Consider the following 71,009-nt stretch of genomic DNA (forward strand, 5'->3'; position numbering starts at 1 on the left):
TGAACCTGATGGATATGAATAAAGCTATAGCATACATTCAAATTAAAATCCGGTACAATTTGAAATAGCAGCAATTAAATTACAGTGAAATTACGCTCTCTAGGTCGTTACGGCACACACGGTTGGTAAAGCACAAATGTTTGCGATATACACCATAATCCGACACGGTTCACATAGAGGAAACATGTGCAAGCATGCACACAGTTGCCGTTTGCAAAGCGTGTGCGATGTCAGACAATATCACAAACAGTGCGGGCAAACTAAACGTTTGTGATAGTTGCCTTATCGTACACGATTCGCAACCATGAACTATTTCTGATGTGGTATGCATCGTAAACGTTGCACCACAGAATATCGTGTGCGATAGTTGTCGTGTACGACGATGTTACGACGGTCCGACGTTTCGTAATCCTGTCCGACACTCGTACAACAATTAGCTAATCTTCTTAATTTGTTGTCGCATACGTTTTGGGAAAAGCGAATGTGTGTGATTGTCTGCTTATCATACACGTTCTATAATCGTGAACCGTTTGTGATGGGCCGCGTATCGTAAACGTAGCACCACAGAATACCGACTGTGATGGAAATGTGAGCACAAACGAGTAGCGACTATTGTATATGCATCAAGGCGCCCTATCCCCAACGGTTTCTAGGTCGTGTGGGAAGGACCCCCCTATCGCAGTCACTCACTTGGCGATGGTTCCAAATGCCGCTGCGGAAAGGGGTTAAGAACCGTATGTATAGCACCTCGATGTACCAGTGATATCTGGTGGGAGCACCAACATGTCATGCAATGTGAGACCATTCATCAACCGACAAGAACCTCTCAAGCGATTATGGCCTTGGTCACTAAGGCCATGTTCGATAGTGCTCCACAGCCACGAAATCCCTGACTCCATCACCAGCAGTCAGCTTCTCACCATAAATTCTGGAGCGAGTGAATCTTTTAGTTCAATAGCTTCTGCTCTCAAGCAATCTTATCAGGCTAAAAAAACCATGTACAATTATTTGGCCCATTTTGGCAGGCCTGATTCAATCGTGACTTGGGAGAAGGCATAGTGGGTTGTGCCGTGGGAGAGGAGATAGGGTAGGCCCGGTCTGGGAAAGCACGGGTGTACAACATATTAGCAAAATCGACCCCAAAAAACAAATCAGATTACATTAGGCCCCTGGCTATCTACATCACTCTTCGTCATCATCCTACATCGTTGTTCCATCCTTCCAAATCTTCATGATCAACCCCTCGATCTTCCTCACCGCTTGCTGCAACCATGTGGCCTCGGTGGAGAGCTCCTCCAGGAGATCAACCATGATGCGGCGATGAGCTAAGGGACGCATGTGAAGCACGTCATGCGCTTGGGGGATAGACAATGGTGAGCTCTGTGGAGCAACGAAGGGGCGACGCGAACTATAACAAACCAAGCAATGACCCTCTGCGGAGGAGGTGCCAAGGGAGGAAGTGGAGGGGAGAGGATGGTGAAGATCCTCCCAGTGGTGACTGGGTGGTGGTTGTGAGGCAACAATAGTAAGAAGGCTGCAGAGGCATCGTGTGATGGTCTGGAGGCATAATCGGGATGAGATGTGAGAGTGATGAGAGATGCGAGATGTGGTCAAGAGTTTCTGTTTGCGAATCGGTATGCGGGAAGGAGATCACTTTGCGGTGGTAGTGCAAGGTAATGTCTGACAACTCCACCTCATCTCTTCTCAGGGAGCTGGGTTTCCCCAGCTCCTCAACTCCTCCAAAATTGCACTTGGTGACCATCCAACCTCTCCTTCTCAACTCCATGGAGATAGGATGTTTGGACCAACTCCAATCGCTGAGTTGAAGAAGTTGGCTGCTGGAGCAATATAGAACATACCCTAATTATAGGTGATCAAAGAGAGAAAAAACTCATGTAAAGCTAGATAAGTTTGACAACACCAAATGAAGAATTTTTAAAGTTGAACATTGATGCATGATTTGGTAAGGAAGAAGGTGTAGGTAGCTCTGACATGATCTTACATGATGATTGTGGCCTTTTCTTGGCGACAAGGAGTTGTTTGATCCCGCTATAGTTGAAGCTCAAGCCCTTTGCAATGGTCTTGTTCTTGCATGGGATAGAAAAGGACTTGTGACAAACTCTAACTACATGGAAGTAAGTGGTATCATGGAGGGCGGTGGCAACTCGATAACACATGCAACTGCCATGTCATAAATTTACACTAAGGTTTGTTTCGAGCATTGTCCTAGGGAAACCAATATGGCAACGTATTTATTAGCTAAGCATGCTAAGGCATATTCTGAATACATGGTGTGAGGAACCTCCATATTCCTAGCGCATGCATTAGTGCACCATTTATCTATTTTTACCAAACTAATATAATCTGGCATGTTAACTTTACCTTAGAAATAAGAAATCATTTCCTGCTCCACCTTTCTCATCTCTACATTTTTCTAAATATCCATAAAAAATAGCTAAGCTTACACATTCAACCTATCCCACAAGGTCTTTAATAGACTCATTAATCGTTGATCCAAGAGGTAGAAACTGAAACTGTTGAATGAATAGTGGTAGAGATAAAACCTTGCAAGGCATGATACTAAGTAGCTTCATCATTGTCTAATCACCAAAGAAAAGTACCAAGAGCATGAAGGATTAAAATGGTGAGATGATGGTCAACATAGAACCCCAACACCACCTACGTGTCTTGCCACCATATTCAGGCTGAAGAGCCAAACATAGCGAGTTGGATCGAGAGTTATCAATATGTGGGATTAACCACCACCGACTCCTAGGTGTGTCAATCACGAGTGCCACATTAAGTCCAGGGTGGACCCGAAGGACTATTTACATTATGGCATCACATGTACCATCAAGAAGCCATGCCAAAGACACAAAAAGGGAAAATTCTTCACTCTCTTAGGGACTATGGAAATATCCAGGATGACATTGTTTTTAGCCATGGTCTATGGACCAATGTTTTTTTTACAAAAAAGCAGCTAGTGTTAATTTTTATTTGACATAGAAGTAGTGTACTACACATTGTAAGGTTATAGGTAAAATAAGAAGGAAACCCATGCCACTGGATACCATGGGATATATGCCAGGTGCTACTTAGAGGTCCTGGAAGAATTTCTCCATCGGTCCAAAGCCTGCAAATCTCCAGGACTTTCGCCAATGATTCTGCTCATAACATGTGTTACGGTCGAGCTCTTTTAGTTGGCGATCCTGCATTTTTTGTTTCAGTATCATCCATATGAGTAGTATATTTGTCTCCTTCCATGTCTGTCGCATCAGTTATGGCAGCTCTAGAAGCTGTCCTCTTCTTCTAACCTTCAGGTTACAGTCTGGCATTGACAGTGATACATTCAGTGATGCTCGAATTGCATTGTGGATTCTTCCCCATACCCGAGTTGCAAAACTGAACTCATTGAATAGATGTGGTGCCATTTTAGGAGCAATATTTCATAGGGTGCATAGGGGATTCTGTGGAATGTTTCACCTAACAAGGTTATCTGCTATCAGACATCTTCCCTGTATATCAAGCCAGCTGAAATACTTTGCACTGGGGGAGGGGTGTGCTATTGTTGACTAGATTGGCATATTGTCATCGGATCTTATTGTACCTTTGAATTGCATGTGCTACATAGATGTCGTAGAGTACTGCCCTGATGTTGTCCACTTCCAGGTACCAATGTCCCTCGACTGCCCTCTCACAACTCACATAGTTGATGGAGGCTAGCATTAGGGGTGTTAGTATTAGCGTGTCATATCAAGGTATCATCCACGATGGCATCAAAGATAGTGAGCATTCGAACATTGTGATGTTTGAAGTTTTCTCTCCATCTTTTAGCAGGTTGCATGCCCTCGGCCCAGTGTGATCTCTAGAGAGATGTTGTTTTCCATCCTCGATGATCATGGTCGATGAGGTGCAGAACATTGCATCAGACATGTGGTCGGGAGGTAGTACCAGGTTATGCCATGGCTTAATTTTACCAGTCCACAATAGCCAGCTCCACTAGGCTCATAATGCATTGCCCTGGCGCTGCAAGTCCAACATGTCAAGGCTGCCATATGGCCTTGGCTTGCAGATGTCATCCATCTCACCAAGCATTTGCCCACCGTGACTTCCTTGTCCGCTGCCCAAACAAATATCCTCATTAACTTCCCCACTTGCTTGACGAACCATGCTGATGGGACAATGGCATGAGCTAATAAAAAACCATGCAGAGAGGGTAGATTTCACCAATTCTACCCAAAATGGTAAGCTGACTTGCTTAGCTTTCTAGCCCTGGAGTCGCATCACTGACTTGTGAATGATGGATTGGAGCTCGATACGGTGCATGCACGAGTCCAAGAGCGGCATGCCAAGGTGTGGAATAGGGAAGTTCATTGTGGAGAATGTTATTTCCTGGGTCACCTCCTGAGCATCTTCACTAAGCATCTGATGGGGGTCACGACACATTTGTGCCAGTTCGCCTTCAGACCTGTTGCTACTTCAAATAGCTCAAACAACCTCATGGCAACGTGCATCCTCGTGGCCGAGGGGTCGATGAAGACGACCATATCATCAGTGTAGATGGATGCCTAAAAGGGAACACAGACACATCAAAGAGGGCCCCCGGGAGTCCATAGCAATGATGAAGAGTATTAGCGAGGAGAGGGGGTTTTCCTGCCGCATACCTCTTTGGTGAATTATATATAGCATTAGTCAGCTTACCATTGACGTTGATTCGGGTTGACTGGGTATGGAATAGCCCAATGTTAACATGTGTGTAGAAGAATTCTTGGAAACATAAGGGAATGGCTTTTACTACACACAAGAGTTGCTCGATCAGCAATCCACAAATCTTGCTATATATGATTTCAAGAGGGTTGCTCGAGTAAAATTGGAAAGTATGGTCACGTATCTAGTGAACACCCTCCATGCGTCCTTGAATCGGACTATGGTGATTCAACCGTGATTGTGAATCAAGGGGACAAAACATCATCCTTCGATGCTACATAACTTGTACCCGACTTGAAGTGTCGCATAGACATGTCCTAGGATGGAGATGTGCGGTCATGAATAACTAGTCGGGTGTATCTATCTGATGTGCGAGTCGGGCTCTCATGAACTTGTATCTGATGCTCTCGATGTCAGACTATGTATAGTTCTCGTTAATGCAATGGAACCTGGGTGAGCCTCCACGGTCTTCTAAAAAAGAGACACACAAACTACCATAGACCTATTCTAACTTAAACAAGCATTATTGGTCCCGCCATCTTAGTTTAATTTCTCATTGACCATATTTACATTCCTAGTTATATTTTCGATGCTTCTGTTACAATTTCCTTTAAAAATATTGCTTTCCTTTAATTAAGAAAAAACAATTATCTCCTCCTCGATGTTTAAGTTTTTTTATTTTTGGAGTACCCACGAGTGGCTTTAGCATGTTAAGTTTTGTTCAAGCTACATTTTTTGGAGTATCCAAGAGTGGCTTTAGCATGTTAAGTTTTTTCAAGCTACAATTTCATTGTTGGAGTCTCCCCGGGTGGCTTTAGCATGTTAAGTTTTTTTTTTCAAGCTACATTTCCATCTTTGGAGTATCCACAGGTGGCTTTAGCATGCTGAGTTTTTTTCAAGCTCCATGTTTATTGTTGGGGTATCCACGAGTGGCTTTAGCATTTTATGTTTTTTTCAAGCTACATTTTTATCTTTGGAGTATCCACGGGTGGCTTTAGCATGTTAAGTTTTTTTCAAGCTACAGTTTTATTGTTGGGGTATCCGCAAGTGGCTTTTACATGTTAAGGTTTTTCCAAGCTTGGCCACACTTAAAGAATTCCCAGTCAACTTTTTGGCACCTCTAACTAATATTGATGAAGCTCCTTGGAAGTCATGCCTGCACAAGCCCTTTTTTCGAGCTATGTCAAATCAGGGAGAGCGGCTAAATGGCTCCCAAGCTCAACTACTCCTGCCTATGAACAGTAAAATCGAAAAAAAATACTAGATTAAAAAAAAATTGGCATGGAAGATGTTTTGAGTGTGTTGGATCAGTGACAATTTTCAGCTCGTTTGGACATGTGAGTAGCTCTCAGCAAAAAAAACAAATTTGAGGCATGTGAAAAAGTTCTCTTGTCCATACCAAATGGCTAACATTGCCATGCAAGGCTAGTTTATCTCTTGCTTTAGATCCAAATGCTCCCTTGGCATTTATTCCAACAGATAATTCAAGACATTTGCTCTTTTTTCCTTTTCATGTTTGGTTCATTAGCTAGCATTGTTTAGCCAAAGTAAAGCTTTGTGCTCATTCACATGCAAAGTAGGTCCGTGAACAAGCAAGAGTGGCAGGATTGGCATCAAAAGTTAAAATCCCTGGTCCATACCAAATGGCTAAGGTTACCAAGCAAGGTTAGTTTAACTCTTGCGTTAGATCCAAACGCTCCCTTGGCATTTATTTTGATAGATAATCTGAGACATTTGCTCTTTTTCCTTTTTCACGTTTGCTTCATTAGCTAGCATTGTTAGTTAGGCTCTTTGTTTTTGATATAGCTCGTCACTCATGCTAAATGGTATGGTTAGTTATGTACTTTTGTCCATGTCTCGCAAAAAAGGTTCTCTTGTCCATACCAAATGGCTAAGGTTGCCAAGCAAGGCTTTTGCCTTAGATCCAAACGCTCTCTTGGCATTTATTCCAACAGATAATTCAAAACATTTGCTCTTTTTACCTTTTCACGTTTGGTTCATTAGCTAGCATTGTTAGTTAGTTAGGTTCTGTTGTCCATACTAAATGGCTAACCTTGCCAGGTAAGGCTGGTTCAACCCTTTGCCTTAAATCCAAATGCTCTCTTTGTATTTTCTATGATGCTCAATTAGCCGGTAGGAAAAGTGAGGAAAAAGGGAAGAAAAAAGAGAATAAACAACAAAGAAAAGGAAGTGAGAGATCTAGAGAGAGATGAACATGCTTTTTAGCAGTAGGGTGGTTCATTAGCTAGCATTTCTACTTTGTTAGTTAGGTTTTGTTGTCCATACCAAATGGCTAACCTTGCCAAGGAAGGCTAGTTTAGCTTTTCCCTTAGATCCAAATGCTCCCTTAGCATTTATTTCGGTAGATAATTCAAGACATTTGCTCCTTTTTCCTTTTTCAAGTTTGGTTCATTAGCTAGCATTGTTAGTTAGGTTCTTTGTTTTTTTATATAGCTCATCACTCATGCTGAATGGTATTGTTAGTTAGGTGCTCTTGTTCATGTGTTGCAAAAAGTTCTGTTGTCCCACTACTAGAAAAAGGGCTATAGATGAAATGGCCACTAATGGCGCACCAGACATGTGGTGCGCCACTACTATATAGCAGTGGCGCACCATGTGCTGGTGCACCATTAGTGTGAAAGACACTAATGGCGCACCAGACACACGGTGCGCCACTAGTAACAAAAAAATTTATTTTTATTTTTCCAAACATACTAATGGCGCACCAGGGCACAGTGCGCCATTAGTATTTTTTTGTTGCAAAACTACTAATGGCGCACCAGGGTATAGTGCGTCATTACTAGTTTAAACTAGTAATGGCGCACTGTGCCCTGGTGCGCCATTAGTGTATATATTTTTTATTTTTTTCCAAAACTACTAATGGCGCACCACCAGCAGGTGCGCCATTAGTAACCAGGGTTACTAATGGCACATTTGTAGGTGGCACGCCATTAGTAACCTGGGACCAGCTAGATATTTTGGACAGCCACACCTACCCACTCACTTTCCCCACTTCATTCTCTCCACCTCCTCCTCCAAGCTTGTCTCGGCTGCCTCCTCCTCCTCACCTCATTTGCACCATAGATTCATCCAATTAAGTGGTTAAATTACCTTTTTTTGATAGGTAAGTAAGGGGGAAGCTATCTTTATGTTGTTCTCCCTCCAACAACGTGCACATGCACTTTTTATGGCCTAGCTAGATCTATGTATGTTTGTGGTGTTGCATATATGTTTGTGTTTGCAGGTACCAGTATTTGAAACGCGATAGTTGCCAATATTTTGCCGGAATGTTGATTCATTTCCATTTCGGCGAGAATTTTGGCACTATGCATTCTTTTTGGTCCTATTTTTAGGAAAAGTCATGCCAAATTTTTTCTTGGTTCTAAAATATCGTTTTGCTCTACCCCGCAGGCGACCATGGTCCGCACGATGACCGAAGGCATCATGAATAGGTTTTTGAGCTCCGCGAAGGCCGAGATGCTTCAAAAGAACGAGACAGAGATAAGATGTCCGTGTCGAAGATGCAAGCTGAAGAGCCTAATTGCGGACCCGGATTCCGGGCAGGTGCGGGACCACCTGCTCTTGCGTGGTTTCATGGATGGCTATCGGTGGCAAGGTGATGAAGATGACTATGAAGTCGTCCATGGGGGCCGGGCAAGAAATGAGGAAGGGCAGCAAGACAACCACCGCGGCTCGGGCGGGCGAGAAGACGAAGAATCTCCAGGACATGATCACGACGGTGATGCTGTACAGTCATCATGTAGAAGATGCCGGACATGATGATGAGGAAGATGCCGGAGCAGGCGAAGGGCATGATCATGAAGATGAAGATGCCGGCGGAGCAGACGACGATGGACCATCGATGGGCTGGGTGCAGGACCCTCATATTCAAGAGCTGCTTCTCAAGTAGACGGATAACGCAAGAGCTGCCGCCCGAGAGAAATCCAAGCTGGATCAACTGGAGATAGACGCGGTTACTCCATTGTATGAAGGATGCAGGCCCGAGGATACCCGCCTGAAAGTAACGCTCATGGCTCTGGAGATGAAGGTAAAACACAAAATGACCGACGCATGCTTCGACGAGAACATGTCATTCTGGCACGAACGTCTTCCCAAGGGGAACAAGTGCCCGACAAGTTTCGAGGAGGCGAAGAAAATCGTGTGTCCTCTGGATTTACCGCACGTGAAATACCATGTGTGCATGAAGAATTGCATCATTTATCGGGACGAGCACGCGGAGTCTACCATATGTCCGGTGTGCGGCGTCACTCGATACAAGAAGAGGAAGAAAGCTCCTCGAAAAGTGGTGTGGTACTTTCCGATCACTCCTCGTCTGCAGCGGTATTTCGCTGACCCTAAGGTAGCAAAGCTCCTGCGTTGGCACGCGGATAGGGACGAGAAGAAGCGAGAAGATGACGCAAATGATCCAGAGATAAATAAAAAAGACAAGATGCTGAGTCACCCTAAGGATGGGAGCCAGTGGCAAGCGTTGAACTTCGAACACCCAGAATTTGGGAAGGATCCAAGGAACATCGTGCTGGGCGCGAGCACCGATGGAGTCAATCCGTTTGGCAGCCAGAGAAGCACACATAGCACCTGGCCTGTGTTTGTGTGGATGTACAACCTTCCCCCCTGGTTGTGCATGAAGAGGAAGTACATTCACATGAGTATGCTAATTGAAGGGCCGAAACAACCAGGGAACGACATCAATCTGTATCTGGGGCTGCTGAAAGAGGAGCTAGACACGCTGTGGAAAACGCCAGCCAATACGTGGGACGCCGCAGAGAAAGAATATTTCCCTATGAGAGCCGCACTGCTCATGACGGTGCACGACTATCTCGGTTACAGATATCTCGCGGGGCAGGTGGTCCACGGATTTTCTGGATGCGTCAGGTGCATGGATGACACAACGTATCGCCAGCTAGATAGAGATCCCGGGTCTTCGAAAACCGTGTTCATGGGACATCAAAGGTGGCTTTGCGACGATGACCCGTGGAGGAAACGCAAGGATCTGTTCGATGGTGAAACCGAACCCCGAAGACGCCCGCGTACGAGGAGCGGCGAGGAAATAGACGAGCTGTTGAAAAATTGGAAAGATTGCCCACTGCCGGGAAAGAAGCAAAAGGCGCCAGAGCCGGGAAAGAAGCGAAAGGCGCCAGAGCCGCTGCTGAAGGTATGGAAAACGAGGTCTGTTTTCTGGGACTTGCCGTATTGGAAGATCCACCGTGTGCCTCGCAGCCTTGATGTCATGCATATCATGAAGAACGTGTGCGAGAGTCTGCTTGGTACCCTGCTCAACATGCCAGAGAGGACCAAAGATGGGCCGAAAGCAAGGGCAGACTTGAAATCAATGGGCATCAGGGAGGAGCTTCACGCTAATGATGATGATGATGATGAGGCGAAGCAGGACATGGAAAGTCGTCGCAAAGGCAAAAAGGCCAAGAAGACCGGAAATGACTACCCTCCCGCGTGCTTCACTCTAAGTTAGGAGGAGATCGATCAGTTTTTCACCTGCCTCGTAGGAGTAAAACTTCCTTACGGTTACGCGGGGAAGATAAGCAGATACCTAGACCCAGCGAAGCAGAAGTTCAGTAGGATGAATTCTCATGACTATCACGTGCTGATGACGCAGATACTTACAGTTGCAATCCGTGGGATCATGGACGCGCACGTCCGTGAAACGCTATTTGGCCTATGCAACTTTTTCGACGCCATCTCTCGGAAGTCGGTTGGCGTGAGGCAACTCAGAAGGCTACAGGAAGAGATCGTGGTGATACTATGCAAGCTTGAGATGTACTTCCCGCACGCATTCTTCGACGTTATGGTGCATCTGCTGGTCCATATCGTGGAGGATATCATCCAACTCGGGCCAACGTTCCTGCACAGCATGATGTCATTCGAAAGGATGAATGGTGTCATCAAAGGATACGTTCGCAACATGGCACGTCCAGAGGGAAGCATAGCCAGGGGCTTTCTGACCGAAGAGTGTATCTCCTACTGCACGAATTATCTAGGCATCGAGAACCCCGTTGGTCTGCCCGTCAACAGGCACCTTGGCAGGCTCGCTGGATGGGGTCACCGTGAGGGTCGCCGTGAAATGCATGTCGACTTCGAGGGTCGACTCGCCGACTTTGAAAGAGCAAACCTAGTCGCGCTACAACACATAGACGTGGTCGATCCTTGGGTGGTAGAGCACAAAACCTTTATTGAGAAGTCGTACAATGACCGAGGCCAACAAAGGACAGACGGAGATATAATCAAAGAGCACAACTCATGTTTCACGCGTTGGTTCAAGCAGAAGCTTCTGTCGTACCCTTTACATGAGGATTCTTCCGTGGAAGAACAACTCATATTCGCCTTGTCATAGGGCGCCGAGCACAACCTATGACATATGAGGCGTACGATATCAACGGCTACACATTCTACACCGAGGACAAGGACATGAAGAGTGATGGTTATCAGAACTCCGGGGTAACGATGGAATCCTACACCGGTAACAACAAGGACAGATACTACGAAAGGATCGAGGAGATCTGGGAGCTGAGCTACGCTGGAGAGAAGGTACCGATGTTCCGTGTCAGATGGGCCAAGAGCGTCATAAAAGAAGACCGGTATTTCACCACCATGGTTATACCCGAAGCCAAATCCAAGACCGCAAGCGCGAACGTCACCGCGAAAAATGAGCCATGGGTACTGGCTTCCCAAGTGGACCAATGCTTCTTCATTACCGACCCGTCAAAGCCCAGTCGTGTTGTCGTGAGGAGAGGCAAAAGGAAGATCATCAGAATGGATGGAGTCGCCAATGAGCAAGACTTCGACAAGTACGGCGACCCGAAGATGGAACATGACGACGACGATGAAGTATCAGCATACACCACAAGAAGAAGCAGGACCACCCTACCTAAAGGACGTCCGTTCAAGAGAAGAACTCCATTTACGAAAAATAAGGGCAAGAAGATTGTGAACAGATAGCTAGCTAAGATCGATTGTATTTAAATTGTAGCCTTCATTTCTCGATTGTATTTCATGGGCACTTTTTGAACTCATGAATATTTTTAAATTTCATGGACACTCGATCTCGATCCCCCTCCATCTCGATCGCTATCCCACCTCGCCAGATCCGGTCCCCCTCGCCGCCGAGCACCCCCGCACCCTCTCCCCCGCTCCACCGGCCGCCGCCGCCGACCCCCCGCACCCTCCCCCGCTCCACCGCCGCCGCCGACCCACCGCACCCTCCCCCGCTCCACCGCCGCCGACGACCCACCGCACCCTCCCCGGCCTGCTCCACCATCACAAATGAATGCAACTAAAATTAAAAAAAAACAAATTTGATTATATTTTCAAATAACAAATTTGATGATATTTTCAAATAATAAATTTGATGATATTTTTTCATATTCATAAATATTTTCAAATAACAAATTTGATGATATTTTTTAAAAAATTATTACTATTTTTATAAAAATTATTACTGTTTCATATTCATATTCATTTTCTAAAAAATTATTAGATGCAACAAAAAATAAAAAAAAATTACTTATGGCGCACCTCTGGCTGATGCGCCATTGCTATATAAAAAAAAAGATTACTAATGGCGCACCTCTGGCTGGTGCGCCATTGCTATATAAAAAAAGATTAATAATGGCACACCGATCGTGGGTGCGCCATTGCTATCTAAAAAACATACTAATGGCGCACCGCTGCGGGATGCGCCATTAGTAAGCTTCCCCCCTAGCTAATTCCTCCCTCTCCCTCGCCAGATCCCCTTCGTCCCTCTCCCTCGCCAGATCCACCCGCGCGCTGCCCCGACCCACGACGCCGCTGCCCCGACCCCCGCCGGACTCCACCCCCGCCGCCCCCGCGCCCCCCACCACTACAGCTCCCCCGCGCCGCCGCCCCCACGCCCCCCACCACTGCAGCTCCCCCGCGCCCCGAGCCGAAGGAGGAGGACCAGGAGGAGGACGAGGAGGAGGAGGAGACGACGACTGCCTCTACCTCAGCTCAGCCAGGCCACGCGACGCTGAGCTAGGCGCCTCTGCTTCGACTGTTGGAGTTAGGCGCCTCTGCTTCAACCGGATCGGGATCGTCTTCAACCTTCGGTCGCTGGCGATCTTCCTCAATTTGGGCATCCCCTGCTGCTCCTAGTCACTCGCCGGGCCTCCGTGTGCCTCTGCGGTGAGCCCCTCTGCCGATTCCCCGCCTTTCCCCTTCGAATCCCTCGGCGTAGAAGTCCCACGGGCTAGGCCGTCGCGGCGGAGCTTCGCTCTCCACTTTCCTAGCTGCGCTCCCACGGGCCCTGGCCGCATCCGTTCGCGCCCCTGCGGCACCCCCCCCCCCCCCGCGCACGCGTGCCCGCGCCTGCCTGGGCCACGCCCTGCCTCGCCCTGGAACATGCTCTCCGTGCCCGCATCCGCCCGGCCGCCCGTGCGTGTCCGCGTCCCACTGTTGGTCCTGCCGCGTGCGCCCCTGCTGTGCACCATAGCCTCATCCCGCTGTTGTTGCTGCACTGCTGCCACTGCAACTCTGCTGCTGTTGCCCTCAAACCAGCATCATAGACCAGTTGCCACCGTGCCTGTATGATAGCTGCATCGACTTCATCCAGTATGTAGAATGGTGATTGCGTGAAATTGTGAATGGCAAACAGCAATGCCAGTGCAGCAACAGTCTTCCCACCAGATAACTGTTTCATATCCCTAAAGCACTGATTTTTTGTGTGTGGGTGATATCCCTAGTATGTGGCATAGCTCTGTACTTGATTGATTCCATGTAGAAATGGATCATCTTCATTTTCTAGATTTAAATACGATGTTCCTCTGAGTGGGTGCGTGTGACCTTTTTGTTGACTGCTTGTAGATTTTGTCTATGCCTTTAGATATTATGATCAAAGGCTTCCATGAACAGCTCATACCTTCTTGGCTTGACAGAGTTATACTTGATAGATGAAGTATGTGTGTATTCAGATGCTTTGTGTAATGGTACCTGTTATATCTGACCACTGTTACAGTGTTCTCAAGTATAACAACATAGTGGGATCATTTGTCAACATAGTGGGATCATTTTGCAGATTCCAGCAAACAACATAGTGGGATCATTTGTCAAGGCCAGCATCAGAGTGCTAATTTACAGGTATAAATAGATAAAAGATTCAGAGAGTAGCTCTTTTCTTACCAGCATCATGAAGGTTGGGAATATCTTTGTAGAAAACTAAAAGATTAGGAAACTGAATCTAAGGACCAGGGCTAAACCTTTGTACTTTACTGTCTTTAACATGGAATAAAATACCTGAACTGAATTTGTGGGGCCTCTAAAATTCTGGAAAAAATTAAACTCAAGATTCTGGTGTTTAACCTTGTTGTGTTGCTTCTAGAAATAATATAAAAGCTGTGAAAAAGAAATCTGTGGAGTTGGCACTTTACATAAGGTCGTAGATCATTTTACATTGCTGGCTTTAACATGATACCAATTGGCACCTGAACCTTTCTTTTGGAGAGTTCTCTGAACTTCAATGAAGCATAAAGTAGAATGCAAAGCTTGTCTTGAGGCTCATCTTTGAGACAGGTTATCTGTGTCGGTTGTCGGAGCCTTGGAGGTTACTGCTGAGAGCTGTCACAGCAGTGCGTGGCGTCAGTGATGGCCAAGCTGCTAGTTCAACTACTGGCCAACTAGTGGCCCTTGTTATCAAAGTAGTCTTGCCACATGTTCATAGTAATCTCCAACCATATTAGCAGTACTGAATAAAACTTGTCTTCTTTTATGGGAATGGTTGATTACCTTGATTATACTTACTGGATGGTTTATTTATAGTTCTTAAAATATGAAAATGAAAATTATTTGTATCCCTCGTTGAAGGTATTTGACTCTATAAATCATACTGATGTTGACTCTATAATCATACTGATACTGATGTTAAAGCTATTTCTAGCAAAACCTGAAATGCTAGATGGATTGATTTTTCTGAGCTGTTTGTGCTCCCTGCATCTTTCAGCTCTCATTTTTAGTGGTGTTGTTGAATTATATGCTCTTATTGGACATGTTTTACGTGTTGAGCCATCAATTGCTAGTTTGCTGGGTTTTGTCTCCGACCATCGTGTCGTGATGATTTTGCAGGTACCCCGAGAGGCCCTTAAGTTTGCCGGAATGTCGATTAACTTCCGTTCCAGCAAATTCGGGTACTCCATATGTCCTATTTTGCAAAGGTCATGCTGAAATTTTCCGTGAATTTTAGCATGACTTTGCTAAAAATAGGACATATGGGGTACTTGCGACTAATGCATGGGTCGGGGTATCTTAGTACTTAATTAAGTAGGATCAACTGCCTCTTGTGTTATACATATAGAAGTGTGATATGTTTACTGTCTCTTGGTGTTTGTCCTTAATTAAGTAGGGTATATTATTAGAAGATACCCATATATATCAGTCAACCTAGGGTGCCTCGGCATCGATAAACCCTAAATGATGAAAACTTAACTTAGCATTTAGGGTGCCTCGGCGTCGACAAACCCTAAATGATAAAACCTTGGCTTTTAGGGTGCCTCGGGGTCGATGAGAACCTAAATGATGTACGCTTAGGCTTTTAGGGTGCCTCGGCGTCGACAAACCCTAAATGATAAAAGCTTGGCTTTTAGGATGCCTCGGTGTCGACAAACCCTAAATGATGAGACCATGATCTTGTTCCTTGACAATAACCAACTTTTTTACCAAACTTTTTTCCTATTTAGAGCGAAACATGGCCCACAACGATGAGGCCGGCGGTTCGGGCGGCAAGCAATTCTGGGAGCTGTCCCAGGAGCTGGAGGAAGAAACTCACCGCTATGAGGACGCCGCGGAAGACACCGATCCTGACTACACAACCCCTAGTGGCGTCGGGGATGACACCACTGATGGTGCCGCCGAGGATGCCACCACTGATGATGGCGGCGCACGCACAGATGGCAGCCAACTGAAGAGGCAACGGAAGGACTGGCGCCCGAGCGTGCTCGGCACCGTCAAGGAGGAATTTACTGAAGTGAACTCCGACGGGCATCCAACGGCGCCCAAAGAATTAGTCAAGGGGTACTCGGTTCAGCTCGGGTGCATTCTCCAGAGCACCGTCCCGATCAACACCGAGAACCTAAGGCATAAGGACCGAGGGAATTTGCGCAGCCTCCTCTTCACGAAGCTGCACGAACGATACAAGTTCCCCGATGACTTTGCAAACACACGCCTCTCAGGGAATAAAGTGAACAGTGCCGCCCTCACGAGGATGAGCACGGCCCTGTCTACTTGGAGAAGCACGGTGAAGGAAATGATTGAAAAAGGTGATAGTTATGAGAAGATCAAGGCGAAATATCCTTTGATCAGCGAAGATGACTACAAGGAGTTCAAGATCAAGTGCGAGAGCAGCGCAACCTCCGAATCAAGTCAGTGGGGGAAAGAAATGCGGCAGTTGAACTTAGGGGTCCACCAACTCGGTCCCGGCGGTTACAGAGTGGCGGAGCCTATATGGGACAAGGAGGACGCGGAGCGTGCCGAGCAAGGCCTACCGCCCCGCTTCGAGAAATAGCGTGACAAGCAGACCAGGAACTTTGTCAGGGCCCGGTACAAGGAGGACCCGGTAACAAAGGAGCTTACCACGGATCCGAAGACCAGGGCGCTTGAGCTTGTTCTGGTAAGGAATACACCCCCGCGTAATTAGCTCCATATGGTTGCATTCTAATTAATGAAGCCAAATTTCTAAATGGTTCACATTCCTTCCGCAGGAGGCTGAAAGCAGTAGCGCGGGGTCGTCTCAGAGCTCCCCTTTCGACACCCCTTTAAATAGGGCGTTGAACGTAATGAAAAACAAGGATAAGCTCAGTAAGCCATCGTCAGCTGGTCGTGTGGCCGGCAAAGGCTTGTCCACAAAATGGTCGTCATACTATACCGCTGGTGGGCGAAAGGAGAAAAAGACCAGCTCGGAAAGCCAGTCGCGCGAGGTTCAAGAACTCAAGGCACAAGTGGCGCGGATTCCGGAGATTGTCCAAGAGCAAGTGCAACAACAACTGGGAGCGACGCTCACCACCATGGTGCCTACCTTGATTCAGGGGCTGACGACGTGGATTGCGGGCGGCCAACAGGGGCCTCCCCCGGTTCCCAGCTTCACGGCCAGCAACTCGCACAACGCGCAGGCGGCGCCATTGGTGTCTCCGGCGGAGGCGGTATTCGTGTCTCCGGCGCCGGCACGGGCATTGGAGCTTAATGCACCCGGGTGTACGCCGGCCGGCACCTCTCCAGCAAGCGGCCCCTCCGTCAGTTGCACGCCCGCCGTTGGCGGTGCCTCGACATTAGCCGAGCTCGACGGCATCACGGTAACTAAGCCTCTCGGCCGTTGACTTCATCTCCTTGCCTTTCACTGGGCATCCCTGACACCCTACATGTTTTCGCAGGGCGCCGCCGACGTTCCTTGCACTCTCCTGCTCTTCGTGGGCGGCGAGTTGGTCGATGTCGCCAAGGGCAGAATCGTTCAACCGGGCAACCGCGTGTTCCACGGTAATCCGATGCCACCCACCTTGTATAGGGTTGAACTAGTTCGGGTGCTGCCAGGCTGCGACGAGTTGTTACCTCCGATTCGACCCGCTGGGGCCAACGAAGATGATGTGATGACCCTCAGCGCCTGCGTAAGCTGGCCCCTGCTTTGGCCGAAGAGCCAGATTCGTTTGGGGGCGGGGGACACCACCCCACAGACAAGATCGCCAGTCGTGCCAGCGCCAAGCCATGGCAAGAACGCCGCAACGCTACCGAACATGCCGGACATCCCTATGGCACAGGATCCGGACATGCATATGGCACAGGATCCGGACGACGACGACAACGACGACGGTACATTTACCAACGTCGATAAGTACTTTGCCGAACATGGGTACGGTGACGAGTTCTGCAGGCCTCCTTCTCAAGAACCCAACCCTGAAAAAGACGACCGCGATCTAGCTGGTACGGCGGAGAAACCCAATTGCAACAGGCATCGTCTGGCGTTCAGTTCTCAGGAGACGCCTCCAGCTGCCGCCTTCACCGAGCCTCAGATAGCTGAGGTGTGAAATATTATCAGCCCCAACACGCTCAAGAAGGCGGTCTGTGAGCAGAACTCGATCCCATTACAGCAGATCAAGAAGAAGGGGCGGAAACGAAAGACTAACAAGGGCGCCGGTGCGAGCCAGCCGGCACCGAGTACGATCCGTGCTCAGGACGGGCCACCTTCACCTAAGGATATCTCGAGGAGGGTGCATGTGGCGGGTAGGGCGATGCTACCGACAAATATGCTCAATGCTGCAACCGGTGCTATGCGGAGTCTGCATGACAGTGTTCTTTCTTTGGAGAAGCGGCGTCTTAGAGAGAATGATGTGGCATACCCGGTTTTCGTGGCCAAGGTGCCAGAGGGCAAGGGCTTTGTGGATAGCGCCGTCGGGGGTACGATCGTCCTGCGGTTTGATGACATCTTTGCTATGTTTAACCTTCATCCGCTGCACTACACCTTCGTTCGGCTGTTTTCGCTGAGTATGGAGATGCGGATCATTAGAGACAAGACCCCGAACATTGTGATAGTCGACCCCTTCTACATGCGTGCCAAGATCTTGGCCAGCGCTGGGGACCGGCAAGTCGCGAGTTCACACCTCGAAGGCGTCATTCTGGCAAACCCAGATAAGGATAACTTCCTCGTGCCTTACTTTCCCGAGTAAGTCATCCCCTAACCACCCCGTAACATATGATTTCTTAGATTTCGATCGTTCTTTTTTTTCTAACATTCCATGTTCTGTGCAGTGACACACATTGCACACTCATCCTCTTAAGCCCGAAATATTCCATGGCCACGTATTTCGACCCGGACCGTGACTCCAAGATAGACTACACAAATATCAAGAAAGTTCTTGATGATGCTCTCCCCGGCTACGCCGCATCTGGAGGCACCTTTAAGAGGCCAGTTCGTAGGTACGGCAGGCACGTGTTCACCCACAATACGACGTTCCCCTACGTCAAGCAGCCGCCTGGCGGTCAGAAGGATGCCTACTACGCCCTCCATCACATGCGGGCGATCGTACAGGACCATAATCACCTTCTGCTACCAAATAATCTCAAAAATTGGGCCGCAAGCTTCGCGGCAATCCAGGACGCGGACATCCGACAATAATTCTTTCGCATCCAGTCCGAGTTTGCAGAAATCATCCATCAAGATGTCCTTCGTACCTCGGGGCAGTTCTACCTCAAATATCAACCGTCCAACAGTGAGATAGACACAACGCTACAAATGCAGGCTGACAACGCCCGCGACTTCATGACCATCACGAAAGACGGCGGCTTCATCCACGCTCCGGTCCCATGAGTCGAGTCGAAAGTAGTGATGCTATGTGTAGTTCTGAAACATCGATTAGCTCATGTTGTAATTAAACTTTAATGAACTTGTATGTCTCTTTGGTTTGGACAGTCATTCAACTTAGATGTAATCGATGCTATTTATTAGTAGGACCATGAATCGTGCTATTAATGTCTTGCTTTTCTCTTCCGATCCTTTTGTTGCATACTTATATATTGCTTATGTATTGTCTGTTGTTTGGCTAGTGCATAGAGATGCCGTCGTATGTTGTGTACAAGGGTAAGGTTCCCGGAGTCAACGACGACTGGGAGGAGTGTCGGAGACAGGTTCACCGTTTCAGCGGTAACAGTTACAAAGGGTACACCACTAGGGCGGAGGCGGAATCTAGATACGCGCGCTATCTAGAGGGAGAGAGGAGGGAGCGTTGGAGGAACCGGATGAAGACCAGTTTCATCGCGATGATGCTCATCGTGATGACCGCAGCTCTCTTCTATGTGATGGTAGTTTAGATGATCGATATCGACTTGTAATGTGAAGACAAACTCGCTACTCGCGGTCTCGAGACTTGTAATGTTCTATCTTTGTTCGGTCTTTTGAATTCGGAGACTAATATGATGAATTGTATTCGGAGACTAATCTTCTATTGTATTCGATGAATCTGCTGTTGCTGTGTGGTGCTGTCTATATTCTGTCCAATAATATATTTTGTAACCTGTGCAAATATCAGAAAAGAAAAAAAATCCTTAATATTCATACTAATGGCGCATCACCCCAATGTGCGCCATTAGTATGCCAAAGGATACTAATGGCGCATCACCCCACAGTGCGCCATTAGTATGGCAAAACACATGTGTAAATATCGCCCCCTGGGAGGCACACTAATGGCGCATGTTGGTCTATACTAATGGCGCAAGGCGTGATGCGCCATTAGTATACCACCAGTGGTGCGCCATTAGTATTTAATACTAGTGGCGCACCAGTAGTGCGCCATTAGTAGGCAAAACTGGTGCGCCACTAGTAGGCCTTTTCCTAGTAGTGTCCATGCCAAATGGCTATCGTTGCCAAGCAAGGCTAGTTTAGCTCTTGCCTTAGATCCAATAGCTCCCTTGGAATTTATTCTGATAGATAACTCAAAACGTTTACTCTTTTTACTTCTTCACGTTTGATTCATTAGCTAGCATTTCTACTTTGTTAGTTAGGTTCCGTTGTCCATACCAAATGGCTAACCTTATCAAGCAAGGCTAGTTTAGCCTTTGCCTTAGATCCAAACGCTCTCTTGGCATATATTCCGATAGATAATTGGAGACATTTGCTCTTTTTGCATTTTACGTTTGGTTCATTAGCTAGCATTGTTAGTTAGTTTTTTTTAATTAGGTTCTATTGTCCATACCAAATGGCTAACCTTGCCAGGTAAGGCTGGTTCAACCCTGTGCCTTAAATCCAAATGCCCTCTTGGTATTTTCGATGAGCCTCAGTTGGCCTCTAGGAAAAGTGAGGGAAAAGGGAAGAAAAAGAGAGAAGAAACAACAAAAGAAAAGGAAGCGAGAGATCTAGAGATGGATGAGCATGCTTTTTAGCAGTAGGGTGGCGATGAGACGGATAGATTCGGGTCACGCGGTACGTAGTACGCATACACCGACCGCTGCACTGCACTGCACCACCACCCGTCGTCGTCGTTCGTTGCCGTCACCCGCGGCCACTTTCATCTTCCCCTTTCCCCTTGTCCTGTTCCGTTGTTGTTTTCCTCCCCGTGTGCGTGCTGTGCGTGCCTTTTCCGTTCGCAAAAGAAAGAGAGAGAAGAAGTGACGATCCAAAGACTGTTAAGAAAAAGCTGGACGATCCAAAGATAGATTGTTAGGGAGGAAGAAAAAGATTGTTAAGAGACGAACACGCAGGCCGCCTCTCGAACCGCAGAGCCGCAACGCCTCTTGTCCGCCCGCCTAACCCACGCGGGCGCGTACGCTGGTGTGCACGGCGGGATCCCGCTTTCTGTTGGGCGTGGATAGATGTTCCGTTCCGGGGCTGGTGCTGGTGCTGCACCGCGTGCGCCCACGGTTTTATTTTCTTTTCTCATGTCGTGGATCGGCACGGCACGCGTCCTCGTCACTGCCGTCGCTCTCGCGGCCACCTCGGCTACTTGTTTTCCCCCTGCTTGCTTCCATCCCTGTCGTTGTTGCTCCAGCTGCTTTCGTGTGTTTTCTTATCAGGGAAAGGAAGCGAATTGTTAAAACATTTGGCGACAGGGAGACCGTGCGCTCCCACGGCACCGCTCCGACGGACGGACGGGCGGCCGGGAGCCAACCCAACCGGCTTTGTCCAGCCGTGCACTGCTTGATGATTAAACTATTTGGGGGAGGCGATTAGGCTTTATTAGTAGTCACTAGTCACCTGGTCACCTGGTACCCCATTTTAATCCCCAGTCCACGTCATAAGCCTCGCCATCTGTAGCTAGCTGACATGAACTACTCCTACTCACTGGGTTTTTTCAATGAGGCCGCCGAGGCCGAGGCCCAAGCAAAGGGCCCATACAAAAACCTCCTGAAATTCAAGTTTATTTCAGACTCATGTAAAAACAAAGCTTCAATTTCTTCGCTCAGATTTGAGAAACCCTTGATAGATGTGCCGTGTCACCATTAATCCTCGACGTTCCTCGCAGAAGAAAAAACGTCTCGAAAGAAAAAAGATGGCGCGGTAAAGTAATGGAGTGTAGGACCTACGGATCCCTGCAGCGGGAAGTAGTAGTAGTACTTAGTCTTGTTATGACACTTAACTATCAGCAGTAACCGGCTAGCAGTACACATAAGAGTGGTGTGTCACTCATTAGGAGCATGTCGAATATGGTGCCGCGACTTGTCACGACCAAGACCAAGGACGACAACAATCTCGCAACATAGCAGGACCCTCCACACAAGGCCCGACTGTGTAACCCCCCTCTTAACTACATGTGTCATCTGTACATGAAACCCCTGCCTAGGTGAGCAACATAGCAGGACTGGCAGAGAGAGAGACTGTTTTTTTTAACCGAAACCCGTAGAACAATCGTTCTACGGTATGAATTAATTAAAATAAAAGTAACAGCTCAAGTCCTTTAACCTCGCGGTAAAATGGACAAAAATAATTCAAAGGCGAAAGTAATTAAAAAATAAACTCTCAGCGAAACTATTCCTCATAAATAACCCTTTCGGGTAGCGCCCGACGCGTAGGCACTATGCTACACAGTGTAGCGCCCATGTCTCAGGCACTAAACCGTGTAGCGCCATTGCCATTAGTGCCGGCGTTACGCCGCCCACCGACTCCCGCCCCGCTGAGCGGATATAAAATCCACGCCGGCCGCCCTTTCCCGACGCGCATCTCTCCCCGTCGCACTCCTCTGCCGCTGCTCTTCTCTTAGGCCACCGTGCTCCTCCGCCGCCCATTCCCCTCTCTCTCCCGTCGGTGGTGACGGCCAACCACGGCGCCGGAAGCAGCCACGGGGGTGGCACCACACCTGTCGGCTCGTGGCCGTCGAGCCTAATAGCTAGCCAGAGACCGTCGTGACTGGTACGACATCATGGTGCCGCCGTCAGCGCGCTTAGCGACGAGGTGGCATGTCACTGCCGACGACTATGCGACGCCGGGCCCCGGAGCCACCCTCGAGCAACAGCGCATGCACCCCGGTGGCCCATGGAACATCCTAGGTCGTCGCCGTTTCTGGGGCAGGGTGTGAGCTCTACGCCGTCCTTCGCGAGTACCGGTGTAGGGCCATCCGCGGCTATGCACCCCTCGCACTCCCCGCACCTCCCGCGTCCCAGCCCGTCCAGGCAGCGCGTGTTATGTCGTGTGTCGGCCGCCGTGCACGTGCACCCCCCCCCCCCATCGCGCCTGCAGCCGCCTCCCCTCAGGCCCAGCTCCCGCCGGAGCTAGGGGCGCTGAAGGAGGCGGGCGAACACGAGGACATGCGGGGTTTATCCGCGACTCGACCACGACGCCGGGCTGGATTCCACAACCAGAGTTCGTAAACCCGGCGGATGAGCCGGGGTACACGAGGGCGTCGAGGGAGTCGGTGGAGACGCTGGCGCAGGAGACCGCGAACGCGGACGTATTTTTCGGCTACTTCGGCGACGACGACGGCAGCGCAGATGACGGTGACAACAGATTCATTGATCTCTATGGGAGCGGGAGCGACAAGGAGTAGTTAGGGTTTTTTCGAATGAGTTTCATTGAAAACATTGTAAACATCCTAAAATTTGAATGAAACTTGTGATGTTTGAGTGAATTGTGGAATGTTTTGAATTGTTGTTATGAAACTTTAGTTGTTTGTTTGAATGAATGTTTCTTATATTTTTTTTGTTTGAATTATTGTTGGGAAATAGTTAAAAAGGAAAGCCCGGTGCACGTAGCTCCCATTTGGTCACAAGGCAACAGCTTTACCGCTGCACCAAGGCTCCCCTTCTGTTGGGAAATAATTCTTTGTATTTTTTTTATAAAAATAGGATACACAAGAAGGGAAGATATCTACAACATCAGCATGTGTAGAAAGAAGATATCTAGTAATATCACAAGCAAATTTAGAAGAATGATCACATTAATTTGGTGAAAGATGCTGGATTGAGCAAAGACAGAACCATCATGCATGATATTGATCTTGGGGCAAGCATAATACATGAACCATGCATAAGGTCTTAACATACACCGGGTCTAAACATCAACTTGCATCATCTCTTACTACTACATAGATCAGCTTGCAGGCTCTTCCACTTCTTCAATCCATTTTGCACTTCTTTGTACTTCCATCTGTTAAACAATGCAGGTATCAAGTAAGAACTAACTATATAACTCTCGCAAAAAAAAAAACTAACTATATAAGTTTTATCTATTTTCTTTGTAATGTTTTATCTATTTCTCTTTATTTTGCCATGTACAAGTAATACCAAGTTAAAGAAAATTGCCGTATTTTCTAGAATAACATGGCAAAAACATTGTACAACAAATCAAAAAAGGATCTTCAGTGTGTACATTATATGCAAAAAATAGACATAACTTTGCCATGTTTAAAAAAATCTATAATGAAATTGTCATGTGACAAATTCCCACGATTTTGTAAAATAGATGTAAAATTGCCATGTGAAAGAAGTATAAAACATTCCAAAAATTGCCATGGTCTAAATATACAAATAACAACACATGTCAAATATAGGATTTTTTTTACCATTAAAAAACATGAAATGTTTTTCAAGTTTTTTAATTGACACGTGAAAAAATTAGAAGATTTGATCTTTAACATAGATGGCAAATGTAGCAAATTGCCAGGGGCACATGGCAAATGTAGGACATTTGTTCTTTGAAAAGAGCTGAAAAAATAGTAATTTGACAAAATTAGGAGAATTGTCATGTGTTTCTCATTCTGAGCAAGTACTTATGCATGCTTGCTATGTGTTTGTTAGGGCCACATGGCAAAATTCAGTACATTAACAATATTAATAATATAAAAATGACGAAAATTCAACGCTTTCTTTCTAAGTACACTAACATTGGGGTCTACTAAACCCTATGCACAAATTTTCTACATAAGATGTCTATGAAAGACTATCTAACTAGATTAACATTGAGGCTTGGAGATTGGATATACCTCTACTGCACCTCGGTGGAGCGTGCATTCCTCGGAGAGCGGCGGGAGAAGGGGGGGAGAGCGATGAGGTAGGGCCACCTCCTTTGCATGCAGCCTCCTCCTATGCAGATTGAATGACGAGGCAGCAGGGAGAGCGATGACGCATGTCGCTTCGCCATGACCAGCCACGTCCAGAGCCATGCCATGGCCAACACCATCGTCAACGCCGTGGCCGCCCTGATCAGCGCCCTGGCCAGCGCCATGACTCGCTCCATCGCCATACAGGCTAGACTTGTAGGCCCTCCAGCGGTACCTCTGCACCGGATCGTCACTCTCCGCATCCATCGTCGCCCAATAGAGGTACTCCACTGGAAAAGCATGGTTCAGGCGCATGGTGGCCTTCTCCTCGTCCACAAGACAACCGGCGATGCCGATCGCCTCCTCGTAGAGCATCGTCGGGTCACGGAACCACGAGCATATCTCGCGCAGCCGGGCCAGCTTCTCCGCATCGCCAGCGGCCACCCGAACAAGGATTAGTGCCAGTGAAGGAGTGATCTCCATTGTGGCTTGCGGATTGGACGGCGACGGCTAGGAGATCGATCAGCGAGGGTTAGGGATTTGGGCGAGCTTGGGTGAGGGATTTTAGATGGACAAAGAGGAGTTGTGGAGTGGAAGCGGTTGGCTTGAAGTGGTGCACTGGACACGGCTGGCTTATTGAATAAGGCTGCGGCGATTTGACTACTCTACAGCCGACATGTGGGCCCGACGATGCAAGGTGTGTGTGGGGGGATGGCGGTGGAGCACGGTCTTTTTTGAAGAAAGCTAGGGGTTTCCCACAAAAGGGCAGCACCACACAGGAGCACCAAAGCGACCGACCGTCAAGGGGACCATATATAGGACCATAGTTGTTACGTATTTTTATATGTAGAGACTGTACTATAGGGCGTGTTTGGTTGCCCGCATAAGGTCCAACCAGGCCCGCGCGGGAAGGATCCGGCCTGTTTGGTAGCCTGCATACATTATTGGGCCTGCATCGCACGTTTCTTAAAGCATATCTGGGCCTGGCTCGCTGGAAACCCAGGAATCGGCAGTTTCTGTGGAGCCAGGCCGAGCGGAAGCGCAGCAAGCGGGCCCCTGCACGAGAAGAAAAGAAGAAACGGGAGGGATGCCAGCTGTTTACGTGGTGTCTTCTTCAACCTCTAGTAAGCTCCTCTATAATCTCCTCTCTTCCATGTCCCTCTAATCTACACAACGGTGCTTCAATTCGAGGTAAGCTCTACACGAAAAAGATGCACATCGATGCTACGGTTCCATTCAGGCGATCGGTTTGGATTCGTCGACCGTACATGCTCAATCTCTTGTTCCCGTTTGGAGCCGTTTTGGACGAATTTTGTCAGATTCGTCTCACACGATCGATTGTTTGAAATTTCCTTTGACCAACAGCCTAATCTCGCCGTTCTGCACAACATTCGTGTTGCAAGTTTCCTGTTTCGACGATCGTAGACGAGAAGATCTATATATTTCTCATGGCTGTACATATGAATATGTGTACTGTGATTTAAGACACTGCTTAATTATTCCTCTAGTCGGCGTGGTTTCTCTCGGTCTCCTCTCTCGCATCTTGCTGCGGTAGCGTCATCGTCGCCGTCGTTCATCTCGGCCTTCTTTTCATGATCCTACTGCAGTTCAGCCGCCATGGCGCGCACACTGACGGAGTTCTTCTCCTCTGTCCTCTGCCATCGACGGGGTCGATCATCTCGGCCTCCTCTCTCTCGTCCCACTACTACACTGGAGTCGTTCCAGCGTCGATCATCTCGGCCTCCTCTCTCGTCCTACTGCACAGACGATACCATGACGCGAGCACTGCATTCTCCTCCTCTGCCCACTATCTTTGCGCGAGCACCGCAACTAGTTCGTCGACGGTGTCGCTCGCCGTGCCGCCGACGGGGTCGCTCGTCCACGACTCCATGCTCGTCATGTCGGACACGGCGCCAGGGCCACTATCCACCGCAGTCGCCATGGTCCGGCGCACACTGCATTTCTTCTCCCACTTTCTCTGCTATCTCTTAACCCTGTGTGCTAAGTGCAAGTGCTAGCTCTTAATCATACCCCATACGGGCAACCAAACAGCGTGTAGTTGCATGCGCCGAGACAATGCAGGCAACCAAACAACGTACCAAAGTTGATCCCCTAATGCAGGAAGTCCATATGCAGGCAACCAAACAACTCGCAGATGTCGCATATGACGCTGTTTTTCCATAGCCAGGCTGGGTTGAGATGTCTATTCAATGCAACTACTATTCAGTAGGGCAACCAAACACGCCCCGTAGTGTTTCTCGAGTTGCAGTAGGCAAGTGTTACGCGCCAGAGACTTGGAGGACCACATGTGTAATTTTCTCCTCCAAGAATGGCAAAACGCAGCTAAGATGGATGGATGAGATGTAAATTTACAGAATAGTACTATGAAACTACACATTTCACGAACACATGATTTGGACAGAGTTCCTACGCTCCCAATCCCCAAGCATATGGTTCGGAATCTTGTGCCCAAAAGAATCTGCATGTCACTTCGACCAGATTACACATGGCCAATCCACAACACAAGCTTAATGAGAAATGACCATGCACACCTGTACTATACAAGTTGCCATGACACAGCCACTTGGGCTCTTCCAAAGCATTAAATTATGGACAGAGGATGCAAATCTTGCATTTCATCCCATTTATAGACATATCTATTTGTTTAGAAACGGGGACTACATAGGCCACGGACATGACTGTTTCTTAATGCCCCCTACACCCAAAGGAGAACTATAACAAAAAAAAAAGTGTCATTGTCGCCTCAGATGCATAAAGGAGTATTTCTCTAAATGATTGCCCTGTCAATCATAAACCTACAAGTCAGCTCAACACAAAAGAAAAGAGGGTTTCTTCTTTCGGAAGTTTTTTTTCTGGCAAATTGCATTTTTGTTTCGTTGTTGACCTCACAGCTACATGTATAAAATGTAGTAGAAATTAATCGGGTCACACAAGGTGAGCAATACTCTGCAATAGAACTACGTACATGATTACCATACACAGCAGGATTTTGTAAACATTATTCAGTGTGAACCCCTTCACACTTCTCTCTGTAAAATGTTGCTAGATGAATAAAATCTTTTCATGTTAAAAAAAAGGGCAAAGGAGGATACAAAAAAAAACATATTCAACTATTGGTGCACCATACCATACAGATACAGGCAGACGAAAGCGTACATCTACCACAAATAACCCCCCCTCCCCATGATGAAGCATGAGAGGGACATTTCAACCAAAAGTTATGAGATGCTGCATCCAACAACCAATAGAAATGGACCTAGGTTTTTGGGTGTCACGCAAGGCGGACGCCAGGTACCAACCTGATTTTGCAGCAGGCAAATCAAACCTTCCAAATACAGATAGAACATTGCTTCCAAATTCCACTAAAAAAAGAACATTGCTTCCAAACAGATATGCGAATCATGCATCCATTTAAGGTTTTGGCAGTGCCAGCGCAGAATGTAAAAATTATTCGACAACTCTGCTGTTTCAGTCTCTTGCCCACCTTTACCATGCTTCTGAAACAGTTCTATCAAAAGATGCAGACACACCTTACTGCTACTCTTGCCTATTTTGTTCATAAGTATTGAACAGATTACGAAACTCCACATCCACATCCTTCGATGAGTTTCACATTTTGTCAAGTCAAACACTGCACCACCATATCTATTTCTAAGTTTTTCTTTCCCTTATGAGGAAGGAGAATGTCCATTACCCATGCCTACATCGAACTCAACAGAATGTCCATGGGCCGCATAAAATAAATTTTAAGGAAAACTATATTTGTACTGCAAATTCTCCTCTGAGCTCATTAACCTCAAGCAGATAATCGTGGGTCACCTGCTGGCATCTGCTTCCTCTGGCGTAACTGTCAAAGTCACAGGTACATTGTTCGCCCTTTTAACAAGAACTTTAAATGGCACTCCAACCTTGTCCCCCATGATACCAATGATCTGCAATGTATACTCTCTATTAACTTGTCTGCACAAATATCCCTCAAAAAGAAAAACTCATCCGCACAAATAAAAGGATAATTTGACCCCCCCCCTCCCCCCTCCCTGAGTTGAGATTTGAGAATTCGATGCACAGAACACTAGAATAATAACCCCAGAAGCGCATGAACCATGTTAGGCAACAGGCACCAGAGGCCACTATTCTAGCATCAGGCTTAATTCCATATCACGATCTAACATGACATAATTACTTCTTTCAAAATAAGGAATATTGCAAGTGATAGAAATTTAAGAAACCTCCACATAACCAGAGGTTACCCTAGTTACCTCTTTGATCGTTTCCACTGGTTTACCATCAAATTCAGTGACTACGTCCCCAGGAGCAAATCCTGCACGTTCGGCTGGCGAGCCTGGTGTAACCTGGTAATCCACTAATCCAGTATCAGCAACTTAGCATGGCCTAACTATAATCAGAATAAATAATAAGTCAGAAACAGCAGGAGATATAAGAAAGAAAGGCATTGAACTGTGATAATTAGAATTGTACAGCAAGTTTAATTCAAGCACACCACAAAGTCACAATTATAAGAATAAATAATAGGTCAGAAAGAGCAGGAAATATATGAAAAAAAAGCAATGAACTGTGATAACTAGAATTGTAGAACAAATTTAATTTGAGCACAGCAGTCAGAAACCTAAGAGTGAGTCTTCTGGGCTGCAGAACGTCTCATCACGGCACAAGACGAATTATGAATAGCTTACCATTGGAACAAGCACACCTTTGCTTACATCTGGGAAAGAACTTGATCTTTCTTTAAGTTGCGCAATGACCATTGGATTAAGATCAAGCATCTTCAAACCAAGCCACGGGCGTACAACTCTCCTGCATTGCACAATAGAAAGTAACATCATGCTGGATTTCAGTTAAATTTGTGTAATACTGATGTTCATTCATCACTAATCGGGTTACTCGAGTGGTAGAACACAAACAAATAAGAGTTAGATAATTCGATCAATCGCATTTTTATCAAGTGACCTTTCAGTATCTCAATCTAAGTTACGAGTGGACTAAACCAGGACAAGTTACCATGTGACAAGTATGGGCGATAATTTGAATATGGTTTTGGCATCAAATAGTTGAGTTGTCACAAAATGATAAATAACGTGAACAGAAGTTGATTCCCACACAGAGTAAATTATAGTATAAGATATCTACAAAATAGGAAGCAAGTGTATCACTAGCATTGGCATATTGCAACAGAGACAAAACGATTGGAGGTAATTGCATGGCCATGTATGTTCTCATACTTCGCTGTATCAGTGTGCACGCTTCATCTTGAACATTATACTTGGTGGTGGTATGCGTGTGGTAACATTTAAGTAATCCAAAAGAATCTACTTACAGAAGGTAAATGCAGACTGACTACCTATAAACTAACTTCTTGTATACAAAGCGGAAACACCATCATCATACGACTTTCACTTACCTCATACTCCCTCCGTCCGGAAATACTTGTCATCAAAATGGATAAAAGGGGATGTATCTAGATGTATTTTAGTTCTAGATACATGTCTTTTTATCCATTTTGATGACAAGTATTTTCGGACGGAGGAAGTACAATGCATGTTCTAACATCATTCCAAAAGTGTAGATAATAGCCTAAAGTTAAATAAAGAAATTTCTGAAGGCAAGGTGAAATACAAGACAGTGCAATAGTTAAATGCAACCTGAGTCATACAACTAAAGGCATACCCATTTTTCTTGAAGTGCTCCACTATTTTCACGACATAGTCAATCGGTACTGAAAAGCTCAAACCATCAGCATCCCTAAGTTTCATCACATTAACTCCAATGATCTCGCCATCGAGGTTCACAAGAGGACCTCCAGAGTTACCCTGCAGCATGCAAATGCGTCCACAGTTTGTTCTAGAGAAACTGAGACCGAACCAAAAGCACCAAGGAAACAAACCACATATGTTTGCATTACATATGTATGAGGCTACATTGGCAAAAACAAAATAGATGAACCAAGGAAAAACTTAAACAAAAACAAAGGTTGCCCTGTTCTTCAATATTAGTCCAAGAAGAAAGCAGATACACAAAATTTAATTCCGTAATACTCCCTCCGTTCCTAAATACTTGTCTTTCTAGGCATTTCAAATGACTATCACATACGGATGTATGTAGACATATTTTAGAGTGTAAATTCACTCATTTTACTCCGTATGTAGTCACTTGTTGAAATGCCTAGAAAGACAAGTATTTAGGAACGGAGGGAGTAGAAAGCAGGTAAAAATTAATCGATACTGACATCTATGGTCACCACCCGAGTGACAAATGGATCAGAATAGAAAGTTGAACGTTGCAACAGGAAGGTGCACAGTAGGTAAATAGCTTAAGCTGCTACTATCTTTTTTCAGATTTGCTACTGTAATTTCTAATGTTTTCCTCAAAACTGTTTGGTGCATGGTCCTCATTAGTCGTCTGTTGCTCTCCGGCCTTGGCCCCGGCTGAGCCTTGTCTCTTATTTCGTGTGTGTTTTGGGCTTGTTGAGCTGTGCCCTCAGCAGTACCTCTGGATTTATTATTGTGAGACTTGGGTGTGTGTGTTCTGAACTAGTCCTTGTATGTGCTCTTGGCGGTTTGCTTTATTTATAAAGCGGGGCGAAAGCCTTTTTCGGTATGGTCCTCATTCTGATAGGGTGCAGTTAGGAATATCTTTCCCAATTCATGATTTTTCAAAGCTATATTGTCCCAACACAAATTCAAATACATTTATACATTCAGTGTTAGTGTTTCCAATCATTATTTTTTTCATATCTCCGCATGTTCACAGAAGAAGGAAAAAGAGTGTGATGGCTGGTAACAAGACCTAGTAAAATGACATAATAATTACCAAACAGATCAGAATATCCAAGTGCACGAAGGATGTGCGCTAAAATCATGTCCAGGAAGATGAGGTCAAAGGTCTTACGATATTGATGGCACAATCTGTTTGCAGATACTCCCTTCGTATTCCTCCAAGACCCAGATCACTACTTTTCCGGTCAACACAACTACAGGAAAATGGGGTGAAAGTGGAACATTGAAGTCAGCAAAATAAAGAGCAAGTTTGGGGATCAAAAGTGGACCAGTAGTGTTAAAGATAGCCAGGGGATGAGATAAAATTAAAGCAAAAAAGGGTCAGTTTTAGGGAAATCTTAACCTTACAATGCCAGCTGTAACTGTATTCTGAAGAGAAAGTGGGCAGCCCAAAGCAACAACCCAGTCACCTGGTCGAAGCTTACATGAGGATCCAAGTCTTGCAGCTGGTAAAGGTGTCTTGGACTTGATCTTCAGAACAGCGATATCTGAGTGGTGGTCAAAATTGAGAACTACGCCTTCAAATTCCCGACCATCTTGTAAACTCACACTAACCTGTTATAATTGACCCATTTTTAGGCAAGATTGAGGAAGCAAACAAATATCTATACTATTTAACTGGATGAACCAAGATGCTGGCACAACATTTTAACAGTACAAGGAAGAGGATAGAAGTGTAAGTAAAAAATCTATCTTAAGCAGAGCTACGATGTGGTAATTTGTTAGGAAAAACACTGAATTGTATATACTATGGCTTGGGTCAAATTTGACCCTATAAAATTCCAGAACTTCAACCTTGGTACTTAGGTTATAGACTACTGTCCATTTTTATAGGGTTATCGACTGTTATTGACTGTTCTAGTGTTCCATAACTTGAAAGAATGATTAAGGACCAAGGACAGTCCATTCATCCATGTATAATCAAGAGACATATTCTAACTTCAATTCTGTTATAATTGGTCACAACGCATCTGTCCTATTCTGTAAAGAAAGTGATGCGGGTAGAAACAATGAATATGAGTTAGTTCAAAAGCTTCCACTTTGCGAGATTAGAGAAGTTTCTCATGTCAATTTTTCTTCCTCCGATGTACAGAATGAGAAAAAAAGGTGCTATGACTAACAATGATATGCAATTCATTTATGTGAACCTTTACCAATTACAAAGAGATGGTCTCAACTAGCTGTGATGAAGGTAGAGAAGCATTGTTTATACTTCATACACATCAACCTCAACAGTCAACAACAACTGTCTATGGAAGTATAGTAAGTGATAGTAACCTCAATACTAGCATTCGAGATTTATCAAGCATCATAACCAACATATAATATACACATCTATACTGATAGCTCAACGCTGCTCCAAATTCAGAGATATTCTAAGAGTGAGGGGAAATGGCTCCCTTTATGAACAGTAAATTCTAAAGAAATACTTGGAATTATAAAAAGTCACACATATTTTGAGTCTTTGATAAGCCTGCAAATTTGTACAAAAAATTAACAGTTTTGCGCACTAATTTTTTCCAAGCCATAAAAAAGGAGACAAAACATTAATAGCACTAAATCGTTTTTTAATAGGGTGCATAATTAATTCCACCCCCCCCCCCCCCCCCCCCCCCCCCCCCACAAATAAAGTTTGTAAGCACATAAGAATACATTTACATCCATAAAGCATTTTGATTTATTATTTCCTTTACACCCAGGAACAGGTGCTCCAGGTTAGAGTTTTAACTTTCCAGTGTTTTAAGAACTTCAACAAGTCATATCCATGCATCATAATACTAGTTTCATTTGTTAATGATAAAGCATTGTACAGTATTAGCAATTAAAAACAATAAGGTGTGCGTCAATGAGGCAGCCTCGCCTATGCCACGTCAATTTTACTGTGTTGAAGGGGGAGAGTAAAAACCGCATCGACTGATCCATCCTGCTCTCACACGTCTCCTCTCGTCTCCTTTCTCACGAGACCTCTCTCGCCCCGCGACTCCTCGCCGCCACCACCACTCACGACGGCCGATTCCGGCGAGTCCCGGCGGCGTGTGGCAGACCAACGACCTCCCCTCGCCCCTCTCCTTCCTCCCATCCCTCCAGATCCGTCGCCTGAGGCCTCCCACGCTCGCTCCTGACTCTCAGCGGTGGCTAGGGTTTCAGGCGCGGCGTCCCCTTCATCGCCGGCGAGGCTCTGACGGCCTATAGCGGCTCGTCTCCGTCGCCTCCCCCGACCCCCACCCCCCACGTGTGGCTCCGCCTCATGGATGTTCCTTCCGCGCCCGATGGCCATGAGATGATAACCCCATCAAGAGGTTCCTCCAGGAGGTCGGCACCTACGCCCTCGCCGTGTGGCCGCTGGACGAGGGTCTGGTCCGGTACGTGCTCGAGCACCCTTGTTCACCGCGCTCACAGGCCTCATCTGCAAGGAAGGTACTTCTGCAAGTACTGTGTGTGCTTAACTGCTTGTGAGTGGAAATGGGTTGTGGAATTTATGGTCCACCACGATTCCTTGTACTGCACTTGAGCTGATTTCATCAATGAGACCTTCATAATGTTCACTTCATGCATTCTGAATATCTGATTGAGTAGTTCTTTTTTTTATGTGAGAAGATTGAGTAATTCATTGGCTGAATCCTTGCACTGAATGATAGAAAAGTTAACTTTGTGAAATGTGTCTGACAACAAATGCCCTCACAGGTCTCTGCTATGGTAAGCTGGAAGCTGACATCTTTGACGTTTGTTGTCCCCATCCTTGGACAAGACTCACTTCCTCCACGCCCTCTTGAAGAGTTATGTATTTCCTGTTCATTAGCTATTCTACAAAACCTGTTCATTCGTAATTGGTATCAACCAATTAACTGGCATCATCACATAACATAACTGTAATGTAGTTTGTCTTAGTCTGAGTTTTTGTCTGTCGTGTGCTTGCAACCGCATCGGTAAGTTCCCTGGCTCCCAAATGAACTATACTATACTTTCTCTGGTGTAAATTCATAGCATGCTCATGTAAACGAACACCACCTTGCGGATAGAACAGGTTCATCGTGCAACTCTGGAAGATGGCAGAGAAGTAGTTGTGAAAGTTCAGCATGATGGTATCAAAAGAGATCATACTAGAGGTTGCTCTCAAGGGATTTGCCAAGTAAGTCCCGCTCACCACACCACGAAATTTGGCCTGGTGGATTCGTTAAATCCACCAGTATAGTGTTCTGATGCGCATTTGTTCTTGCAGTTTTTTCAAGGAATCAAGCGACGAGGATTATAGGACACATAGAGAAGCTCATGGAGTACCAGCAATCTATTTCAGTACCTCTCAAATTGCTAATTTTGATTGGTCCATATGGATGCCTCACATAGCAATAAAGAAGGATTATAGGTTCATTAATATAGTTGAAGAGGAAGACGAGGTGACACATTCATAGGCTTAGATCCATCAATATTTTATGAGCTGTATGGTCTCCTCCGTCCCATAATATAAGAGAGCGTTTTTTGACACTAATGTAGTGTAAAAAACGCTCCTATATTATGGGACGGAGGAAGTAGTATTTAAAGCAAGAAAGTACCTTACATTAGTGATGCTGCATCAGGTTAGCCAGATGTATATGATTGCACCACTTGATCTGCACTTCTCTATATTATATAATGTACTGAAGAAGCATGTCACAGATGATGCGGACTACAAAGCAAGTTATCTTAGCAGGTAGTTTCTATCATGTATATTCAAGACTTATAAACAATTATCATATGCCTCTGCACCAGTGAATTCATCCCCCTCCTCGTCCTCTCTACTCCATTCGAGCTCTAACCCTCACCTCTATTTCGGTCTCTCTTAGATTTGGTGCAGCGGCCGCCTCTCTCTCTCTCTCTTGATTCAATCCCCCCAAAAAATCTCATATTTGGTTCTGTGCCTACAAGGTATCCGATGAAAGAGCCTGTACATATGTGATGTTTATATTCGTACATAGTACCTATTATCTGTCTTTTAGTTTCAGTCGATTTCTTTAATTTTGTGGCATTTTCAATTTCAAGATGTTACTTCAGGAGCTGAAGTAGAAAATGAAGGCTGTTGCGCGGATGTTGGTCTGGAGCACCACTCAGAGGCCTTGTTATCGAGTGGGAGTATCAGAAGGTAATGGGAGGTGATGCCGAGTGGATCGATGACAGTTGTGCCGTGTTTCCCCTCCTCACAGACGCTTCAGAACGACATCTCAACATGGCATCGGTGGAGGAGAGGATCACTGTCGTGCGCCTAGTTAAGGGAACAGGCTGAGGTCCTCATTCGACCTTAATTTCAAGGTAGCTTTGCTGCTTAATTACATACCCTCCTAGCTAGCTAAAAAGAGACATTAACTTTTGCGTGTGCAGAATTGTGTGAGTTGTTAGTGAAAGTTAGTAGAGCTTGCTTAATCATGATGTAGTAATTAGTGCACTGCTGCTTGTGTAAAACACTGTAGGATTGAACATAGCCAGGATATAAAAATGACCACTATGCTAAAGAGGCTTATTCTATATCTTTATGTCAGTTACATACACTGTCTAAATGCTTACTTCCTAATTTTCCTTCACATTTTTGTGTCCTTCCTCTTAGCCTTTAGGTAGGCTAGGAGGCGGGTAACCGCCGCCACGAGCATGATCCCCTCCTTGCTGGCGGTCTCAGCGACAGCTTCGTCGCCGTATGGAACCCGCCGCCGCCGCCGCCACGGCCACCACCGCGTCCGAGAGGAGCGGCACACCAACTCACAACAGGACTTCCTCAGCTGGTTTACTCTCTTTTTTTCTCCGGTTTCATGCTTTGCGCAACATGTCTGGTGTCACTTGGATTTTGGTTGAGCTGTGGGGCTGAACCGCGGATCTGATCCAGATTATTTCAGCCTGGATTTTGTCTTCCTTTCTACCTCCTATTTCACTTTTGGTTGGTTCTTCTTGCTTCTGCTGCTCTTTTGCAGTTTTGGCTGGTTGCTAGGTGTTTGTTCCTTGGACTCTAGCTATCTCATTTTTCTTCCTCTTTCTCCTTTTGTTTTTCTTTTCTTGGTTAGAATGAATTGTTTATGGACTGTTCTGCATATACTGATTTTGGTGTCAGCTCAAGGTAAAAGGCAAAGGCTGAAGGTAAGAAATCATCATTAGCTAGGTAGCCGCACATGGTCTGGTTTCTTAGCATAATTTGGAAGTACCAAATGCACTACTCAATATTAGTACTCATTTAAAAAATATGCCACTGTCTTGTTTGTCAATTCCATTTTATTAATCTAGAAGAAACCTAGAGCAGATACTAACACTTTAGATAACACTTATACCTAATACAATAGTTAAATATGACTTCAATATCTGAATTAACAAATGGAATTTATATTGCGTTGAAGCCAGATATATGAATACCCTCAATGGTTACTAGTGTTTCTTACACAAGTAAGAAAGAAAGCTTAATATTTATCTAGAATGGAATATAGAATCAAGAGCTTGGTAGTAAAAATTGAAAATCATAAATCAACGGTGGATAGAATCACAGTTAACTAAAATGATCAGGCGCTATTTCTTTCCTTATAGTATTGAAAGTTTTGTTAGTGCCAATGCATCTGCATACAGAGTTGTGATATTTTCCAATTGAAAGGTAGCAATGTCTGAACCTAAATGGTTGCCATACAGTTAACTTCGGTGTTTGTCTAATGCTTATTTAACTTAAATGACCTGATAATTGATGCACATCTGTTTTCACCCTTTATCCTGAAGAATTGTTGCATGCTCGTGTTGTGTGCTTACACCTAAGGTTCATGTAACCGGTTTTCTTTCTGGTTATTGTCAACGGAAGCAGCTGATAAATATGAATTCAGAGGAAGCAGCTTATAAATAGGGACACTACTGTTACTATTTCTCTAGGTACTCACTTTTCTTGCATTTTCCTTTTATTTTCTTGGATGCAGGGGCTGGCTGCTTTGTGTACCCTGCATATAGCAGAGTAGCAACTGAGTTACATATACTGAGAGCACGATGAATAATCAGTATCTACTGGTTGCATGGACACTAGGCCCCGCCGTGTTTCAGTCCAAATATATCCACTGAACAATTGTTTGGATGCAGTCTATTTTTGTTTCTTGTAGTGTCAGTTCAAATAGGCGTCAAGAATAGTGCCAAAGATGGTTAAAGGCTAGCATGCCAGTATTGTAAATTTAGTTAGATGGATCTACACATTGGGCACCATTGCTGAATCATGAAAAACATAAATGATTTTAGTTTTCTAGGTTGTTGGTCGGTATACCCTAAATAGATCATCCATTTCATGGTCAGTTTGCTTAGTTGTATGTCGGCATAGCCCTGATATGATCATTTGTTTTCTGCTCGCCATGGATGATTTATTCCTGTTTTGATTGGAGTGCGTCGTTAGTCTAACTTCTAACTAGCATATGCACACACTTTTTAAGAAAGCCAAGAGGGAAAAGGGAAAACTATTACATGTGTCTATCTATCCAAACAACATAAATCGAGACTTTTATCTTGCCAGAACTTCTTATTGTTGTGTTCATCTTCTTGAATACATCTTTTTAACGTCATCCTATTTTTATTCCAGTTGTTTACAGGTCACCCCTTTGTTGATTGTTGTTGGGTGCCCAAGCCATTAGAAAAGAGTGATGCCTCAATCAAGGTAGATCCGAGGATAGAACCTAGGGTGGCTACCATCGATGGTGCTAGCCAGCAAGCTCCTGGGTGACTCCTCGATGTTGACCATTGTTGGTTTCCTTCGTGGCTATTGTAAAATGGCGCTTCATATCTCACATTTCTATATCTGAATTTTTTTTGGGTCTCATGTTTATGTATCTGCGGGTTTGCCATACATTTGTATTTGAACACTTGTACACTAGCTCTGTATTTGCCTACGGTGCTCTCTTCCCTCTATCTGGTTATGACGTGAAAATAGGATTTGTAAGTCAATGGGCCTCACAGGACGCAGCTGCGGCTAAGACAAGGACATGTTGAAGCAGCACCATCCATTGTCGTGCTCCTCGACATTGAGAAGAAGTCACTCCCGAGTCGTCTATGTACCACCTCCAGGTATACCAGATGTTTCTACTATTCTTCCTGCCCCTTCATCCATGGTCTTTGTACTACATCATTAGTTTTAATTATTGAGGCACAAGAATAACCTGTATGTCATGTATATGCTTCTTTGATAGCAGGTTATTAAATGCGGATAGAGTAACTTGTGCACTTCTTGCTGCATGTATCCTCGTCTCTGTTCTTAGGAGATATGCTGAACAGTATCTTCCTCTCGTTGCTTTGCAGGGCATGTCAAGAACTGGTAGCCAAGGATCTCCATGGAACTGAGTGGCATTTATTGGTGATTTTACAATTTGAGCATTCAGTTTGAAGCCCCTTTAAATTTCCAGTCGTTGTGTTCTTATAGTTTTGGTGTAGCACTTCATGTCACAATTGAATACTGAATTCATTACTTCATGAATATGTGTTGCCTCTTTCCCTCTGTCTGATTCTATATCATGCCTTCCAGTGTTTTGTGTTTCAGATGCCCTAATCTCCTTTTATTTGAGTGTCATTTATTTAGCTCTTTTAAAATTTGTAGTGCAACTTCTTACTTAAAGATAAAAAAAGAAATTGAAATGGGCGGCTGCCAACCTGGCACCGCCCAACTTCCTCTCAGGAGGCGCCACAAGGTGGCGCCCCAATCCCTAGTGTCAGCCGTAATGGATAACACAAGATGAACACAAAAAGTACTGGTAGTGCCAAGTTACTAACCTTCCCCTTTAGACCTGGTTTTGTGCTTTGAAAATCTGTAACAAGATGGGCACATGTCAATATGGTCCCATCTGGATCTATTATAGTCCCTGATCCAAGGCTCTTCTCTCGCAACCATCCATTTTCTACAGAAATAATTGCACAAGTTTACAACATATAGCTAGTGAAACTGGTCATAAGTTTTAACAATTTCCGTTGCAGCTACATTCCCACCTTGCATACAAGAAATATTCACCACAGCAGGACCAACTGCAGCTGCAGCATTGGCAATTGAGTTTCTGCCTAGACATCCTGGGCAACATCTCGAATCATCAGAGTTTCCACCAGAGGCATGGTTGCTCAGGTTTGCGGGTGGAACCGATGCAGATGCAAAAGAGTTTAGTATAGGGAAACTCCCTGTAAAATCCCCTGTACACAAAAATTTGAATACAATGAGATTTTTAAAAAATTAAGCTCTTGGTAAAGAGCAAGATATGGAGGCATTATTGGGCGAAACAAAGTGTAACACACACAGCATTTCTGTGAAATATATGTGCTTACAAATAGTGTTCTAATGTCCAAATGCAGGCCTCCACCAAACTGGTCTCCAACTATGTTTATTAATATATAACATCGTTGAATCCAGAGTCCAGATAACACCTCAATTCAGCTAAACTACTCGCTCAGAACAGTTGCACATCCATTAATAGCATTTACTACGTACTCTCAAGAAATCATCACGTAATAAGGTAAAAAAGGAAAAGATATATGACGGCAGACAAAAAAGGGATTTACTGCCCTAAGACAACATATAAGAAAAGAAGCTAAACCACAGTCACATCATTTGAGAACAGTTGTGCCCCGAGACAGAATTTATTTTCCAAGAAATGTTCTTACACTTCTCCCAGCAAAGAACTTCAACAGTATTTTTTTTAGCAAAATACATAAATATGTTTTACCATTTGCAAGTCTATATCGACACTCTACAAACAATAGTATGAGTTGCGCTTGGATACTAATCACCTTAACCATCCATAAAATCAGAACGACTATAATTTTTTTGGAACTTTCCTTGCAATTGCTTACTGTGTTATGATTATGTTCAATGCATTTAGAGCTAATTAATCACATGTTTTGCTTTTCGCATTTCGTTTGGTTTTATGCATCAAAATTAAAACCCCTCAAACTCTGTCTCCATCTCCTCATATATCTCTCCACGGCATAATGAACGTCCCTTCCTCTGTCTCCTCAACAGCAGGCTTTAGTGCCAATTTGGGGAAACTAATAACCATCAGCAAGGATGATCTAGTGTCAATATTCCAACAAGTGTTCTGTGTTGCAAAAATAGCTAGCTTAAATAAACTAATAACCATTTGGTAGTTGGCACCACAGTCCACAAAGCATTCGATAGAGTACAAATGATTACCGATAATCTCGAATCAATGACACCCTGTTCAAACGTAGGTGATAACCGTAAACTAGCCCAGACAAGCAGATGACGCGACAGCAAACCGAACCTTGCCACGGCGCGAAGAGGGGGTTGCTGGAGAAGAGCCCCGTGGCGGCGGTGGACAGGAGATGGCGGAGCGGCGCGGAGGCAGACACGGTGACGACCGTGGCGGAGTCGCCGCGGTCGAGGAGGCGCCCGGCTCCCGCTGCGGCGGCGCCGGCGGCGAGGAGTAGGGCGGCGCGGCGCGGGTTGCGGAACATTCTCGAGCGTGCGGGAGGATCGCCTTGGACTTGGGAGAAAAGAAAAAAATATTGTGGGAGAAGAAATGTAGCGTGGTCTGTCTGCTCCAGGATGGTGGGCCGTACAGGTCGCCGCATCAGCTTGGGCTGGATTGAACTTGGACTTTTGACTTGGAAATGGAACTGGAAACTGGAGGACTTGTACGTATTTTTGATTCATGTATACTCCCTCCAACTACAAGTATTTCGGTATAGAGGTAGTATAAATCAACGAGATACCAGGTCACTTCCAGCTTTTTGGGTGTTGATGACAAGTGACTTATTGCATGTGCAACACTTGCCACAACGGTACAACCTGAGAGTTTTGTGTTTTTCTTTAGATTCATTTATAAAAAAGATTATATCTCTCGAATTGTGCGTTCGAATGATGAATAGTTTTCGCCGTTGTGTTTTTCATGTCGAGATCTTCGTAACTAGATACCATGTTAATATTTTGGATTTTTTAATAGAAATTAGGGACCAAAACGAAAAATACAAAAACATAAAACCAAAAAACGAAGAAACCTGAAAGCACATTGTGTGCCTTTTCACTTTTTCAGGAAGCACAATTGAGATCCACGCGAAAGCACAACCGTGTTTTTCACTTTTTCAAGAAGTTATGCTTCACCATGAAGCACAATGTGCTTTCAGTTTTCGGGAATCACAACTTTGCTTCATGCTTCAGCACGCAATTGTGCTTTGTCACGCGGGTGTGCTGCACGAGAGAGAAAACAAGTTTTTTTTATGAAAAACCCAAGAAAAATCCAAAAACACGTGCACGAAAATTGTGCATTCGCGGGGTGCGCGAGTGTGCAACACATGACGGCAATTGGGTGCACCACACGGCGTGCTAGAGCACTCCCCCGGGGTGCCCATTGCGAGCCCCCCGCAATGGGTGTCCGTCACCTAGTTGCTCCCATAAAGCAGACTGGCTAAGGGTGAGACATCCTCTATGTGACGCATTCTGCATCGTTTCGCACAGAGTGAGCCCTTTGATTGGGCTGGCCCATTGACGCGAACTGTAGCTCTGTATAGGTTACTATAGCGACTCGGGCAGGTAGCGACATTTTTACTTGTTTTTTCATTCACTTTTTAGAACTAAGTATATTTAAATTTTTATGTCTTTTAAAAAAACTATAGAAATTTCAAAAGGTGCTAAAAAATCAAATTATTCTCAAAATTTCAAAAAAGTTCTCAAGCTTACAAAAATATTCACTGTTTTAGAAAAATATCGAAAAATCAAATATGTTCATGTTTCCAAAAATATGTTCTCAATTTCTTTTAATAATATTTTCGTGTTTTAAACATTTTTGAAAACAAAGGTTTTTATTTTGTTAAAGGTGATTATTTTTTAGTAACATTTAGAGAAGGAAAAAAGGAAACAAATAGGGAAAAAACAACGAAAAAACCAGTCAGGAACCTTCCCAAAACCAGATCTTGCTTGCTACCTAAAATGGGCCGACCCATTTACCTCGTTCTTTCCCTCTCCCATGTGTGTGTTTTTGACGGCAGTTTGACGTATCATGCATCAAATAGGGAATACCGGCTAATGTACCGTGGTTTAAGCAACAAATAGTCGGACAAACGCCCATGCCAGTATGCCACTATGTGGGTCGGGCAGTCCATTTACATCTCCATTTTTTAAAATGTATATTACTAACAAGTTTTTTTAAATGTGGTGTCAAACAAATAGGAAATTGTATAGGAGAATACATTCATATTTGAGCTCGGAATGTTCTGTTCCCGAGCTCATTTGAGCTCGGAATAAATAGTAAAAAATGAAAACAAATAATTAAAATTCTGATTTTCTTTTTGTGATGAACTTTGACAATTTTTTTAAGTGTTTACAAAATTTCATCATAAAATCATATTCGTGGAAGTCATGGCAAAAAAAATCAGCACTTCAAAATGCTTTTGAAAATAACACTTTTGGAGCATTGATTTTATTTTTTTCGCCACGACTTCCACGAATGTGATTCTTTGATGAATTTTTTTAAGCACTGAAAACTTTTATCAATTATGCCCCAGAAAAATTTCAGATTTTTTTTCATTTTTTTTAAATTTACTATTCACCCGAGCTCATTTGAGTTGGAGCTCAAAAATTCTGCGACTTCTCATCCTTTTCACCATAGAAGCATTATCGCCATCGGTTTAACACTACTTTCTAGCTAGACGGTTGCATATAATCCTAATCAACGCTCAGAAGACAGACTGCGTATTGATCAACAAGTGGTGAGGTTACAGACTTACCGGGTTGTTTTGAGCATTTGCATGAGCAGGTGGTGGGGTTCCTGGATGCCCAAGCCTGTTGGAGTCAATGGGGATCACATCATGTAACAGACACAAATAATCAATATCCATATATAAGAAAGTAGTGTTAAACAAGCAGCGGAATACCTACAACCTGTCAGAAAAGTTAACAATTCACTGAATTAGACAACTGATAAAAGCGCGTGAAAAGGTACAGGATGTTGGCACCGAGGGAAATGAATAGATCCCTAAACCCTAATCCTTCAGTCCAAATGCCATATTCGCGCCTTCAGTCAGCCATGTCGGTCTCTCATTGGAACAGATCAAACCCCAATGAACTCCCTGTATCAATTGCTTAATACCCATGAGCTTCCTAGCACGAAAGGAACATGAGAAATCGGACGCCATAAGGTCGCCGGCGAGGGAATACGAGCAAGCGGAGAAGGATGATTTGTTCTTTTTTCTCTATCGAAGTGGAAGGGGAACATAGCGTGGGGGTGATGTGTTGGGGAACGTAGTAATAATTCAAAATTTTCCTACGTATCACCAAGATCAATCTAGGAGATGCTAGCAACGAGAGAGAGAGGGACTGCATCTTCATACCCTTGAAGATCGCTAAACGGAAGCGTTACAAAAAAGCGGTTGATGGATTCGTACTCGCGGCGACTCAAATCGCGGAAGATCCGATACAAGCGCCGAACGGACGGCGCCTCCGCGTTCAACACACGTACAGCCCGGGGACGTCTCCTCCTTCTTGATCCAGCAAGGGGAGAGGAGAAGTTGAGGGAGAACTTCGGTAGCACGACAGCATGGTGGCGGTGGAGCTCGTGGTTCTCCGGCAGAGCTTCGCTAAGCACTACGGAGGAGGAGTTGGGGAGGGCTGCGCCTGGGAAGGGGTGCGCTCTCTCTCCCTCACTATATATAGGGGGAAGGGGGAGGAGGAGGCGCCCTAGGGTTTCCCTAGGGGAGGGGTGGCGGCCAAAGGGGAAACCCTAGATGGGTTTGGGCGCCCCCACCCCTAGGAAACTTGCCCCCCAAGCCGGGAGGGGCGGCTGCCCTAGGGGAGGCGCCCCACCTCTTCAGGTTACGTGAGATGGGGTGGGAGGGGCGCACATCTCCTTAGTGGGCTGGTGTGGCCCCTCCCCTTGGCCCATAAGGCCCCATAACGCTTGCCGGTGCCTCCGAAACTCCTTTCGGTCACTCTGGTCGTCACCCGGTACTCCCAGAACAATTCCGGACTCCAATACCCTTCGTCCAATATATCGATCTTCACCTCCGGACCATTCTGGAGTTCCTCGTCACATCCGGGATCTCATCCGGGACTCCGAACAACCTTCGGTAACCACATACTATTCCCATTACAACTCTAGCGTCACCGAACCTTAAGTGTGTAGACCCTACGGGTTCGGGAACCATGCACCACATGTTCCATGAATGATCTCACCGGATGAACCACGATGTCGGGGATTCAATCAATCCCGTATACAATTCCCTTTGTCCATCGGTATGTTACTTGCCCGAGATTCGATCGTCGGTATCCCCATATCTCGTTCAATCTCGTTACCGGCAAGTCTCTTTACTCGTTCCATTATGCATGATCCCGTGGCTAACTCCTTAGTCACATTGAGCTCATTATGATGATGCATTACCGAGTGGGCCCAGTGATACCTCTCCGTCATACGGAGTGACAAATCCCAGTCTCGATTCGTGCCAACCCAACAGACACTTTCGGAGATACTTGTAGTGCACCTTTATAGTCACCCAGTTACGTTGTGACGTTTGATACACCCAAAGCACTCCTACGGTATCCGGGAGTTGCACAATCTCATGGTCTAAGGAAATGATACTTGACATTAGACAAGCTCTAGCAAACGAACTACACGATCTTGTGCTATGCTTAGGATTGAGTCTTGTCCATCACATCATTCTCCTAATGATGTGATCCCGTTATCAACGACATCCAATGTCCATGGTTAGGAAACCATAACCATCTATTGATCAACGAGCTAGTCAACTAGAGGCTTACTAGGGACATGTTGTGGTCTATGTATTCACACATGTATTACGGTTTCCGGTTAATACAATTATAGCATGAACAATAGACAATTATCATGAACAAGGAAATATAATAATAACCATTTTATTGTTGCCTCTAGGGCATATTTCCAACAGTCTCCCACTTGCACTAGAGTCAATAATCTAGTTCACATCGCCATGTGATTAACACTCATAGTTCACATCGCCATGTGACCAACACCCAAGAGTTTACTAGAGACAATAATCTAGTTCACATCGCCATGTGATTAACACCCAAGAGTTTACTAGAGTCAATAATATAGTTCACATCACCATGTGATTAACACTCAATGAGTTCTAGGGTTTGATCATGTTATGCTTACGAGAGAGGTTTTTAGTCAACGGGTCTGCAACATTCACATCTGCGTGTTCTTCGCAAATCTCTATTTCATATTGTAGATGTTGCTACTATGCTCCACTTGGAGCTATTCCAAATGGTTGCTCCACTATACGTATCCGGTTTGCTACTCAGAGTCATCCGGATAGGTGTTAAAGCTTGCATCCAAATAGAAGCACCGTGCTGCTATTGGATATACTCTTGATGATCTTAAGGGCATTAGTCCCACTCTATGTCAACATAAAATAAATTTGGAGGAAGACACCAAACCAGTTCATGATCATCAACGACGGTTGAATCCTAAGATGAAGGAAGTGGTAAGAAAAGAAATATTAAAGCTCCTTGAGGCAGGTATTATTTATCCCGTTGCTGATAGTCAGTGGGTAAGTCATGTCCATTGTGTCCCTAAGAAGGGAGGTATTACTGTAGTTCCTAATGATAAAGATGAATTGATCCCGCAAAGAATTATTACAGGTTATAGGATGGTAATTGATTTCCGCAAATTAAATAAGGCTACTAAAAAGGATCATTACCCCTTACCTTTTATCGATCAAATGCTAGAAAGATTATCCAAACATACACATTTTGCTTTCTAGATGGTTATTCTGGTTTCTCTCAAATACCGGTGTCAGCCAATGATCAATCATAGACTACTTTTAGTTGCCCTTTTGGTACTTTTGCTTATAGACGTATGCCTTTTGGTTTATGTAATGCACCTGCTACCTTTCAAAGATGCATGATGGCTATATTCTCTGACTTTTGTGAAAAGATTTGTGAGGTTTTCATGGACGATTTTTCCGTCTATGGATCCTCTTTTGATGATTGCTTGAGCAACCTTGATCGAGTTTTGCAGAGATGTGAAGAAACAAATCTTGTCCTGAATTGGGAAAAGTGCCACTTTATGGTTAATGAAGGTATTGTCTTGGGGCATAAAGTTTCTGAAAGAGGTATTGAGGTTGATAAAGCCAAGGTTGATGCTATTGAAAAGATGCCATGTCCCAAGGACATCAAAGGTATATGAAGTGTCCTTGGTCACGCCGGTTTTTATAGGAGGTTCATTAAGGACTTCTCAAAAATCTATCGGCCTCTGACTAATTTATTACAAAAAGATATACCATTTGTCTTTGATGATGATTGTGTAGAAGCATTTGAAATACTTAAGAAAGCATTGATCTCTGCACCTATTGTTCAGCCACCTGATTGGAATTTACCCTTTGAAATTATGTGTGATGCTAGTGATTATGCTGTAGGTGCTGTTCTAGGGCAAAGAGTTGATAAGAAATTAAATGTTATCCAATATGCTAGTAAGACTCTAGATAATGCTCAGAGAAATTATGCTACTACTGAAAAGGAATTCTTAGCAGTTGTATTTGCTTGTGATAAGTTCAGACCTTATATTGTCGATTCTAAAGTAACTATTCACACGAATCATGCTGCTATTAAATATCTTATGGACAAAAAAGATGCTAAACCTAGACTTATTAGATGGGTTCTCTTGCTACAAGAATTTGATTTGCATATTGTTGATAGAAAGGGAGCTGAGAACCCCGTTGCAGACAACTTGTCTAGGTTAGAAAATGTTCTTGATGACCCACTACCTATTGATGATAGCTTTCCGGACGAACAATTAAATGTCATAAATACTTCTCGCACTGCTCCATGGTATGCTGATTATGCTAATTGTATTGTTGCTAAATTTATACTCCCTCCATTCCGTTTTATAGTGCGTATAGTTTCCAACAGCAATACCAATGAGTGAGCTGGCACATGTACTTGGGTCTAATATACCCCTCCACCAACTCTGTACAGCCCCCATGTGCGCATCACCTCAGCCACGCGTAATCCCGCCACGGAGAGAAATTGGAGGGAAAGTTCAGGGCATTCCCGCGTCCACGTCTGCGTGGCCAGCCGCACCCACGCCCGCTCAGCCTTTTCAAATTTGAATCAGCTCGCCTGGACGGAACCAAGAGTGTACTAGTACACCATTTTTCTCTCCCCATCTCATTTCTCTCTAGTTCTTCACCCTGCAATGGCAGGGTTAGATTTAAACAACCAGATCAACTGGGAAGATGTCCAAGAAGACTACGACGGTCTTGCCGGAGAGCTAGACTATGATCTGGAGCTGATCGTCTCGGATGAAGGTACGTCTTGTCTCCCCGCCGAGGTTCATATTTTTGTTGGTGCTCTCGTCTTCTTGCTGATCATTTGCTCACCACCTTTGTTTGTTGATTTGTTTTGCGAGAGGACGAACCTCACGAGCATGTGCATGCTGAAGCTGAGCCTGGCCGTGGACACGGTCATGGCCGTGGACGCGGAGGCGCTGGCCATGGAGACGCCGGCCGCGGAGACGCCGGCCGTGGACGCGTAGGCGCCGGCCGCGGAGACGCCGGCCATGGACACGCCGGCCGTGGACACGATCATGGCCGGCGCGGACGTACGAGGTTGGGACTCACTGGAATATCACCAACCGTTAGGTGGCAGGCTAGCCAACCTCCACTTGGTGACGCCGGCCTCGGCCAACCTTCCGTTCATGTCGATACTGGCATTGACTTGAACGTGGAATCCGGCGGCGGCGGCGGTGGCGACGACAGGCATGGAATGCTTGGCATTGACTTGAATGTTGAACTTCATGCAGTCGATGCCGGAGTTGATGCTGAAAATGTTGAAGGAAACGACGAGGAACATCCAACTCCAGCTGGTATGCATGCTTGTACTGGTTCATGCATACATGTGTGCTATGCATTGTGGATCATGCATGCTTGCACTGATCGCATACATGCGTACTGCTTCATGGATTCTGAATCATGCATGCTTGTACCGGTTCATGCATACATGCGTGCTGGTTCATGGATACTGGTTCATGCATGCTTCTAGTGGTCATGTATACTGGATCATGCATGCTTGTACTGCTTCATGCATACATGTACTGGTTCCTGCATGATTGTTCATATAGTTAGCAATGTAATAAATCTATGACGCCACTTATTTGCAAATGAAGGCAAGAAAAAGAGAAGGCAGTACAAAGATGAAGAAAAGCAAAATCTATTTGCCATGATCTTGGAGAGGTCTTCTTTGGGTAAATTGAATCATGGAATTACTAAAGCTATCTCCGAAACAAACATTCCTTTGCGAACTATACAACTGAGATGGCTGGAGGGAAAGAAGGCTGGTGGATTGCAGGGAGTCTTGAGCAAGAGGACCAAGAATTGTGGCCGCAAGAGGATTGCTTTCAATGAAGATGCCATAAAGGATATTGATCTAAGAAAGAGAACAAGTCTCCAAGATCTTGCTAATGAGTTGAACATGGCAAAGACTACCTTATTCAGGCGTTTGAAGGAGGGCAGACTCAGGCGGCATTCTAATGCCATCAAATCAACACTGACAGAAGAAAACAAGAGGGCTAGGGTTCAGTTTTGTTTGTCTTTGTTTCAGCCATTAAGCATCCCAGAAGAGCCAACATTTGATGGAATGGACAACGTCATCCACATAGATGAGAAGTGGTTCTATCGCACTCGGAAGAATCAAAAATTCTATTTGGGTCTCAATGAGGAAGATCCGAAGCGTACCACACAAAACAAGAATCACATTGAAAAAGTGATGTTCCTTGATGTGGTGGTGAGGCCTCGATATGATGATGATGGCAACATGACATTTGATGGCAAGATTGGCATATGGCCTTTTACATTCCTAGAGGAGGCTAAGAGGGATAGCAAGAACCGCGACGCGGGAACAATTGTTACTAAGGTGTTGCCGGCGGTGACAAGGAAAGTTAGCCAAGATTACATGGTGAACAAACTTCTTCCTGCCATTAAGGAGAAGTGGCCTGCTTCGGACCGCGGTTATCCTATAATCATACAACAGGACAATGCCAAAACTCATATTCCCGTCAGTGATCCTATGTTTTGTGAAGCCGCAATGGCAGATGGATGGAACATTAGGTTGACGTGCCAACCACCTAATTCTCCTGATCTGAACATATTGGACCTAGGTTTTTTTTGCAGCCCTACAAGCTTTATTTCAGAAGTTGTTCCCAGGTTCACTAGATGACATTGTTACCAAGGTGCTCCAAGCATATGGAGAGTACCCCCCTGAGAGGAGCAACCGCATCTTCCTCACTTTGCAGTCCTGTATGCGGGAGATACTCAAACTTAATGGCGGCCAACACTAAAAGGTTCCACACATGAGGAAGATGGCCCTAGCAGGAGCTGGCCTTCTCCCAGCTAGGTTACCATGTGATCCAGCAATTGTAAATGCCGCGATCGAGTTCCTAAGTGCCACCATGTAGACATGGTCATTGTCTGCTCATGCAACAGTTTGCACTCTGGACATATTTTGGGTTCAATTGATCAGAGAAGTCTGGGCATATTTTGGGTTCAATTGATCAATGTAGTCTGGACATATTTTGGCAATAAATGATCAATGTAATCTGAACATATTTTGGCAACAAGTGATCAATGTAATCTGGACATATTGATCCATGTATTCTGGATATGTTTTGTGTTTAGTTGACCAACGATAATTTCCATGCATGCAATTGAGGTTGAGCTATTTAATCTGGAGCTAACCATGAAGCAAAAATAAAAATCACATGAACACAACCAAGTTTGAGCAATGTAATTCAAACACTTTCTATATTCACTTGAGAAGATACACATCACAGACTTCCCAAACAAAATACACATCACATCTGTTTACCATGTCCATGCATGCAAGTTAAATTTGATGCATAAAATCACATCGGATAACCAGGAATTAATAGGTTCAGCATAATATCCCTTACCTCCATCGTCGATTCATCGAGCGAGTCGCCACCGTGACCGGGCATAGAGTCAGGCACGAAAGATACATCACTCTCACCATCCTCAGGCAGCGCCGCTTCACCGTCGTCGGTCTCGACATCCTCGGGCAGCAACTCTACGTCGTCATCGGTCTGGGCGTCCTCGGTTAGCAACTCGATGCCATCGTCGGTCTGGGCGTCCTCGAGCAGCAACTCTATGCCGTTGTCGTTCTGGGCGTCCTTGGGCAGCAACTCTATGTCATCGTCGGTCTGGGCGTCCTCGAGCAGCAACTCTACGCCGTCGTCGGTCTGGGCATCCTCGAGCAGCAACTCTACGCCGTCGTCGGTCTGGGCGTCCTTGAGCAGCAACTCTACGCCGTCGTCGGTCTGGGTGTCCTCGGGCAGCACCTCATTTCCGTCCTGGGTCTCGGCGTCCTCGGGCAGCACCTCTCCGCCGTCGGTCTCGGCGTCCTCGGGCAGCACCTCATTGCCGTCCTGGGTCTCGGCATCCTCGGGCAGCACCTCTTCACCGGCCAACATGAGCTTGTTACTGTACATGCATCCTGTTCGTGTACTTGGGCAGTCGCCTAGTACATGGACACCGTGATGAGCAAAACTAAGCGGCATGGGCGAGCCATCTTCTACACGGACGCCGACATCGGCATCCTGGGTCACTAGCGAACCTTGGTTAGTGTCGCCGGCATCAAATCCGTTGACGTACTCGAGCAGGTCCTCCTTACTGAGGGCGTCCAGCCAGTCTCCAGCGCAGCCCTCGCCAGGGATCTCCTCCTCTTCTTCCTCCTCTGTTTCTTCGAATTCCCGCTGCCGCTTGTAGAATCGTTGAGCATCTGGACCGTCCAACTTGGGCGTGTGGCCTATCAACAACTCAATTTGCTGTATTGACGCCTTTGCGTCCTTCAACAGAGCCAGAATCTTCCTCCTCACCTCTCCCTCAACTCCTCCGGCTATGAAGACCGCCGCCTCCGCCACACCTCTCGGCCCAGATCTGTTGGATGGCTACTGACGTGAAGCGGAGAAGATCGATGAGAGAGGGAGAGGAAGCATTGTGGGAGGTGGGGATCGATGGGGATCAGCGAGGAAGAAGGGAGATCGGTGGGGATCAGCGAGGTGAGGAAAGCAGCGAGAAGAAAGAGATAAGGGAGAGAGAGAGGCTAGCAATGCGGTGGGCTGGGGGCGCTGGCTGTTCGATTTGGTGGGGGGCATTTTCGTCCAAAATCGCTCGAGGAGGGAGATACGCACTACATTGTGGAATTTCTCTCAAAAACTTATACGCACTATAAAACGGAATGGAGAGAGCACCACCTAGTTTCACATACCAGCAAAAGAAAAAGTTTTTCTATGGTTTGAGACATTACTTTTGGGATGACCCCCATCTTTATAAAGGAGTAGATGGTGTTATTAGACATTGTGTACCTGAGCATGAACAGGAACAGATCCTACGCAAGTGTCACTCCGAGGCTTATGGAGGACATCACGCTGGAGATAGAACTGCACATAAGGTATTGCAATCCGTTTTTTATTGGCCTACTCTCTTCAAGGATGCCCGTAAGTTTGTCCTATCTTGTGATGAATGTCAAAGAATTGGTAATATTAGTAGACGTCAAGAAATGCCTATGAACTATTCACTTGTTATTGAACCATTTGATGTTTGGGGCTTTGATTATATGGGACCTTTTCCTGCCTCTAATGGTTACACACATATTTTAGTTGCTGTTGATTACATTACTAAGTGGGTAGAAGCTATTCCAACTAGTAGTGCTGATCATAACACTTCTATTAAAATGCTTAAAGAAGTTATTTTTCCGAGGTTTGGAGTCCCTAGATATTTAATGACCGATGGTGGTTCACATTTTATTCATGGTGATTTCCGTAAAATGCTTGCTAAATATGATGTTAATCATAGAATTGCATCCCCTTATCACCCACAGTCTAGCGGTCAAGTAGAATTGAGTAATAGAGAGCTCAAATTAATTTTGCGAAAGACCGCTAATAGATCTAGAAAGAATTGGTCCAAGAAACTTGATGATGCATTATGGGCCTACAGAACTGCATATAAAAATCCTATGGGTATGTCTCCGTATAAAATGGTTTATGGAAAAGCATGTCACTGACCTCTCGAACTAGAACATAAGGCTTACTGGGCTATTAAAGAGCTCAATTATGATTTCAAACTTGCCGGTGAGAAGAGGTTATTTGGCATTAGCTCACTTGATGAATGGAGAACCCAAGCCTATGAGAATGCCAAGTTGTTTAAAGAAAAAGTTAAAAGATGGCATGACAAAAGAATACAAAAGCGTGAGTTTAATGTAGGTGATTAGGTATTGCTATACAACTCTCATTTAAGATTTTTAGCAGGAAAACTTCTCTCTAAATGGGAAGGCCCTTACGCTATCGAGGAGGTCTATCGTTCCGGTGCCATAAAAATCAACAACTTCGAAGGCACAAATCCGAAGGTGGTGAACGGTCAAAGAATCAAACATTATATCTCAGGTAATCCCATAAATGTTGAAACCAATGTTATTGAAACCGTAACCCCGGAGGAATACATAAGGGACACTTTCCGGAACATTTCAGACTCCGAAAAGGAATATGTATGTGGTACGGTAAGTAAACCGACTGCAAAACAGTTTTTATGGCAATATTTCTCCGTTTTGGAATATTCAGAAAAATAGAAAAATAAGAAGCAGCCCGGGAAGGACACGAGGCCTCCACGAGGGTGGAGGGCGCGCCCTACCCCCTGGGCGTGCCCCTACCTCGTGGGCACCTCGTGTGCTCTCCGGACTCCGTTTTCTTGCACGATACGTATTTTGGTCGGTAATAATTCATTATATAATCTCCCGAAGGTTTTGACTCCTGTATCACGCAATTATCCTCTGTTTTTGTTTCGAGCTGTTTTTCTGACAGATCTAGATCATCATGACGTCTCCAATTGCCCCCAAGGACAAGTTCTTTGAGAAGGTCATCAACCCTTACCTCGCGGAGGTGCTACGACACCCTCAAACTATTGAGATGCGTGATGGGTTGCTGCACATCCGTGATGTAGAGGGACCGAAGGGGCCCGAAAGCGTGGAGACGAGGCTCGAAGCCATGGAGCAACAAGTTTTCAAGTGCTAGGGGATGGTGGAACATGGACTCAACTCCAACCACATGATGATTGCGGAGTTCACCAACAACCACAAGCTGGATGCCCAGAACATTGGGGATACCATCTTCAAGCTTCACGAGAAGATCGAGCACCTCCAAGCCCAAATCTATGACCTGCAAAACCAAAACTGTGAGTATGAATATAGATTCAAGAGGATGAGTTTGGCTACAGATTTGAGGATTCCTGAGACTTTGGAGACTCGATCATCCTTCTATGATGGTGAGCCTATGCCTTGGAAGATGGACGACAAGCCTACATCATCAATAATCCCTTCACCAGCAAAGGAGACATAATCACATGGGTATGGGCACTCCCCTCGGCAACTGCCAAGCTTGGGGGAGATGCCCCGGTATTGTATCACCATCATCTCCTTTCTTTACCATTTTTCTTAGTTCGATCCTTTTAGTAGTATCTTGATCTAGTAGAATAAAGTTTTGGTATGATCTAGTTTTGAGTTTTGCTTTATGATCTCTCTATGTAATCGAGTCCGTGAGCTATATAATAAAGATTAGTGTTGATTCAAGAGGATGAGTTTGGCTGCAGATTTGATTATTTTGCCATGATCTTGAGTGAATAAAAGAAAAGAGAAAAGAATAAAAAGAAATAAAGGTACCATATTGATCTTATTGAGAGTAATGAATTCACATAGAAAGAGTGTGATGATTAAAAATTGTTGAGAATTGAAAAACATAGCTTTGGTCATCGTTGCAATTAATAGGAAGTAATAAAGAAAGAGAGGTTTCACATATAAATATACTATCTTGGACATCTTTTATGATTAGGAGCACTCATTAAAATATGGCATGCTAAAGAGTTGATGTTGGACAAGGAAGACAACGTAATGGGTTATGTTTTCTTATATCTGAGATAAAGTATATTGTCATGGATCATCCAACATGTTGAGCTTGCCTTTCCCCCTCATGCTAGCCAAATTCTTTGCACCAAGTAGAGATACTACTTGTGCTTCCAAATACCCTTAAACCAGTTTTGCCATAAGAGTCCACCATATCTACCTATGGATTGAGTAAGATCCTTCAAGTAAGTTGTCATAGGTGCAAGCAATAAAAATTGCTCTCTAAATATGTATGATTGATTGGCGTGGAGGAAATAAGCTTTATACGATCTTGTGATGTGGAAGAAATAAAAGCGACAGACTGCATAATAAAGGTTCATATCACAAGTGGCAATATAAGGTGACGTTCTTTCGCATTAAGATTTTGTGCATCCAACCCTGAAAGCGCGTGGCAACCTCTGCTTCCCTCTGTGAAGGGCCTATCTTTTATTATTACCTTCTACCTTATGCAAGAGTCATGGTGATCTTCACCTTTCCTTTTTATATTTTATCCTTTGGCAAGCACAGGATGTTGGAAAGATTCTGATATATATATATATCTAATTGGATATGGGTTAGCATGAATTATTATTGTTGACATTACCCTTCAGGTAAAAGGTTGGGAGGCGAAACTATAAGCCCCTATCTTTCTCTGTGTCCGATTAAAACTCCGTAACCACAAGTATTGAGTGAGTGTTAGCAATTATGAAAGACTAAATGATAGTTGAGTATGTGGACTTGCTAGAAAGCTCTAACATAGACTCTTTCTGATGTTATGATAAATTGCAATTGCTTCAATGACTGAGATTATAGTTTGTTAGTTCTCAATAAAGTTTCTGATTCATATTTTGCATTGTGAATAGATTATTACTTGAGCATAAGAAATCATATGACAATATCCATATATGTTCCTGTTATGAGAATAATCATGATGCCCTCATGTCCGTATTTTATTTTATCGACACCTCTACCTCTAAACATGTGGACATATTTATCGTTATCGGCTTTCGCTTGAGGACAAGCGAGGTCTAAGCTTGGGGGAGTTGATACGTACATTTTGCATCATGCTTTTATATCGATATTTATTGCATTATGGGCTGTTATTACACATTATGTCACAATACTTATGCCTATTCTCTTTTATTTTACAAGGTTTACATAAGGAGGGAGAATGCCGGCAGCTGGAATTCTGGGCTGGAATAGGAGCAAATATTAGAGACCTATTCTGCACAACTCCAAAAGTACTGAAACTTCACGAAAGTTATTTTTGGAAATAATAAAAAATATTGAGCGGAAGAAATACGTCAGGGGGGCCTCCACCTGGCCACGAGGTGGGGGGCGCGCCGTACCCCCCTGGGCGCGCCCCCCTGCCTCATGGGCCCCCTGTTGGCCCTCCGGTGCCCATCTTCTGCTATATGAAGTCTTTCGTCCAAAGAAAAATCATAAGCAAGCTTTCGGGACGAGACTCCGCCGCCACGAGGCAGAACCTTGGCGGAACCAATCTAGGGCTCCGGCATAGCTGTTCTGCCGGGGAGCCTTCCCTCCGGGAGGGGGAAATCATCGCCATCGTCGTCACCAACGCTCCTCTCATCGGGAGAGGGCAATCTCCATCAACATCTTCACCAGCACCATCTCCTCTCAAACCCTAGTTCATCTCTTGTATCCAATTCTTGTCTCATAGTCTGGGATTGGTACCTGTAGGTTCCTAGTAGTGTTGATTACTCCTTGTAGTTGATGCTAGTTGTTTTATTTGGTGGAAGATCATATGTTCAGATCCTTTATGCATATTAATACTCCTCTGATTATGAACATGAATATGCTTTGTGAGTAGTTACGTTTGTTCCTGAGGACATGGGAGAAGTCTTGCCATTAGTAGTCATGTGAATTTGGTATTCGTTCGATATTTTGATGAGATGTATGTTGTCTATCCTCTAGTGGTGTTATGTGAACGTCGACTACATGACACTTCACCATTATTTGGGCCTAGAGGAAGGCATTGGGAAGTAATAAGTAGATGATGGGTTGCTAGAGTGACATAAGCTTAAACCCTAGTTTATGCGTTGCTTCGTAAGGGGCTGATTTGGATCCATATGTTTCATGCTATGGTTAGGTTTACCTTAATACTTTTGTTGTAGTTGCGGATGCTTGCAATAGAGGTTAATCATAAGTGGGATGCTTGTTCAAGTAAGAACAGCACCCAAGCACCGTCCACCCACATATCAAATTATCAAAGTACCGAACGCGAATCATATGAACGTGATGAAAACTAGCTTGACGATAATTCCCATGTGTCCTCGGGAGCGCTTTTCTCTATATAAGAGTTTGTCCAGGCTTGTCCTTTGCTACAAAAAGGATTGGGCCACCTTGCTGCACTTTATTTACTTTTGTTACTTGTTGCTCGTTACAAATTATCCTATCACAAAACTATCTGTTACCTATTATTTCAGTGCTTGCAGAGCATACCTTGCTGAAAACCGCTTATCATCTCCTTCTGCTCCTCGTTGGGTTCGACACTCTTACTTATCGAAAGGACTATGATAGATCCCCTATACTTGTGGGTCATCACCCCACCTAGGCACAACAGAGAGGTCAGCACGCCGGTCTAAATCCTATGGCGCAGGGGCCTGGGCCCATCGCCCATTGCACACCTGCACGTTGCGTGGGCGGACGGAAGCAGACCTAGCCTAGCAGGCGTTCCAGTCCAATCCGGCGCGCGTCGCTCAGTCGCTGACGTCACGAAGGCTTCGGGTGATACCACGACGCCGAGTGCCCATAACAGTTCCCGCGTAGTTGGTTAGTGCGTATAGGCCAGTGGCCAGATTCAGATCAAATACCAAGATCTCGTTAAGCGTGTTATTATGAAGTAACCGCGAACGCCGACCAGGGCCAGGCCCACCTCTCGCCTAGGTGGTCTCAACCTGCCATGTCGCTCCGCCACAAAGATCCACCCAGAGGGCCGTCGGGACAAAGGTCCTTTCAGCCCCCAATCCGTGAATCACTCGCGGGTGCTCCACGAGCCGACCCGACTTTAGTCACCACATGTATCATGTATAAAGTATATAGTATATAACCATGATCACCTCCCGAGTGATCACGTCCTGATAGTATAGCACAGCAGACGAACAAGAATGTAGGGCCAAAGATGGAATACTAGCATCCTATACTAAGCATGTAGGATTGCAGGTAAAGGTAACAACAGTAGTGGCAAAGACAGGATATGCAACAGAATAGGATTAACAGAAAGCAGTAGCATGCTACACTACTCTAATGCAAGCAGTATAGAGAAGAATAGGCGATATCTAGTGATCAAGGGGGGGGGGGCTTGCCTGGTTGCTCTGGCAAGAAGGAGGGGTCGTCAACACCGTAGTCGTACTGGGTAGCAGCGGCGTCGGTCTCGGTGTCTAGCGAGAGAAGAGGGGGAAGAAACAATAAATATAATGCAAACAAATGCATGACGACGCATGACATGACAACGAGCAGTGTTAGGTGTGCCCTAACGCGGTAGTAGGTGATACCGGCGAAGGGGGGAACGTCCGGGAAAGTATCCCCGGTGTTTCGCGTTTTCGGACAGATGAACCGGAGGGGAAAAGTTGCGTGTTCGCTATGCTAGGGATGTGTGGTGGACGAACGGGCTACGTATTCGGATTCGTCTCGTCGTTCTGAGCAACTTTCATGTACAAAGTATTTTCATCCGAGCTATGGTTTATTTTATATTAATTCTAAAAGATTTAATCATTTTTAGAATTTACTTAATTATTTTAAATCAACATTATCCAGAATAGTGTATGCTGATGTCATCATGACGTCAGCAATCAACAGGGCATTGACTGGGTCAATCTGACGTGTGGGTCCCGCCTGTCATTGACTGATTAATTAACTAACACTTAATTAGGTTAATTAGTGATTAGATTAATCTAATTATGATTAATTAGCTTAATTAATTTAGTTAATTAATTAAATTTATTTTTATTTATTTATTATTTTTTAAATCCTTTTTTATAAACTCGTTCTGCGGGTGGGCCCCCTGTGTCATAGGCAAGGGGGTCCTTAGCGGGCAAACGGGTTACAAGCATCGGGCGCAGGGGTGCCCGCACACCCGAGGCCACCAGGGGAGGAGCGCCGGCCACGGCGGCGGGCCGGAGCAAGGCGGCGCAGCAACGGGCGCCAGCAGGCGGGCATGCCAGCGAGCGGCTGCAGGCGGCGCGCGCGGGGAGTGGCGGCCATTGCGAGCGCGGAGGCGTGCAAGGATGGGCTGTGGGCGCGTGCGGGGAACGGCGGGCGCGGTCGGAGGCGCTGGCGACGGTGAGCGAGCAGCGAGGCGCGGCTCAGCGAAATGGCGAGGCCAGGTGGGGGCGGCGCGGCAGTCGGCTCGAGGCCATAGCCATGGCCGGTGGCAGCCTCGGATGGGTGGTCGCCGGCGGGTGCGGTCAAGGAAGCGTGAGGCGGTGTCGCGGCACGAGCAAGAGCTGGCAGGCGACGCGAGGACGGTGCCGGAGCGGAGCGAGAAGCGAGGCAGGGGCGGCAGCGGGCGGTGCGGCACGAGCGGGAGCCGAGCTGCGGCGCGGGCAGAAGCGGGCGGCGTGAGCGTCGGGCGTGCGACACGGTGAGTAGGGGAGAGAGGGGAGGGCGTGGCCGGGGGCAGTGCGGTGTGCGCGAGCGTTGCGCGCGGCCGGCGGGGCTAGCACGCAGGACGGAGGTTGCAGCAGCGGGGAGGCGCGGGCGAGGCGGATCTGAGGGGCTCACCGGGCCCTGCAGATGTGCGAACGCGGGCTCGGGGGAGGCTTGGTGGAGCGAGACGGTGACGGTTGACGGCTCCGGGCGACGGCGGTCCTCCAGGTGGCGGCGACATCGACGGCGATCCGGGGCAGCGTCGAGGTCGAGCCCCTCCCTGATCCAGATGGGATCGAGAGGTGAGGGGGGAGAGGGAGAGGCGAAGTGGGTAGAGTGGGGGGTGTCGGTGGATTAGGGTTTGGGTCGCCTCAGGGGATAAGGGAGTGGGGATGGGCCGGCCGGGCCAGTGGGCTGGTCGGCTGGGGCCGTTTGGCCCAGTCGGCCAGGGAGGTCCTTCTTATTTGTTTTGTTTTATTTCCACTTTTCTTTTCTGTTTTCTTTTAGTTACACTTTATTTTCAGTTTAGTAAAATATGACAATAGCTCCGAAAATAGTGTTTCAAAATAACCCACTAACCTAAAAGTTTTTACCTCAAAATAAAATAGTTTATCATTTTATAAAATATCAAAGGCACATATTCAATCGTTTCAACTACCGTTTTAATCATTTTAGAGTATTAAAACATTTTATAAAAGTGGGGTTTCTTCACCACAATTAACTTTGTATTACTTGGCACAACCCGAACATTTTAGTTTTAAGTTTGAAAACTTTTGTTGTTTGCCTTTAATTCAATTTTGAATTTGAATTGGTTTTTTGAACTAACCCGAGATTAACTACAGTGACAGAGGTGACGTGGCATCATTAGCAGGGAATTACTGTAGTCTAATTATCCAGGCGTCACACTTGATGCTCCTTATTGATTTCTACCTTTACGGCCTTAAGCACGGCGAACAGCTCCGGGATCATCTTCCCTAGCATGTTATAGTTCATCACGAAACTCTAGAAGCTCGGTGATAGTGACTGGAGAACTTTTGTCAATCACTCTCTTATCTGGAAGATTAACTCCCACTTGATTCAAGTGATTGAAGTACCCAGACATTCTGAGCACATGCTCACTGGCTGAGCTATTCTCCATCTTGTAGGAAAAGATCTTGTCAGAGGTCTCAAACCTCTCAACACGGGCATGAGCCTGAAATACCAATTTCAGCTCTTGGAACATCTCATATATTCCATGGCGTTCAAAACGCCTTTGGTGTCCCGATCCTAAGCCGTAAAGCATGGCACACTAAACTATCAAGTAGTCATCAGAATGTGTCTGCCAGATGTTCACAACATCCACAGACGACGCCAGAGGGGTTGGCACACCGAGCGGTGCATCAAGGACAGAAGCCTTCTATGTAGCAGTGAGGACAATCCTCAGACTACGGCCCTAGTCCGCACAATTGCTTACAATATCTTTCAACTTAGTCTTTCTCTAGGAACGTATTAAAACAGGGAGCTAAAGCACGAGCTATTAATCTACAACATAATTTGCAAAGAAAATTTAGACTATGTTCATGATAATGAGTTCAATTAATCAAATTATTTAATGAACTCCCACTCAGATAGACATCCCTCTAGTCATCTAAGTGATACATGATCCGAATCGACTAGGCCGTGTCCGATCATCACGTGAGACGGACTAGTCATCAACGGTGAACATCTTCATGTTGATCGCATCTACTATACGACTCATGTTCGACCTTTCGGTCTCTCGTGTTCCGAGGCCATGTTTGTACATGCTAGGCTCGTCAAGTCAACCTAAGTGTTTGCATGTGTAATCTGGATTACACCCGTTGTATGCGAATGTTAGAATCTATCACACCCGATCATCACGTGGTGCTTCGAAACAACGAACCTTCGCAACGGTGCACAGTTAGGGGGAACACATTTCTTGAAATTTTAGTGAGGGATCATCTTATTTATGCTACCGTCGTTCTAAGCAAATAATATGTAAATATGACAAACATCACATGCAAATCATAAAGTGACATGATATGGCGAATATCATCTTGCGCCTTTGATCTCCATCTTCGAGGCGCGGCATGATCACCTTCGTCACCGGCATGACACCATGATCTCCATCATCATGATCTCCATCATCGTGTCTTCATGAAGTTGTCTCGCCAACTATTACTTCTACTACCATGGCTAACGGTTAGCAATAAAGTAAAGTAATTACATGGCGTTTACATTGACTCGCAGGTCATACAATAAATTAGGACAACTCCTATGGCTCCTGCCGGTTGTCATACTCATCGACATGCAAGTCGTGATTCCTATTACAAGAACATGATCAATCTCATACATCACATATATCACATCACATAGCATACCCTGCAAAAACAAGTTAGACGTCCTCTAATTGTTGTTGCATGTTTTACGTGGCTGCTATGGGTTTCTAGGAAGAATGTTTCTTACCTACGCAAAAACCACAACGGTGATATGCCAATTGCTATTTACCCTTCATAAGGACCCTCTTCGACGAATCCGATCCGACTAAAGTGGGAGAGACAGACACCCTCTAGCCACCTTATGCATCAAGTGCATGTCACTCGGTGGAACCAGTCTCACCTAAGCGTACGTGTAAGGTCGGTCCGGGCCGCTTCATCCCACAATGCCGCCGAATCAAGATAAGACTAGTAACGGTAAGCAAATTGACCAAATCATCGCCCACAACTACTTGTGTTCTACTCATGCATAGAATCTACGCATAGACCTAGCTCATGATGCCACTGTTGGGGAACAAAGCAATAATTCAAAATTTTCCTACGTATCACCAAGATCAATCTAGGAGATGCTAGCAACGAGAGAGAGGGAGTGCATCTTCATACCCTTGAAGATCTCTAAGGGGAAGCGTTACAAGAACGCGGTTGATGGATTCGTACTCACGACGATTCAAATCGCGGAAGATCCGATCCAAGCGCCGAACGGACGGCGCCTCCACGTTCAACACACGTACAACCCGGGGACGTCTCCTCCTTCTTGATCCAGCAAGGGGAGAGGAGAAGTTGAGGGATAACTTTGGCAGCACGACGGCATGGTGGCGGTGGAGCTCGTGGTTCTCCGGCAGAGCATCGCTCAGCACTATGGAGGAGGAGGAGGGATTGGAGGAGGGGAGGGCTGCTCCTGGGAAGGGGTGCGGCTGCCCTCTCTCTCCCTCACTATATATAGGGGGAAGGGGGGAGGAGGAGGCGCCCTAGGGTTTCCCTATGGGAGGGGTGGTGGCCACAGGGGAAACCCTAGATGGGTTTGGGCGCCCCCACCCATAGGAAACTTGCCCCCCAAGCCGGGAGGGGCAGCTGCCCTAGGGGAGGCGCCCCCACCTCTCCAGGTTACGTGAGATGGGGTGGGAGGGGCGCGCATCTCCTTAGTGGGCTGGTGTGGCCCCTCCCCTTGGCCCATAAGGCCCCCCAACGCTTGCCGGGGCCTCCGAAACTCCTTTCGGTCACGCTGGTCGTCACCCGGTACTCCTAGAACAATTTCGGACTCCAATACCCTTCGTCCAATATATCGATCTTCACCTCCGGACCATTCCGGAGTTCCTCGTCACATCCGGGATCTCATCCGGGACTCCGAACAACCTTCGGTAACCACATACTATTCCCATTACAACTCTAGCCTCACCGAACCTTAAGTGTGTAGACCCTACGGGTTCGGAACCATGCAGACATGACCGATACACCTCTCCGGCCAATAACCAATAGCGGGATCTAGATACCCATATTGGCTCCCACATGTTCCACGATGATCTCACCGGATGAACCACGATGTCGGGGATTCAATCAATCCCGTATACAATTCCCTTTGTCCATCGGTATGTTACTTGCCCGAGATTCGATCGTTGGTATCCCATACCTCGTTCAATCTCGTTACCGGCAAGTCTCTTTACTCGTTCCGTAACGCATGATCCCGTGGCTAACTCCTTAGTCACATTGAGCTCATTATGATTATTACTTGAGCATAAGAAATCATATGACAATATCCATATATGTTCCTGTTATGAGAATAATCATGATGCCCTCATGTCCGTATTTTATTTTATCGACACCTCTACCTCTAAACGTGTGGACATATTTATCGTTATCGGCTTTCGCTTGAGGACAAGCGAGGTCTAAGCTTGGGGGAGTTGATACGTCCATTTTGCATCATGCTTTTATATCGATATTTATTGCATTATGGGCTGTTATTACACATTATGTCACAATACTTATGCCTATTATCTTTTATTTTACAAGGTTTACATAAGGAGGGAGAATGCCGGCAGCTGGAATTCTGGGCTGGAATAGGAGCAAATATTAGAGACCTATTCTGCACAACTCCAAAAGTCCTGAAACTTCACGAAAGTTATTTTTGGAAATAATAAAAAATATTGAGCGGAAGAAATACGTCAGGGGGGCCTCCACCTGGCCACGAGGTGGGGGGCGCGCCCTACCCCCCTTGGCGCGCCCCCTGCCTCATGGGCCCCCTGTTGGCCCTCCGGTGCCCATCTTCTGCTATATGAAGTCTTTCGTCCAAAGAAAAATCATAAGCAAGCTTTCGGGACGAGACTCCGCCGCCATGAGGCAGAACCTTGGCGGAACCAATCTAGGGCTCCGGCATAGCTGTTCTGCCGGGGAGACTTCCCTCCGGGAGGGGGAAATCATCGCCATCGTCGTCACCAACGCTCCTCTCATCGGGAGAGGGCAATCTCCATCAACATCTTCACCAGCACCATCTCCTCTCAAACCCTAGTTCATCTCTTGTATCCAATTCTTGTCTCATAGTCTGGGATTGGTACCTGTAGGTTCCTAGTAGTGTTGATTACTCCTTGTAGTTGATGCTAGTTGTTTTATTTGGTGGAAGATCATATGTTCAGATCCTTTATGCATATTAATACTCCTCTGATTATGAACATGAATATGCTTTGTGAGTAGTTACGTTTGTTCCTGAGGACATGGGAGAAGTCTTGCCATTAGTAGTCATGTGAATTTGGTATTCGTTCGATATTTTGATGAGATGTATGTTGTCTATCCTCTAGTGGTGTTATGTGAACGTCGACTACATGACACTTCACCATTATTTGGGCCTAGAGGAAGGCATTGGGAAGTAATAAGTAGATGATGGGTTGCTAGAGTGACATAAGCTTAAACCCTAGTTTATGCGTTGCTTCGTAAGGGGCTGATTTGGATCCATATGTTTCATGCTATGGTTAGGTTTACCTTAATACTTTTGTTGTAGTTGCGGATGCTTGCAATAGAGGTTAATCATAAGTGGGATGCTTGTTCAAGTAAGAACAGCACCCAAGCACCGTCCACCCACATATCAAATTATCAAAGTACCGAACGCGAATCATATGAACGTGATGAAAACTAGCTTGACGATAATTCCCATGTGTCCTCGGGAGCGCTTTTCTCTATATAAGAGTTTGTCCAGGCTTGTCCTTTGCTACAAAAAGGATTGGGCCACCTTGCTGCACTTTATTTACTTTTGTTACTTGTTGCTCGTTACAAATTATCCTATCACAAAACTATCTGTTACCTATTATTTCAGTGCTTGCAGAGCATACCTTGCTGAAAACCGCTTATCATCTCCTTCTGCTCCTCGTTGGGTTCGACACTCTTACTTATCGAAAGGACTATGATAGATCCCCTATACTTGTGGGTCATCACCCCACCTAGGCACAACAGAGAGGTCAGCACGCCGGTCTAAATCCTATGGCGCAGGGGCCTGGGCCCATCGCCCATTGCACACCTGCACGTTGCGTGGGCGGACGGAAGCAGACCTAGCCTAGCAGGCGTTCCAGTCCAATCCGGCGCGCGTCGCTCAGTCGCTGACGTCACGAAGGCTTCGGGTGATACCACGACGCCGAGTGCCCATAACAGTTCCCGCGTAGTTGGTTAGTGCGTATAGGCCAGTGGCCAGATTCAGATCAAATACCAAGATCTCGTTAAGCGTGTTATTATGAAGTAACCGCGAACGCCGACCAGGGCCAGGCCCACCTCTCGCCTAGGTGGTCTCAACCTGCCATGTCGCTCCGCCACAAAGATCCACCCAGAGGGCCGTCGGGACAAAGGTCCTTTCAGCCCCCAATCCGTGAATCACTCGCGGGTGCTCCACGAGCCGACCCGACTTTAGTCACCACATGTATCATGTATAAAGTATATAGTATATAACCATGATCACCTCCCGAGTGATCACGTCCTGATAGTATAGCACAGCAGACGAACAAGAATGTAGGGCCAAAGATGGAATACTAGCATCCTATACTAAGCATGTAGGATTGCAGGTAAAGGTAACAACAGTAGTGGCAAAGACAGGATATGCAACAGAATAGGATTAACAGAAAGCAGTAGCATGCTACACTACTCTAATGCAAGCAGTATAGAGAAGAATAGGCGATATCTAGTGATCAAGGGGGGGGGGGGCTTGCCTGGTTGCTCTGGCAAGAAGGAGGGGTCGTCAACACCGTAGTCGTACTGGGTAGCAGCGGCGTCGGTCTCGGTGTCTAGCGAGAGAAGAGGGGGAAGAAACAATAAATATAATGCAAACAAATGCATGACGACGCATGACATGACAACGAGCAGTGTTAGGTGTGCCCTAACGCGGTAGTAGGTGATACCGGCGAAGGGGGGAACGTCCGGGAAAGTATCCCCGGTGTTTCGCGTTTTCGGACAGATGAACCGGAGGGGAAAAGTTGCGTGTTCGCTATGCTAGGGATGTGTGGTGGACGAACGGGCTACGTATTCGGATTCGTCTCGTCGTTCTGAGCAACTTTCATGTACAAAGTATTTTCATCCGAGCTATGGTTTATTTTATATTAATTCTAAAAGATTTAATCATTTTTAGAATTTACTTAATTATTTTAAATCAACATTATCCAGAATAGTGTATGCTGATGTCATCATGACGTCAGCAATCAACAGGGCATTGACTGGGTCAATCTGACGTGTGGGTCCCGCCTGTCATTGACTGATTAATTAACTAACACTTAATTAGGTTAATTAGTGATTAGATTAATCTAATTATGATTAATTAGCTTAATTAATTTAGTTAATTAATTAAATTTATTTTTATTTATTTATTATTTTTTAAATCCTTTTTTATAAACTCGTTCTGCGGGTGGGCCCCCTGTGTCATAGGCAAGGGGGTCCTTAGCGGGCAAACGGGTTACAAGCATCGGGCGCAGGGGTGCCCGCACACCCGAGGCCACCAGGGGAGGAGCGCCGGCCACGGCGGCGGGCCGGAGCAAGGCGGCGCAGCAACGGGCGCCAGCAGGCGGGCATGCCAGCGAGCGGCTGCAGGCGGCGCGCGCGGGGAGTGGCGGCCATTGCGAGCGCGGAGGCGTGCAAGGATGGGCTGTGGGCGCGTGCGGGGAACGGCGGGCGCGGTCGGAGGCGCTGGCGACGGTGAGCGAGCAGCGAGGCGCGGCTCAGCGAAACGGCGAGGCCAGGTGGGGGCGGCGCGGCAGTCGGCTCGAGGCCATAGCCATGGCCGGTGGCAGCCTCGGATGGGTGGTCGCCGGCGGGTGCGGTCAAGGAAGCGTGAGGCGGTGTCGCGGCACGAGCAAGAGCTGGCAGGCGACGCGAGGACGGTGCCGGAGCGGAGCGAGAAGCGAGGCAGGGGCGGCAGCGGGCGGTGCGGCACGAGCGGGAGCCGAGCTGCGGCGCGGGCAGAAGCGGGCGGCGTGAGCGTCGGGCGTGCGACACGGTGAGTAGGGGAGAGAGGGGAGGGCGTGGCCGTGGGCAGTGCGGTGTGCGTGAGCGTTGCGCGCGGCCGGCGGGGCTAGCACGCAGGACGGAGGTTGCAGCAGCGGGGAGGCGCGGGCGAGGCGGATCTGAGGGGCTCACCGGGCCCTGCAGATGTGCGAACGCGGGCTCGGGGGAGGCTTGGTGGAGCGAGACGGTGACGGTTGACGGCTCCGGGCGACGGCGGTCCTCCAGGTGGCGGCGACATCGACGGCGATCCGGGGCAGCGTCAAGGTCGAGCCCCTCCCTGATCCAGATGGGATCGAGAGGTGAGGGGGGAGAGGGAGAGGCGAAGTGGGTAGAGTGGGGGGTGTCGGTGGATTAGGGTTTGGGTCGCCTCAGGGGATAAGGGAGTGGGGATGGGCCGGCCGGGCCAGTGGGCTGGTCGGCTGGGGCCGTTTGGCCCAGTCGGCCAGGGAGGTCCTTCTTATTTGTTTTGTTTTATTTCCACTTTTCTTTTCTGTTTTCTTTTAGTTACACTTTATTTTCAGTTTAGTAAAATATGACAATAGCTCCGAAAATAGTGTTTCAAAATAACCCACTAACCTAAAAGTTTTTACCTCAAAATAAAATAGTTTATCATTTTATAAAATATCAAAGGCACATATTCAATCGTTTCAACTACCGTTTTAATCATTTTAGAGTATTAAAACATTTTATAAAAGTGGGGTTTCTTCACCACAATTAACTTTGTATTACTTGGCACAACCCGAACATTTTAGTTTTAAGTTTGAAAACTTTTGTTGTTTGCCTTTAATTCAATTTTGAATTTGAATTGGTTTTTTGAACTAACCCGAGATTAACTACAGTGACAGAGGTGACGTGGCATCATTAGCAGGGAATTACTGTAGTCTAATTATCCAGGCGTCACACTTGATGCTCCTTATTGATTTCTACCTTTACGGCCTTAAGCACGGCGAACAGCTCCGGGATCATCTTCCCTAGCATGTTATAGTTCATCACGAAACTCTAGAAGCTCGGTGATAGTGACTGGAGAACTTTTGTCAATCACTCTCTTATCTGGAAGATTAACTCCCACTTGATTCAAGTGATTGAAGTACCCAGACATTCTGAGCACATGCTCACTGGCTGAGCTATTCTCCATCTTGTAGGCAAAGATCTTGTCAGAGGTCTCAAACCTCTCAACACGGGCATGAGCCTGAAATACCAATTTCAGCTCTTGGAACATCTCATATATTCCATGGCGTTCAAAACGCCTTTGGTGTCCCGATCCTAAGCCGTAAAGCATGGCACACTAAACTATCAAGTAGTCATCAGAATGTGTCTGCCAGATGTTCACAACATCCACAGACGACGCCAGAGGGGTTGGCACACCGAGCGGTGCATCAAGGACAGAAGCCTTCTATGTAGCAGTGAGGACAATCCTCAGACTACGGCCCTAGTCCGCACAATTGCTTACAATATCTTTCAACTTAGTCTTTCTCTAGGAACGTATTAAAACAGGGAGCTAAAGCACGAGCTATTAATCTACAACATAATTTGCAAAGAAAATTTAGACTATGTTCATGATAATGAGTTCAATTAATCAAATTATTTAATGAACTCCCACTCAGATAGACATCCCTCTAGTCATCTAAGTGATACATGATCCGAATCGACTAGGCCGTGTCCGATCATCACGTGAGACGGACTAGTCATCAACGGTGAACATCTTCATGTTGATCGCATCTACTATACGACTCATGTTCGACCTTTCGGTCTCTCGTGTTCCGAGGCCATGTTTGTACATGCTAGGCTCGTCAAGTCAACCTAAGTGTTTGCATGTGTAATCTGGATTACACCCGTTGTATGCGAATGTTAGAATCTATCACACTCGATCATCACGTGGTGCTTCGAAACAACGAACCTTCGCAACGGTGCACAGTTAGGGGGAACACATTTCTTGAAATTTTAGTGAGGGATCATCTTATTTATGCTACCGTCGTTCTAAGCAAATAATATGTAAATATGACAAACATCACATGCAAATCATAAAGTGACATGATATGGCCAATATCATCTTGCGCCTTTGATCTCCATCTTCGAGGCGCGGCATGATCACCTTCGTCACCGGCATGACACCATGATCTCCATCATCATGATCTCCATCATCGTGTCTTCATGAAGTTGTCTCGCCAACTATTACTTCTACTACCATGGCTAACGGTTAGCAATAAAGTAAAGTAATTACATGGCGTTTACATTGACTCGCAGGTCATACAATAAATTAGGACAACTCCTATGGCTCCTGCCGGTTGTCATACTCATCGACATGCAAGTCGTGATTCCTATTACAAGAACATGATCAATCTCATACATCACATATATCACATCACATAGCATACCCTGCAAAAACAAGTTAGACGTCCTCTAATTGTTGTTGCATGTTTTACGTGGCTGCTATGGGTTTCTAGGAAGAATGTTTCTTACCTACGCAAAAACCACAACGGTGATATGCCAATTGCTATTTACCCTTCATAAGGACCCTCTTCGACGAATCCGATCCGACTAAAGTGGGAGAGACAGACACCCTCTAGCCACCTTATGCATCAAGTGCATGTCACTCGGTGGAACCAGTCTCACCTAAGCGTACGTGTAAGGTCGGTCCGGGCCGCTTCATCCCACAATGCCGCCGAATCAAGATAAGACTAGTAACGGTAAGCAAATTGACCAAATCATCGCCCACAACTACTTGTGTTCTACTCATGCATAGAATCTACGCATAGACCTAGCTCATGATGCCACTGTTGGGGAACAAAGCAATAATTCAAAATTTTCCTACGTATCACCAAGATCAATCTAGGAGATGCTAGCAACGAGAGAGAGGGAGTGCATCTTCATACCCTTGAATATCTCTAAGGGGAAGCGTTACAAGAACGCGGTTGATGGATTCGTACTCACGACGATTCAAATCGCGGAAGATCCGATCCAAGCGCCGAACGGACGGCGCCTCCACGTTCAACACACGTACAACCCGGGGACGTCTCCTCCTTCTTGATCCAGCAAGGGGAGAGGAGAAGTTGAGGGATAACTTTGGCAGCACGACGGCATGGTGGCGGTGGAGCTCGTGGTTCTCCGGCAGAGCATCGCTCAGCACTATGGAGGAGGAGGAGGGATTGGAGGAGGGGAGGGCTGCTCCTGGGAAGGGGTGCGGCTGCCCTCTCTCTCCCTCACTATATATAGGGGGAAGGGGGGAGGAGGAGGCGCCCTAGGGTTTCCCTATGGGAGGGGTGGTGGCCACAGGGGAAACCCTAGATGGGTTTGGGCTCCCCCACCCATAGGAAACTTGCCCCCCAAGCCGGGAGGGGCAGCTGCCCTAGGGGAGGCGCCCCCACCTCTCCAGGTTACGTGAGATGGGGTGGGAGGGGCGCGCATCTCCTTAGTGGGCTGGTGTGGCCCCTCCCCTTGGCCCATAAGGCCCCCCAACGCTTGCCGGGGCCTCTGAAACTCCTTTCGGTCACGCTGGTCGTCACCCGGTACTCCTAGAACAATTTCGGACTCCAATACCCTTCGTCCAATATATCGATCTTCACCTCCGGACCATTCCGGAGTTCCTCGTCACATCCGGGATCTCATCCGGGACTCCGAACAACCTTCGGTAACCACATACTATTCCCATTACAACTCTAGCCTCACCGAACCTTAAGTGTGTAGACCCTACGGGTTCGGAACCATGCAGACATGACCGATACACCTCTCCGGCCAATAACCAATAGCGGGATCTAGATACCCATATTGGCTCCCACATGTTCCACGATGATCTCACCGGATGAACCACGATGTCGGGGATTCAATCAATCCCGTATACAATTCCCTTTGTCCATCGGTATGTTACTTGCCCGAGATTCGATCGTTGGTATCCCATACCTCGTTCAATCTCGTTACCGGCAAGTCTCTTTACTCGTTCCGTAACGCATGATCCCGTGGCTAACTCCTTAGTCACATTGAGCTCATTATGATTATTACTTGAGCATAAGAAATCATATGACAATATCCATATATGTTCCTGTTATGAGAATAATCATGATGCCCTCATGTCCGTATTTTATTTTATCGACACCTCTACCTCTAAACGTGTGGACATATTTATCGTTATCGGCTTTCGCTTGAGGACAAGCGAGGTCTAAGCTTGGGGGAGTTGATACGTCCATTTTGCATCATGCTTTTATATCGATATTTATTGCATTATGGGCTGTTATTACACATTATGTCACAATACTTATGCCTATTATCTTTTATTTTA

The 71,009-nt window shown here is 46.0% G+C and overlaps 5 protein-coding genes across 7 annotated transcripts; 3 read left to right on the forward strand and 2 right to left on the reverse strand.

Moving 5' to 3' along the window:
• Positions 1 to 7,567: 7,567 nt before the first annotated feature.
• Positions 7,568 to 11,749, forward strand: LOC141021196 (uncharacterized). The gene is made up of 2 exons (XM_073496285.1): positions 7,568 to 7,831; positions 8,119 to 11,749. Exon 2 carries the CDS (start codon positions 8,738 to 8,740, stop codon positions 10,193 to 10,195), a length of 1,458 nt encoding a protein of 485 aa, XP_073352386.1. The 5' UTR covers positions 7,568 to 7,831; positions 8,119 to 8,737; the 3' UTR covers positions 10,196 to 11,749.
• Positions 11,750 to 23,565: 11,816 nt separating this feature from the next.
• LOC120962403 (uncharacterized) lies at positions 23,566 to 25,399 on the reverse strand. The gene is made up of 2 exons (XM_040386178.2): positions 24,639 to 25,399; positions 23,566 to 23,803 (listed from the first exon to the last, which is right to left on the reverse strand). The coding sequence occupies exons 1-2, from the start codon at positions 25,176 to 25,178 to the stop codon at positions 23,747 to 23,749; spliced, it is 597 nt and encodes a 198-aa protein (XP_040242112.1). The 5' UTR covers positions 25,179 to 25,399; the 3' UTR covers positions 23,566 to 23,746.
• A 2,708-nt stretch (positions 25,400 to 28,107) lies between these two features.
• LOC109732288 (putative protease Do-like 14) lies at positions 28,108 to 41,028 on the reverse strand. 2 transcript variants are annotated; one of them, XM_020291477.3, is made up of 9 exons: positions 40,741 to 41,028; positions 39,458 to 39,652; positions 39,245 to 39,369; positions 31,854 to 32,065; positions 31,623 to 31,704; positions 30,402 to 30,544; positions 29,411 to 29,531; positions 28,976 to 29,068; positions 28,108 to 28,648 (listed from the first exon to the last, which is right to left on the reverse strand). In XM_020291477.3, exons 1-9 carry the CDS (start codon positions 40,931 to 40,933, stop codon positions 28,532 to 28,534), a joined length of 1,281 nt encoding a protein of 426 aa, XP_020147066.1. In that variant the 5' UTR covers positions 40,934 to 41,028; the 3' UTR covers positions 28,108 to 28,531. The 2 variants fall into 2 exon arrangements, with proteins under 2 accessions (XP_020147066.1, XP_040242571.2); XM_040386637.3 differs by having other exon boundaries at positions 28,976 to 29,079.
• Positions 33,427 to 38,972, forward strand: LOC109732289 (uncharacterized). 2 transcript variants are annotated; one of them, XM_073496286.1, is made up of 8 exons: positions 33,457 to 33,928; positions 34,196 to 34,640; positions 34,731 to 34,905; positions 35,086 to 35,198; positions 35,332 to 35,413; positions 35,528 to 35,794; positions 36,087 to 38,545; positions 38,777 to 38,972. In XM_073496286.1, exons 2-5 carry the CDS (start codon positions 34,588 to 34,590, stop codon positions 35,366 to 35,368), a joined length of 378 nt encoding a protein of 125 aa, XP_073352387.1. In that variant the 5' UTR covers positions 33,457 to 33,928; positions 34,196 to 34,587; the 3' UTR covers positions 35,369 to 35,413; positions 35,528 to 35,794; positions 36,087 to 38,545; positions 38,777 to 38,972. The 2 variants fall into 2 exon arrangements, with proteins under 2 accessions (XP_073352388.1, XP_073352387.1); XM_073496287.1 differs by lacking the exon at positions 38,777 to 38,972 and having other exon boundaries at positions 33,427 to 33,928; positions 36,094 to 37,835.
• Positions 41,029 to 48,006: 6,978 nt separating the features above from the next.
• Positions 48,007 to 49,782, forward strand: LOC120963256 (uncharacterized). Its single transcript, XM_040387850.1, has 4 exons — positions 48,007 to 48,055; positions 48,250 to 48,312; positions 48,613 to 49,499; positions 49,603 to 49,782. Exons 1-4 carry the CDS (start codon positions 48,007 to 48,009, stop codon positions 49,780 to 49,782), a joined length of 1,179 nt encoding a protein of 392 aa, XP_040243784.1.
• Positions 49,783 to 71,009: the final 21,227 nt, after the last annotated feature.

This window comes from Aegilops tauschii, chromosome 4, assembly GCF_002575655.3.
Source record: "Aegilops tauschii subsp. strangulata cultivar AL8/78 chromosome 4, Aet v6.0, whole genome shotgun sequence".
NCBI classification, from domain to species: Eukaryota; Viridiplantae; Streptophyta; class Magnoliopsida; order Poales; family Poaceae; genus Aegilops; species Aegilops tauschii.

Bases quoted from the DNA above. Each gene is read 5' to 3' on its own strand.
- LOC141021196 (XM_073496285.1), top strand. From the start codon at position 8,738: ATGGCTCTGGAGATGAAGGTAAAACACAAAATGACCGACGCATGCTTC.
- LOC120962403 (XM_040386178.2), bottom strand. From the start codon at position 25,178: ATGGAGATCACTCCTTCACTGGCACTAATCCTTGTTCGGGTGGCCGCT. The intron at 23,804-24,638 runs GTATATCCAATC...ATTGTTTAACAG, and splicing joins TCCACCGAGGTGCAGTAGAG to ATGGAAGTACAAAGAAGTGC.
- LOC109732289 (XM_073496287.1), top strand. From the start codon at position 34,588: ATGATGGTATCAAAAGAGATCATACTAGAGGTTGCTCTCAAGGGATTT. The intron at 34,641-34,730 runs GTAAGTCCCGCT...TTGTTCTTGCAG, and splicing joins GCTCTCAAGGGATTTGCCAA to TTTTTTCAAGGAATCAAGCG. The intron at 34,906-35,085 runs GTGACACATTCA...ATGCTGCATCAG, and splicing joins TAGTTGAAGAGGAAGACGAG to GTTAGCCAGATGTATATGAT.
- LOC109732288 (XM_020291477.3), bottom strand. From the start codon at position 40,933: ATGTTCCGCAACCCGCGCCGCGCCGCCCTACTCCTCGCCGCCGGCGCC. The intron at 39,653-40,740 runs GTTCGGTTTGCT...TTTTGTGTACAG, and splicing joins CCTCTTCGCGCCGTGGCAAG to GGGATTTTACAGGGAGTTTC. The intron at 32,066-39,244 runs GTTAGTAACTTG...CAATTATAACAG, and splicing joins AACCAGGTCTAAAGGGGAAG to GTTAGTGTGAGTTTACAAGA.
- LOC120963256 (XM_040387850.1), top strand. From the start codon at position 48,007: ATGGACACGCCGGCCGTGGACACGATCATGGCCGGCGCGGACGTACGA. The intron at 48,056-48,249 runs GTTGGGACTCAC...AACTTCATGCAG, and splicing joins GGCCGGCGCGGACGTACGAG to TCGATGCCGGAGTTGATGCT. The intron at 49,500-49,602 runs GTCAGTGATCCT...TATTGGACCTAG, and splicing joins ATGCCAAAACTCATATTCCC to GTTTTTTTTGCAGCCCTACA.